We start from the raw sequence: 72,089 nt of genomic DNA, 5'->3' as shown, positions 1-72,089 counted from the left end.
ACAAGTTCATAGTAAAGCAAGGGCAGTGATGAGAAAGGGTAGACACCTGGGGACAAGTTCTCACTTGAAGATGCTACACTCCCTGCTCAGGATGCTCTCCCTGACCAAGAGGGGTCGGCAGATCCACTTCACTGGAGCCAATGAGGGTTGCTTGTAACTTCTTACTTTTCATTTTCAGAATACTGAAGTGCCTATATTACAAGAAAATTCAGGTGTGAGGGTGTGATGATTATTGTTTTAAATTGGAGGTGAGGTTATGTGCGTCAAAGCAGTGTTTTGGGAGTGTAGGTTCAGAGAGAGAAGTTTTTAGTATGTATATAGGGCAACTGAGGAAGACAGAAGTAGTTCTCAGTGTAGAAACAAAATTGTAGAAAATATTTTAATGAGTATCTTAGGGTTTGTTGAAAAGATTATAGTAAATCCTCAGTGTTGTCAGTAGGTTCTGTGACTGTTAAAATGAAACTATGTGTAATGAAACCAATTTTACCATAGACTATCTAATATAAGCAAGAGTTAAATTCCTATAGCATCTCATCAATGTTAGAACGAAACAACATTGTTCAAGGGCCTGCTGTGTTTACCTGACACGTATTTGGCTGGTGCCCTGAATCTTCAAAATTGCCGCATCAGATGCTGAAACATTGGGAAGGGGAGTGTGGCGACTGGACACAGCCCATGTTGCTACTACCAAAAGCCTGTTTCCTAGTTCCTCCTCGTTTTGTTACCTTGGTCTTTAATGAAGGGCACTAGGAGAAAGGAAAGAGCTAGGCTTGCTCTTTACCAACAGGACAGACGACAAACAAGATGGCCAGATAACTAATGGGAGTTTGCACCAAGTTCCCTATTTTTTCTCTAACATACCCACATTATCTACAGCTAATTTCTTTAGGCTAATCTAGATGAAGTTAGGATGAATGTATACAAATTCTAAAGCACTTTGAAAGCTTACGTGTTGTCCATCATCACATTGAGAGCCTACTTTTTTGTTCAGTTTCATACAAAGGAGGGGCCCGGCAGCAATGTGAACTTTGAGGACATTTTCTTGAAACTTGGAGAAAGCATTGCACAGTTGTCATCATCTTGTGAAGATGCCTTGTGAATATTGCGCTGTAGCAATTTAATTTAGTGTGACACCCGCGGGTCCCATGAGGTGTCCTTGAAGAGTATGTGTCCCTGAACAAGAGAGATGAAGACGGGCTAAAGCGTAATTCTAATTTGCTTTCCACGGCCTCTGGACTTAAGTTCCTTGCCCTTGCAGAGGATTTTTGGAGTTCTCTCATTTCTTGTCACAGGCAAAGAGAAAATAATGGAAAATGCCATTTTGGCCTCATTTATCTTCAGGGGTTTTGTTTGTTTGTTTTTGTAGAGAGCAAAACTTGCAAATGTCATGTCTCTTCCAGGTTTTCTTTCACTCCAGCCTTTCCTGTGGTGTGCTTCTAAATAGCACTTTGAATACTTACAGACATTTTTATTTTCGGTTTTCTTTTAAAGTAGGAAAACTTTGATTTTAGAGCTGCTGCTGTCACAGGTAGTGCCTTTGTTCCAGTTTTTAAACTCCCCCCCCCCAACAATGAATTACCAAATGGGACCCCTTCCCCGGCAGGCGCCTTTATGAATATAGGATGTAAAGTGTACAACCATGCGTCTGCCCTGCTCACCGTCCACATTAAAAGTATGTGTTAAAATATGTGCTGAGCACAAACCACCCGGAAAAAAAATGACTCGGGTATAGCCTTTGGCACCTCCACCTGTAGCTGACTAGAAACATTGGCAAGTTTGTCACCCAGGCTGTTGTCCCCTGAATATAAACTAGACTCATTTTTGGCCAGAAAACTTCAGCTATTACATTCTCCATTATTATGGCTGCTTGGCTGGTTTTCCAAGTTAAAGAAAGTGCATAGCCTTGTGTATTTTTTCTCAACACTGTCTATATCTAATGCAGTTCTCCGTGCAGTTGGTGTCTTACGGGGGAGAGGGGAGGATCCTGGGTCTTCCTTGCTTTGTCCCAAGTGGACACCGGGGAAAGACTGAGGAGAGGGAGGTATGGAGGAGGCACGTGGAATGTGGATTGCACTGCAGGGTGAGGCTGTGCCTTTCAAGAGCAAACACCTGAACCTGGTGAAGAGCGCTGGGGAAGGTGCCCACTTACAGCTCAGGAGCTAATGCAGGGTAGCTGATTTCTAAGGAGATTCAGACAGTGATCTCAAAATACAGCCTGATGTATTTTTCTGTGGCCCTAATTTAAAGATTGGGATAAAAAATATTCGGGAGCATTTAGCTACAAATCCAGTTTGGTTGTCTGCTTCTATCCTAAAATCTGAGAATGTTGTAATACTGGGCCCTCATTGCAAAGGAAGGTAAATTCCCTGGTGTGGATAGCATAGCACACACTCCAGAGTTCTGTCACGTATGTGTATGCATGATTGGTTTCAATTATTTGTTACTCAAAACTGCCAAAAGATTTGAAACTATAAAGCACTTAAGTAGAATCAGATCCCTGAAGGGGAGACCTGCTGAAGCCCCAGTTGAGGGGAACAGAAATAAGATTTAGAAATAGCGAACATTAACCAGCATAAGGAATACCTCCTTTAATTCTCATAAACCCATTTTAAAGATGAGCAAACTGAGGTGTAAAGAGGTTAAGTACAGGTTTTTTGTACTTAGGTTGCATTTTATTCAAAGTACTCTCTGCTTAAGACAATTCATAATTCAAAGCAAATCCATACAGAGATTGGCTGGTATTTCCGCAGAGCAATTAGATGGGTCTTAGCATTTGGCAGTGGACCAGAGTACCAGTTTACAAGTCACTCAGCCAGATGCTTTGAAGTTATGCTATTTTTTGATACATTTAAAAAAACAGATTCCCATTTATTACAAATTTTGCGAATAAAGCAACTTGGTTAGTATTTCATTTTGCCGATTTAAAATTTATGTAAAATACCACTTTATTATAACTTGTTCACGATCAAGTCATACTAGTGAATCTGACTCCAAAGTCATGAGTGACATAAAAATACATGTCTATAAAAACCTGTTTGTTAATTGTTATTAGAGGAGCAGTGAGCCTGGCTGGAGGCTGGGATGGGGGATTTACACCCCTTTGTCACCCATGGGTCTAAAATGATCATCACTGCTGGATGGACAGTGGAGGTCACCGGCACCAATTTTTTGAAATGGTTTATCTGTGCAATTAATCTGTGGTTGGTTTCAATCACAAACACTCTATTTAGGCATTGGAATGGAAATCCTGGACTTTCATTTTTTCAACTTTACCTTTGTGATTGATGAGATCTGGTTTTTTATAAAGTCAGCTTACCGGTAACCTAATAGAACAACTGTTTTCTTTTCCACTTGTAACATTTGGGGAGCACATTTGGTTACTTGTATTTGGCTATTAAAGTTTATATATCTGTGTACATCTTTAAAGAATACATACATACTTCCTGCCTGAACGTGGCCGCCTCTGTGTCTAGAGTACATATCTTTGGTCTGGAGCCAGCCTGGGAGCCTGGGAGGGGTTCATCCCTCAGCTAATTTTCCTTTGGCTACGGAGCTGCTGAGAGGCCTCTGAGGATGGTGGGGGGGGGGGGGGGCGGTGCATGCTGGGGTCAGAGGGAGGAATGGTAAATGCATAAGGGGACGTGTGGATTTATCTGCATATCCAACAACGGAACTGTAAGACTCTATTGTATATGCTTCTGTAGATCACACTGTCATTTCAAGTATTAATCCAGTCAGGGAGTTTTGGCAAATATGAAGTCTATAATAGATGAGACATCTTTCTGATATGTGTCTGTGTCATTGTGCAGCATGTTTGTCACATGATAATTAAAGTACTTTGGTGCTGTTGTTGTTCTGAAGCATTTTCCTCCTTTATGTACTCTAAATCCCTTTCCAGGCTTGATGAGGTTTAAACAGCCGCTCAGTTGACCCAGTCAGTTTCCGGGGTTTGTTCCTGTCCCGTGCAAAAATTGGCACAGAAATGAGTGACTCGTTATTGACGTGATCCTTGCTCCTGAGTGCGTCGTAAGCCTCCTGTTTTTAGACTGTGCCAAAGACCAGCAAATAGCGGGGTATGTGCCCAAGCCAAGACCCATCTCCTATGGCTGTTGTCCAGAAAACACTGATAAAATTGACTGCATGAGGTTTGAACAGGCCCACTGAGGCCCACAGTGATTTCCTTCCATTGTTTGCAACTTGGTGCAGTGGCTTCGTGAACCAGGAGAAAGGGTGAAGATTTACTCTGGCCAGAGAAATTCTCTCTGTTCCTCTCCCTTGAGCAATCAGATACTTTGCTGACACTTAGAGGTTCTGTTCAACTGGTAAGTCCCCTGGAATGTGCTAGCTCTTTCCCTGTGTGTTTCATAGATTCAGCAGTTCATAAAGGATGTATTTTTGTGAGTTGTATCTGCTTTTTCAATATTTGAATCTAAGTTGAGTCCTGAGGCAGATATGCATTCACAATGCCCCGAAGAACTGCCTCTCTTGTTTTTCCTGAGGTAGATGCTTAGATTGAGTCTTAGATCTCCCTGGACTGTTGGAGGCCATGTAACCCAAGCCCATTTTTATAGGAGAAAAACACACCAGAATTAGTTGCACAGTGAACTAGGTGGCAGGCATTCAGACCATTGACCTTTTCCTTAAAGTTGAGCTGTTTAAGAATGTAAGTTTATGTAACATCGATGGAGCACTTTTTCTATTCAGGGCTTCACAGAGGGAAGAAGCTGAGATGGTAATTATTTGTGGCTTAAATGACTTTCATTATTGGCTCAGTGGTGACTCTCATAATCCTAATAGCTGCTTCCAGGAACAGGTAATTCCCTTGTCATTATAGGTGACTTCATTTATCTCTTCTTCTGCAGCTGGGCCCATCATTTCTGTCTGCTACCAGTCACCTTTCCCCAGGCCGTTATTTTCTTGGTGGTACCATCATTTGTTACATTTTGATTGCAGTAGCCTCAAAATTCCACCTTTTGAAAGATGTTCAAGCTAACGGCCTAACTTTACCTCTAAGATGACATTGCATTGACATTTTAGATGTCGAAAAGTAGGATATGGGGGTTGCTAGCTGCATAGGAATATAAAATTTGATAGATGTGGTGATTTAAGCTTTAAGATTACTGCAAAACGAAGTTACCGTTCAGCCTTCTTATTGTTTTAGAGACATGGATTTTTATGGAGTCAATATGCAAGGTGTGTGAAGCCTTTAAAGCTACATGCCTTGTTCCTGTCTTCATGTCACCACTGGGAGGGACTTGGTGCCCATGGCATTGAAGCGGATTCGTTGAGCTCTACCCGTGCATTAGTTTGGGCCTCTACCTGACTGATCACTTCACCAGTAGAACAGTCCTGGCATTTATAGGAGAAAATATGATCTGGATTGCTGCATGTCTATTGGAAGATAGGTTTTTAAAATGAGAGGAATCTATATTGATTTAGGTAGAATGTACACGTACTGCACATACTCTTTGGAGGAAAGAGTCACCACAAACTCATTCATTTGTTTAGATCACGTTTTAAACAGATACCTTCTATGTGTCAGGTACTATTCTAGGCACTGAGAATACAGCAGTGATCAAAACAGAAAAAATATCCCTTCCCTCATCTTATGTTGCCAGTTCCAGTATTTTCTCTGCATCTATCTTATCTTTATAAAAATATTTTTGAAATATAGCAGTGTCCATGAAAAGAACTAGCTTTTGCCCATGTTTTTCTGTTTCTTGCTATAATTTCTCCATGGAACGATTAGGGCAGGGGGGTAAGACCTCACATAATAACCCTAAATATGCGGTGGCACTTTTAATAATCCTTTAAAATCATTGAGCAGGTCCCAAGTTTGTGATCACTAATATAGGTAGTGCATATATCTAAGTAATAAAACTAAGTAATGTTATAAGTAAATTTATGATTTTGTGTTGGACTGCATTCATAGCTATCCTGGGCCTCATGTGGCCCATGGGCTATGGGTTGGACACCCCTGGATTAGGGGTTTGTTACCCTCTTAACAGTAATTCTCAGTAGAATTTATAGTAACTTAATAATAACTTTCAGTAAAATATTTAGTATGGCTTTCTACTTTATTCCTCCACTTGGTTGATAAAGGTAGCACTTGGGAAAAGGAAGAGAAATTCAGTTTATCATCTGATTTGATAATTATCAGTAGGAAGAAGGCGAGCATTGAGAAACATAAGATGTGTCTGTGGCCTTTTCCTAGGAGCCAGACCTGACTGATTCTATGCTAACAAGTTAGGACACAGCTTCCCATTGACCCTTCCCTCTTCCTCTTCCCTAAGCATTTGAGCAAGCCTGATCTTTTCCTCCTTGGAGATTGGTTTTCACCTCTTTATAACTGCAAATGTCTTGAGCCCTGGTTCTAAGACAGCAGGTAATTTGGTGATTCGGAGGCTCTTGTTAAATGGGCATAATCCCTAAATTCCATACCTAGTGATACTGATTTTGTAGGTCTAGAGAGGGAACCCAGAACCTGCTATTCCAAAAAGGAGGATTGAAGAAAGGCAGGCATCCTAATGAGATATGTATGGTTTACTGTCTAAAATGTTCTGCAACTCTGGGACTATTGTGGAACTGCATTCTGCTGGGCTGCACCATAGGTATGACTTGGCCATTAAATCTTGTATGCGGAAGAGACCAAATTTATGTACTGTACATGCAATTAAGATGCCAGCAGCACCTAGAAATGTCTCATAGTACCCAAGGAGACTGTGTTACTCAGCTGTTCACCAATGGGAGAAGATTGTCTCGGCTTTGTTAACCATCTTTCTTGGGATTTCTCCATAGGCAATGGTGGCTTGCTACCCAGGAAATGGAACAGGTTATGTTCGACATGTAGACAACCCCAACGGTGACGGCCGCTGTATCACCTGCATCTACTATCTAAACAAGAATTGGGATTCCAAGGTACTTTGGAATAATGGGAATAGAGTGTGGGGTTAGAAACTAGGAAACCAGGAAAAGAATTCAGATGACTTAGAGGAGAGTGTGGAGTTCGTAATTCCCACTGATGAATCTTTTCTATTTTATATCCTCCCCTCCCCACCAGGGTATTAGTACTAAAGTTGATGATATGAAAATGATGGCTATGAAGTGAATTTGATTGGGGGGGGGGATGTGCAGGGTCATTAATAGGATATGGAAGGAGTGGCTGATGAAGAGAAGGCAATTTGCTATTTTAGGGATTGACGTTTTTAGCATAATCTAGAGCTGACAAGACTCAGTGCAGAATAAGATATACCCTTTTCCCTTCCAGCAGTAACATTGAGAGAATTCCACAAAAATAGAACTGTAGGATATAAAACCATCCCCAAGCAAGGTTTCCCACACAGCCCTCTCTCTTGGGGTGACACATGTCACTGGTGGCTGCCTGCCATGGCCTACTCTGGTTTGTGAGTGCCAAAGGCTTTACGGTTTATTTTTGTATTGCTGAACATATAGATAGAGAGAGATATGAAGCCTGGTTCCACACTTGCAAACATTTGTCTGGAATGTGCATCCTTTCTGAAAGTTAAGGATGATTTAGGAGTCTGAGAAGTCAGAACTTTGCAAGCTTATTTGGCTTTTGAACCTTTTGCATCTCCATTTCCTGTTTATTAGGGCAGATGCTAGCTTGTCATGGGCTAGGATATTTTATCTGGGGTCAGAAAAACTAAACCTTGGAATCCAGTGAATCAGTGGCAAGGCTTGTCCCTTCTCCCTGTTTGGTAACGTGACTAGAATTTATCCCTTAGTTGTCCTTTAAAACCTCGAAAGGTGGTGTTATAGACAAGCAAGTGAATGTGTCAGGTCAGTGATAATAAATTGCAAAATACGAAATCATTCAACAACTATTTGAGTGCCTGCTAGTGCCAGGCATTGTGCTGTGGGGGAACATCGGTATATGAGGCCTGAACTCTGCCCTGCTATGGTTATTCTAGTAGGACAGATTGGGTGTACACATGAAATGGGAAAAACTCAATGAAAAGAGAAAGACACGTAATAAAGACTACTGATAAGGTGGTCTGAGAGTTCAGGAAAAACAGCATGTTGCTTCCAACTAACAAGGTCACACAGGAGCTAGTGGAGCTCAGAGGGAAGCTGTAAATGCTCCTTGAAGGGGGGTTATGTGGAATTATCCTACGAAGCTGTTAATATTAGACTGAACCATATGAAATTTCTGGGGTTTCTTGTAGGTCAAATTTGTTGAACGTTGGTGATTCTGTATAATTCGACGTAGTGGAATTCCATTTTGTGCCCATGGGCATCACGATTGCTGGGGTAGGAAGGCTTTTTTTGGCATGAAGTGAAGAAGGAAACTACTCTAGCCAAGTTTGAAGTAGAATTTAATACAAAGTTTGAGGCTGAAGTAAAAATTTGGGAATGTATATGCTCAGAGTGGAGGTTGGAAGATGGCTTTGTTTTTAGATGTTAAATGTCATTGTTAATTAGCTGCGTGTGAGGCCAGGAAATAATCTACCTCCTTTGTGGCCCTTAGCTACACGGTGGCATCCTGCGGATATTTCCAGAGGGGAAATCATTTGTAGCGGATGTGGAGCCCATTTTTGACAGACTCTTGTTTTTCTGGTCAGACCGACGGAACCCACATGAAGTCCAGCCTTCCTATGCGACCAGGTAATAGCCAGGGCCAGGATTCCTCTGGAGATGTTTCTTGTACAAACCCCAGTTCCCAGAGAATTCTCTAAATTTGTGTTCTATGCATATGAGGGAGTAATCACATCCCAAAGCTGATAGCAAACCTGTTTGGACTCAATTTTGGTTTTCCTTAACGTGGAAGCTTTGGATTCTTTAGTATACAAAACCTAACATCAGTTAGTACTATTAACAAGTTGTTTTTCATTAGATAAGCATATTGGATTCTAAATTCCCCAGAGTGTTTTTCTCTTCTCTCTTTCTTTCCTACCCCTCCTTTCAAAAACCTAATGTTGAACTACTACTCCTTGAGAATGTTGGCTACCACATACCAGGAATTCTGTCTGGTCAACCCTGGATGAGTTTATGAGTTGCCCGTTGAGAGCAGAGAAAGAAGCTTGAGAAAAGAAAGAGGAATTTGTTTTGAGTTTTATTTTTTTTAACCCTTTCCTCAGCAAAAAATTGGTTTGGGCTCACTGTACCAATCATACCCCAGCAATTGGTTATAACATAATTCTGTCCTCAGTTTATGCACAGGAAGATTTTCAGAGTAACTAACAACTTAATGTTGTTTAGTATTAATTGAGAAACTATATAATCTTAATTTTGGATTCTGCCTTTTATTTGCCTTTGTTTTATGGCCAAGCCTATAAACCAGGCAGTACTGGAGTGCTATGGGATGCAGCTTGAATAGGGAACAGCAGCTGGGGACAAGGGGTGAGAACAAGAGTAGAAGGATATTAACTAAACCTGAACAAACCTAATTAAATTAAATTCACATGTGTGAAGTTCGTAAGATTTATGTGTCCTCCTCCAGAAATCACAGACCTGAGCCCCACACAGACGTGCATATTAAATGTCAAATTGGAATGTGCCCTAGGTGAGCAGGTAACTAATTCTATCACCAAAGCCTGCTTGTGGCTTGTTTAATGGGGTACAATAATTAGACCTTGTTGTTTGTGCCAGAATTCCTTCCTTATTCCACAGGCCATCAATGGCTGGAGTCACAGGAAACATTAGCAAATGTTGATGGGAAGCCATTGAAAAAATCAAGTGCTATTGAAATTCCAGTAGCTAATAATAGTTGTAAAATGAAGCTTTTTGAAAACTCATACATAAAAGGACTCCTATTGCAGTCTAGTCCATAGATAGGATAAAGCTCATTAATGAGAACACAGTAGAAAGCTTGAGGGCATTATTATTCCATTGCATCTTGGCCTCCGTGTTCAAAACTAAAGAAAGAAAGCCAAGAGTTTATGTGTCCTGTCCTTTAAATGAGTTTTTCTTTAAAGCTTCCCTCAGATGTCACCTCCTCTTCTCTGTGCTCTCCCCACCAAGTTGGGTCTCCCATTCTTTAGCAGAATGATTCCCTTCTAGTCCTTTCTATATAGATCGTTACAAAGCCTGTTACATTGTTTGTTAAATTGCCTGTCTTCCCAACTAGAAGTTGAGCTTCTTGAGGAAGAGGCAGATATATCTGCATGATCATTTGAATTCCCATTGCTCACATTGGTGCCTGGTGCATACTTGGAATTCCTTACATGTTTTATTACACTTAAATAGAATTGAAACCAAAGAAGTTTATTTGAAATTAAAATTGGGATGGACTTCTAATAATAGGGAACACTTTAAATGTTGGCTTTATAAATGACTCTGAGGGGAAGGTTTGTAGGATGCTTTTTTTTTTAATATTGGTAGTATTTTTAAACCTCTTTTCTAACATCTGCTTATCTTTCACAGATATGCTATGACTGTCTGGTACTTTGATGCTGATGAAAGGGCAGAAGCCAAAAAGAAATTCAGGAATTTAACTAGTAGGTGCTTGATAATTTTCTGTGACTTTTGATCAAATCAATCCTTGACTTTTATTCAAGATTTTTTAATGTATATTCTAATCTGCTCTGTTCATTCTCAGCTGTGGCTTAGCTTCATATATAATGACATCTTGATGGGCTTAATCCTGAAACCTTAGCCTTAGCTCTGCTGGGAAAATCAGAAAAATGTAAAGGACATCCTTTGTGAATGCCCACTGATTGCATGACAGTTTATAAGGGATGGGAAATTGTTACCTTTTTATTATTAATGTTCACCCATCCAACATCTTATTAAATGTTGCCCAGGATTTTGGCATATTGCAAAGGAAATGCAATGAAACCCAACTAGGATGGTTAATTTATTATATTGGTGTGGGACTGTGACTCCCAATAGAAAAACTTGGTTCATATAATACAAACTGAATGTGACTTAATAACACTCCTCTCCCCTCCAGCCAGTATTGTAAAGGAGCACTTCCCAAAATGTGTTGCACCAAACACTAATTCTGCAAGTCTTGGCCAGGAGGTTTATGAGGAGATAAATTCCTGGCCCCCCGAATATGGGAAATGTTACGTATCATATCCCTCTTTTGAAGAGCCACAGTGCTCATTGGCATATTGAGCAAGAAAAATTAATCTAAGAAATCCAATAGTCATATGTAACATTGTCTAATTCATAACCCATTTGGTCTATATACCTATCAAACACTTAAGAAAACACACTTTGCTAAGCGCTGTCGGGAGGCACTCTGCTCAGTTTTGTTTTGTAAGTTGGGGAGTATTTACTAGAGGCTTTTTGGATGACATATATGATATTAAACTCATCAGATCTGGCTCCTTACCCTCTTCATTTTCCTTTCTGTCTCCAAACCAGGGAAAACAGAATCTGCCCTCACTGAAGACTGACCGTGCTCCAAAATCCGCTGGCCTCATTCATTTTAACAGCAGTTCCTGGATTCTCTTAGAGAGTTGAGACCCAAAGAAGGCCTCTTCAGTGAATTGGTGACCGGCAAACCCCCTACTGCTTGCGTCATTCACATGCCTGTCTTGCAAATGGTACTTGGTGTTTCCTTGCCAAGACTGCATCCACCTTAGGACACTCTCTCTGCCAGATGAACCCATTATCTAATTCTGAAAATACCTGCAGAAGACCTCTGTGGCCAGCGGTCTGGTAATACTGTGTGTATCAAAATGAGAGCTCAGAAGCATGGGCGAGGGAATAAATCTTATTTGCACTTTATGTACACTTCCTGATTTGAAAGGAGGAGGCTCACAAAGAAAAAAAAATGGTGACAGATGCCACAGGGAGGCATCATTGAAGCCTTAATAGCAAGAAACAGGAATTTGTGTCATCTGAACAATTTCCAGATGTTTTTAATCCAGGGCTGTTGGGGTTTCTGGAAAATTATCACAACCTAATGACATTATTACCTCTAGACAGGGCTGCTGTCATAGTCATCAATTTATCAGTGTCCTGTGGGTAGACACTCCTTTTTCCTGATCCTACAACCTGGACTTTCTGCCTCTGCTGTATTTCACTGAGCACATGACTTTCTGATCAAAAATGACATCATTTATTTTCTATTTTCACTTTTACTTGGAGAACCTAATTCTTCAGAGGCAAAACCTAGATATTAATTATTAGTTTGATTGCTTCGTTGAAATGAAATTTGAATTTAAAGCAAAGGGAAAAAAATGTACCTGGTAGTTTAGAGTTGGCAACCTCTGATGCTGGTGTTGAAAGACCTGAGTCTACTGATATACGACAAATGTGTGCGCGTCTTGAGAATGAGATGGACTTGGAGGTGTGGACATTCTCATTTTTCAGTGTTTCTGTTGAATGAGCTCACCCTTCTTTAACAAAATGAGAAACTATTTAAAAAATAGGGTGCTATTAAAAAAAGAAATGGAAATAAAAAAATCCTGAAAAACTGTTTGAGTTCTTTCACATCTTCTACCCGAGTTGCCTTTCTCAACAGCTTTGACTCTCCAGCTCCACTGTGGCTGGTAGTGCGCCCGGGATCACGGGGTCTGCCAGAGCCGAGGTGGGCCCTCCTGCTGCGGCAAGCACGGGTTCCTCGAGAACTCTGTATCGAGCGCCTGCTTTATGAAAGCTACTCTTCCTAGTTCCCAATTCCATTTTCATATGTTTAAAATCCCTTAATTACTTGTTTGAAAATCCCATGAACTTTAAAGAGGCAGGACTATTTTCTTTAGTCATTTACAGATAGATAGACTTTGCAAGAAAGACACTTATTTTTTCCTTTTCTGGTTTTAGAAAATATCTAGCTAAGACCTGTCTTCATTCTCATAACTGCTCGCTCGCGCTCTCTCTCTCTCTTCATACTGCTCATCACCTTCTAACTTAATATGTAACTTTCTTATTTATTGTGTTTATTTTCTTGCATCTTTCCTAAGCACAAAGGTAACAGGAATGTATTCCCAGCTCCTAAAATAGTATCTGGCACACAGTAAGGGCTCAGTAAATACTTTTGAATAAACTTGCTCTCCCACCCTAGCATTTCAATTGTTTGATTAATTTTCTTCATCTTTGGTGGGAAGGACTCACTGGAATTTTTGTACATACATCTCTCATTGTTGACATACATTTAGGCTAAGCGTTTTAGAAAGCATTGGTCATTATGTCATTTCATATTTGCGCACCTGCTTGAACAGGTCATTGACCACTATGAACCTGAAAATTGAACAGAGGATTCTGCCCATTGGTATCCTGGGGCTGCAGGAGTAATTTAAACCAATAGCTTCAGATAGGGCAGAGTACATCCTTCCTTCGGAGCAATTTTGGAAAACCTCATTAGCAGAGAAATGAAAAGTGTTTCTTCGGAATTTTATATTCTATAAAATTGTAACTAAGATGTTTTTCCATAATTACAAAGGTCATGAATGACAGAATATTCTGAAGGAATATCATGTTCCAATAATATATCTTGTATCTTTTACTTTGGTCAATATTTTACCTTGCCAAAATATTGGACCTCTTAGGCCTTCCATACTCCTTTCAGACAAAGGTTTTATACATTAATAAACTGTATATCAAATCAACTTTTAATGCACTGATTTTTTTCGTGGCTGAATTTGCGTTCTGGAAAATGAAGCTGGAAAACACAACGGTAATAGTGTCTGCTATTTTGCTTCTCTCTTTGACAGCCCACTTAGAAAATGACTTAGCCTTGCTAAAGCAATATTATTTGGCAAATAATCTGATCAATTTCTGTGATATTCCTGGCAATGAAATATTAAGAGCCTACCTCAGTGTTACGTCACCTATATAGTGCAGAGTCCTTGGCAGGAGATTAAATTTTGAGCCAAAGATCCAATTTCATGGAAATAAAAAGTCTTACCTAAGTGCATTAAATAGAACTTCAGTAGGTAGTTAATACCAATTAAATACTAGGCTGTCTGAATCACTAATTATCCGTTCAGACATAATTCTGTTTTTCCTTCTTTAAATAACTCAGATTTCTTTAAAGGCTGGGTCATCCTAATTTATTTTGGCCATTCAGTCTTCAAATTTCCTGTGTTTCAGAAAGCAATGATGAGAAATGCCATGCTGGGTCAGCAGTTTGTATAAAATAGGGTTTTGGACATGTCAGGTACTTTTATATTTGATAACTATGAGGACAAGTACAAGGGATGTTCTTGGTAAAGTTATTTCAAATGAAAATAATACAAAATTGACTTAGCTTCAGTCTTGAATCTTTTGAACGGCATGACGAGAATACTGATTAGGTAGGTGGTCAGAGACTATTGTCAAAGAGTGGAAATAAATAGTTCTTTTCAAAATGAAGCTGGCTATAGTTGAACTCTATTGGATAACATATGCTGGTCTGTATTAAAGAGCCAATCTACTTTTAGACCCAATCGACAATCCAAATGTGATTTTTTAATATGCTGCTATCTCACCTTGGTAATAGGGTAGTCCCCTGAGAGGCTGGATTTACCATGGCCTATCTCCTTTACGTTTGCAAGGCCAAGCTCATTAGTTAGAGGCATGATATAAAACAATTGGTAAAGTGACTCTTAAGTACTCAGAGAATACCTGTATGCCAGGCCTGTGCTATATGCTCTCGCGTGTTTATTTTGTGCGGCCTCTGAGACAGCTCTTACTTTTTACAAATAAGGAACTGTATTCTGACTGGCTAAGTGGCTTATCAGAGGTTACAGGCTGATGGGGCAACACATCAGGATTTAGCTCAAGACTTCCGACTGAGTGTTGTTATCTTTGGGGTCACCTACCTGCAGAGGAGACACCAGACAAGAGTGGGATGAGTGGAGTTGGGAGAGAGGGAGCTTTGCATAAATACTTGCTATTTGATATTTTTGCATAACGTTTTGATTATCAATGAGGGTCTCATGCCCAATATCCTAAAGGAATGTCAATTTTTCAATATAAACCACATGAGCAGAAAACACCAATTTCATACTTGAATTCTCTCCTGACTTTGCAACGGGCTCTTCCCTAACTGCAAAGCAGGATTGTGGAGGAACTTTGGGGGTATGCCCAACACTGGCCTCTCGGGCTAACGCTGGGCATGAGGTGTATGGGGTCTGCTGTCACCGATGTGACAGAGTTAAGCAGTGTGGGCCCCCTGGGAGTGAAAGCAGATTTGGATTTTCTTGGTGCTGTTTGGAACCTTCCCAGCGGGCCACAGAGCACTGGGGTATTTAGAGCATAAGCTGCCACTCTTATGTTCCTATGTCGATGCACTCTGAGGGGAAAAGAGGAAAGAGGTCTTTTTCCTCTTGATACACATAACATTCCAGTTTGGGCTTGAGGTAGAGCTGAGATGTCAGTGCAGTTCTGTTACTGATAAATAAAAATATCTGATCAGTGGAAACTAAGGGAAGAGGCCAAGCGAGGCCCTGTCATCTCAAGGAATAGTCGTAGCACCTCTGAGTGATACTGAGTGGAGATTCACAGACGCTTTTAATTCTCAAAGGCACTTGGGTGATCTCTACCTAATCTGTTTTTTAAATTGAATGTATTGGGTCGACATTGGTTCACTAAACTATACTGGTTTCAAGTGTACAACTCAACAAAAATCATCTGCGCACTGCATTGTGCCCCCGTTGCCCAAAGCAAAGTCTTTTTCTTTGCCCACCTCCGCCTACCTCTGCCCCCTTTTTCCTCTGGCTATCACCACACTGTTGTCTGTGTCTCTGTGAGACATACATACACACACACACACACACACCATGTAATATATATGTGATATGTGTATATATGTGTGTTTTTTACTTAATCCCCTCCCCTCCTTTCACCCAGCTCCCAACCCCCATTCCTTAAGGTGGCTTGTAGAAGGATGTCATTTTAATCTCTTTAAAACACAGCACTTTTTGTTTAATACTATGAAAGCCTGAATGTTGAAAGAGCCCCAGATTTCTTTCTTGAATCCTGTTTGTTTGACCTTTCATAAACTTAGCGCTTAGAAAAGTCAGCTTCTTTTTTGGAAATAGTGGCTGCTCACGCTCCTGAGTGCTGAGACTTTTCCAGAAAATTTATAAAGACCATTTTGTGATTCGTTTTTTAAAGTCAGAGAAACATCTCAGAGCTGTTGTTGTACTGTTACAGTTTTGCATGTGGATTTAAGAGCAGTTGTGGAGGGAAATTCATTATTTTAGGAGCAGATAAACACCGGGTCATTAAAAATTAATTTAATAAGTAATCTTTGTTCTGTGCAGCTACCTGGGTGAGGAGGAAGGAAACACTAGCACGCGGCAGGGATGCAGTTGCCCACTATCTGGAGTTTGAAGCCTTCATTGGGGACCAGGTTACCTGCTATAAAAATGCTGGGAAGTAGGAATTCCCAAGATTCTTTTCCAAAGAACTTCATTTATTTTATTTTATTTTTTTGAAAAGGTAATACATGGAGATAGAAATATAAAAGCAAACAGCTTGAAAAATGCATAAAGGGAAAAATGTCCCTTTCCACCAGAAACAGCTTCTTGGTTGTCTGCCCAATCCTGGAAAGTGAGCACCTCCAGAAAGGCCCTTCCCCTGCACGGGTGGCACGTTTGCGCCATCATTTCCTCCTATTTTTATGCTTATTCATCCTGTGGCCTGTGTTCTCCGTGACAAGCCTATTTTTTTTCCACCCTCCTGTGGGGAGAGATAACATTCTCAGAACTTAATTCTCATCTGATACGTTTTATTTTTAACCAACCTCTACATCCTTTCCTCTTTGCTTATTTTCCTGAGCCCGTTCTGCCTTTTTGCTCGGCCTTTTCTGGCCTCAGAAGGTGTGAGCAGAACGTCCGGTTATGGTGCAGAGCGCCAGGGCTTTCAGTGCAGGAGCAGCTGCTCAGGGTGCCGGGAAACTGGCTCAGAGGCTGAGGTCAGGGAAACTTTCTCTTCTGCCCACGTTCCTTCCTGCTTTAAATTGGGCAATCCACTCTTATCTGCTCCTTCCCTTCTAAGCTCTCTGTAAATTTCCTTTTGTCAGTATATTTATCTTATCTTGATGAAGGAAACATGCTTTAAAAAACAGGACAGCTGCGGCTTGCCGTGATTCGCGGGACTGAGTCTCCCATCAGCAGTGGCCTTGCAGCCACTTAGGGCTCCCAGTGTGACTGAGTCATGACTTAACATGACGATTCTTGGACTGAGATGAATGAAAGCAGCCAGAGTCCATCCAAGTGAAGGGAAAGGGTTTTGTTTTGTTTTGTTTGTCACATGACCTCTGACTGAGGCTTTCCCAGACAATTGCTAGGCGTAAACTGATCTCAGCTACTTCGCAGTACCATATTTTGCCATGTATAATGCACAGTTTTTTGCCCAAATTTTGGAGGGAAAATTAAGGATATTCATTATGCATGGGTATAATGATCACATACCACGTGTATAATAATGGGCATAATAACCCTGTGTATAATGTGCACAAAGACGGGGGCGCACATTATACACGGGAGAGCGTTATACACGGCAAAATATGGGTACATATATGTTCTTTTATTTTCTTTTTCACCTTTGCCCTGCCACTCCCTCCTCCCCAAATATGACTAAATATGGTTATGGCTGAAAGTTTTCCAACTAACACTAGGGTGAATAGAAAGCTTTTAACCTGAGAGGGAGGGGAATGGAGTTTGCAGTGACTGGCTGCATTCCCCAGAGAGGGCTGTGCATGGGAATGTGCTCGAGACTTGAACTTCATGGCCTCCAATGGCATTTTCTCGCAAGTACCACTTAGCTCTGTCACGCATCATGTATATGGTCACTATGCATTTCCTATAACACTGTAATAGGCGCTTGGAAACAAATGCTAAAAAACCAAGAGATCCACGGAATAGCTTCACAGTGTGGCAGACAAATATCAAAGGATCTAAGACTAGTACCACTAATATGTAAGCACTTTATCATGTACCAACCAGGGCCCCAGGAATGTGACAGGGGCGTAAGCCAGGACAAGCGGAATAGGAAAACTGAGATAGATAGTTAAACGGCCAAGCAGTTTACAGCCACCTGGTAAATCCTATCTTCCCTAAACCAAAGGCACTTCAGAGTAAATGGTTTGCACTTTTCCTCCCCAACCAGAGGGTAAATAGCTTAAATCATCCTACTCAGGCAGATAGCAGAAATCCAATTAGTGCCATTTGCCAACCATACCCAAGGACAGAGGAAGTTAAGGGAATAATAAATTTTGGTTTGTCAGCATAAAATTGATGAATGTTCTATTGCGATCCTCCCTTAAGACCTCCTCCAAACCCCCAGCCTTTAAAACTCCTCAAAATGAAGGTCCCAGCATGCTCCCTCCCTCCCAGGAGCTCAGCTGAACCATGCCCCTTTGCCCCCCACAGGCATGCACCTCCTAAACTCTAAGGGGCCCCAAGAGGTTTGCTACCAGGGAGCAATGGGCAGCAGAAGTGCATCTCGGGGTTAACCCCTTGGACCTGTCCCTGCAGCCCCCTTTTCTCTGGCATAGTAAGTCAAAGCAGCCCCGCCTCAACTCATTTGCCCACCTAGCCTCTTAGGCCCGTCTTTGTTTCAGTCTTCGGCTTTAATAGCTGTTCTCTAAAAGTCACCTGGACTCGTATTGTGAACTCTTTCTCGCACAAAGTCAAGATACCACATACTATGGGCTGGCCAAGGCAGACCTGCTCAGGGCCAGGCCTGCCTTGCTGTGACAGGAAGAAATCGATGACATACAAATTACAGAATCAGAGAAGAGTTAAATGAAGGGACTTTTTACCAAGGTTGGGAGAGTATAGGGAAACTACAAGAGATTGAGCAGCACCATCCCAGGCAGGAAGGGAGCCGGAAAGGAGGGGAAAGCCGCATAACTGGAAGCAGCCTGGGTAGAGGGCTACCTGACAGGAGCTGGGGCCTTTGCTGGACGAACCCAGCTGGCCTAGGGGATCGATCCTGCAAGAAGGGAGCCAGGAAATAAACACCCTGCCCTCCTGCTTCTCCCTCTTCCGAGCTGCTGGAGAATGCCCTTGGCTGCGCATATCTAAAAGTCACCAGTCGACAGAGCCTGTTGACAGAGACCTAGGTCAGCCTCCCAGGGCTCACTGCAGGGACCTAGAGACGACAGTGTGGAGGTCATAAAGAAGACAGTCAACAAGAACGGCCTCCCGGCTTCTACCCCTCACAGCTTATCTCTTACTACTCCTTCCCTTGTTCGCTATGCTCCCACTAACCTAGCATTTTTCTAGTTCTTCAAACAAGTCAGGCTTGTTTCTGCCTCAGGGCCTTTGCACTTGTTACCTCTGCCTCCAGTGCTTTTCCTGTTTTGCTTTGCATGGGTGATTATGGGTCACTGAGATCTCAGCTTCTTAAAGAAGATTTTCTCTATCTCACCCTCCAGTCATATTCTATCTCACTAGCCAGTTTTATTTTTATATTGAAGAGAGTAATGGAATTGTTTTATTTTAAAATGTTGATATTTAACTGGAAGTTGCTTTGCAAATGTTTAAGCTCAAGGTGAAAAATTTAGATATCCATTTAAAAATATGCAAGGGGTACCTGTTTTTATGAATTTTATTTGGGTCGTGCAAAAATGTTTGGCTACCACTGATGAAGCCTAAGGACTCAGCAGGGGCTGTCTGAAGGAGCCAGTGGTGCGCCTTCTCTGATGGGAGCGGGCGTGCCTGTGCGGTTTCCCCTGGCCACCAGCCCTGTGTTTATCTACAGGGACTTGCAAAATCTCCCCCAAGAGCTCCAGAGAGATTTTCTCCCTGCTCTGATGGCTACACCCTGACTTATTCTAGCTCATGTGGATGCAGAGCACCCACTCCACTCCTTGCAGGCACCCTTGACTAGGCAGTGAGGCTTGAAGAGCCAGCTCTTGGTCAGGGCAATCTGAAGATGTATCACACTTGACAATTTAGAGTGAGCTTTTTGTGGCCTCGTCTTATCTAGGAAATGGCACGAAGCCATTCTTGACGGCTTTCCTGCAACTGCCATGGCTTTCCTGACAAGCTGCCAGCCATTTGCTGGCATCTGATTGCACAGACCCCCATTCTGATGAGCAGAGCCTCTGCCACCCAATTGTTAAGTATTTTCATAACCACCTCTCCTTTTGAGGACAGGATTTTCCTCCAAGCTCTGCTGCTACCTGCTTGGCCGCCATGCTCGTCCTCTTTAGGTAGTGCTCTCAAAACGTCTGGGTTCAAGAGGAAATGTCACGGACATCCAAGAACGGGCCCAAGAACAGCAGACGCCTCCCTGGACTTGCAGTGGAGGCTGAGAGCAGCCAGGGACTGAGGAAGCTCTCAGGGCAGCGCCTACCCGCTCTCCTGCCCTTTTCTTGCCTTTGGTTGAGGAGCTTCTCTGGGCCATGATATCCTAGCTATGTGACTTTCCTATGTCACTTTCCAGTTATGTGACATTCCAGCAGCTTTCATCTTTCTAATACTCATGCAAAGAATATCTTGATTTGTGAAGTTTATCTTTTAGTGCCAGACCAAAAGTCTGGACTGACTGCCCTGTGACCAGGTGTTCGCCAGTGTTGTGGATGCGGGGGAGGGAGAAAGCGAAGCACCATGTAGTTCCTTATACAGTTGTTTAGGGCCGTTTCTCTCAGAAGGGCATGTCAGTGGGGCAAGCCCCTCCAGATCACACAGGGTCACATTTACTCTTTTGGTCCTTGTTAAAAACAGAAGTGAATTACAATAGTCTCACTTAACAAAAGGTGAAAGCTCTGTCTTAAGTGAAAAACGTACTGAAATAGTGGTAGTCATGTGCCTCCTCACATGTGTGCTGATTTGTGCTTCAGATTTACGGTTGGACATCCTGGCTCTGAGAAAGAACATAAGCCCCAGGAAGTAGGTTTCGGACCTGGTAGAGCCGAGCAGGAGGCCCTGGCTTCCGGAGCTTGCAGGGAGGGGTGGCGGGGGTGGCACCCTGCTGAGTGGCAGCTGCTGAAGGCACTTATTCTCAGTGCACATTTCCCAAGGCAGGGGGCGGGGGGTGGGGGCCGGGGGGTCTGCCTCACTGGTCAGGTGGAATGAGGGGATGAGTAAAGCCTGACCTGACCTGCACTTCGGGCTGTACAAATTAGATCATATCTCTAAATTCCACATCAGAGCCCGGTCTTGGGGGTGACCTACACAAATGCAAGTAATATTACTATGAAGTTTCATCTCTAAGGAAAATAATTAAGTCATGGTCATTTCTTTCCCTATTAGATTACAGCCAGGGGCTTCTTATGAAAAAACAAACAAACAAACAAACAAAAAAACCCCAAAACTACTCTGCATTTACTGTAGTTAATGGTATTTTCCCCAAATCCCAATCATGTTCTTCTTCTGCTCCCCTCAGTGTGCCATGGAGTTAGAAAGCTCCATAAAATAGACATATTGCAAGGCTGTGTTAGCCGTGCCCTGCCATCTCTCAAAAGACAGGCATTAGTGACAGGTAACACCTGTGAGGGCTGAGCTCTTTCACAGCTGTTGCTTTTTTGACTCAACAGCCAAGTTTAGGTTTGGAGACGTCCTTGAAGGTCAGCTGTTTCTCCCCCAGAAGCTTTAATCCCTGCCCTGTAGTTACGCCTTTTTCTCTGCAAGACCATACTTGAGCCTGACTATGTTCCCCTGACGGCAGTATAGCAACACACTGCTGGACCCACGAGCTAGTTCTTGCAGTATTTTCAAGCTTGGAAAAGGACGGCTCTAAGATAAGGGAAGAAGACTCGAGCTATGCAGGTGAGAAACTTTGAGCATTCTTGGGTAAGTGGTGCAGCTTTGGGCTACGACATAGCACAAAAAGGCAGGGAAGACTGCAAGCAGCTAAGCACAACTCTGAGTGTTGTGTGTCTGTGAGATGTAGGTGATTCTCTTAGATGTTCAGCGAGCACTCGTTTGGAGTGTGACACTTCACCACCTGTACTTCATAGCAGCTTGGCAGATGGGAGGGAGGCAACGTGGTTTATTGGAAACAAGGTGGATTTTGGAGTCAGGTCTGGTTTTGAATTTCAGTTTAGCTGTTTCCAACTGTGCAAACTCTATAAGCTATCTGTACCTCAGTTCTCTTCGTGGCCTTGCCTCCTCTCCCTCTAATGATTATAGGGTAACTAACTCACACAGTGTTTCCTGTCTGCGTGAGTCTGGGCTCTGCTAACTTAGAGGTTTTAGTGCCCTAAGGACAAATGCACACGTATTGAATTTGGATGTTGACAGCTGCCTGGCCACTTGTGCTTTCAGGAGTCACTACCAGGTAAATGGGCAAGAATGAATGACAACTGCACAGCTTAATGTAGACTGGAGTAATTGTTGAATTTTCAAGGGAGAGTTAGGGTCAGTGCTGGTCAAGGAATCTGAGAAATATGGATGGCCCATATCTCGGGCTTCCCTGGGGTCTGTCTGCCCTTGGACCACTGTGCCTGGAATAAAGGTTAACAGGGAGCTCTAGTGGCACTTCTCAGGGGCATGGCCCTGGGCTCAGCTCCATTGGGAATGAGGTTTTAGGGTACTGTTTCAGGTAGAGAGAGCCCTGGACAGCTGTGGAGCTGGCTGAAGGTAAAGGGGGTGCAATGGAGAATGAATAAATTAGACAGTTACCAATTTACTGGCTCTTAGCCCCAAATCTTCCCTTCATGGTCTTGATAATGGAGCTTAGACAGTGTCAACATTTTTCCTTTGCCACCTGGTACATGCTAAACTTTGTTTGTAGAGGTTGCTGGAGAGGCATTGCAGGAGGGAAGCGGAGTCTTCCTGTTGGCAGCGTGCTCCTGTTCTGCTTGCCCCATGGTCGCCTGTGGAATATGTATACAACACTGAGTGGCCTTATCCTCTTGCAAGTATTATTGCCAGTCCCCAGCCCATGTGCTTTGCCTGTGGGACCCAGCAAGAGACTTGCTGACCAGCAACCTCCCCTTCCTCTTCTACTTCGAACTAGCACATACCTGGGCACTAGAGCACTTCTCCATCATCTGTAAAGCCTTATCCTCTGGAAGGATGTGAATCTCAGCCTGGGGAAGGAGCCAACCTTCCAAGTTTGTCCCTTCCTTGGTTACTCTTCCTCAGTTCTAGGGTATTCTTTATCTATCTGGAGAGACTCCCTGTAAATTGTTCTTGTTAGTCTTCTATGTTGAAATTCCTATGCAGTCTCTACCTCCCACCGGGACCCTGACCAATATAGAATTGGTACCAGGAGTGGTCCCAGAAGATAGATATCCACCCACCCCCATCCCCACATTCACAGGTGGTGTTTTGGGATGAGTCTGGGTTTAAGTGCAGGGCTCAGCTCTTGCCAATGGGAAATGGAGCGTGGGTAATCTATGGCATGCAGCACCATCAAAACTAATCAAGCTATCACCTGTGGTTAATTGCGATGCAACCTCAATGGAAACAAATGCTCAGAACCCCAAGCAACTGCTGGATTTGACTCTTAATGGCAGTAATGATGACTAACAAGGACTGAGACACGTGGTGGGTGTTCCTGCATATAGTTAAGTATTTACAGAGAAAAAAAATGACAAGCTCAGACCCTTTAATTCAGCTGAAGCTATGGTCTGACAATAGAATGACAGTAGACACAGGCATGATGTTGCTGAAATCAGATAGAAAATTTACTTATGTGGGTTGTTGGATTATGACCGGGAAATTCACAGTGTGGCCAAGTGTTTTATGTTAAAGTTGAGGATATTGACAGGGAAAGAATGGGAATCCTTTTGGGAATGCCCTGCCTGGTTTCAGGAGCTGTAACCCTGCCGACAGGCTGGAGGGCCAAAAGGCTGGAAATAATCAGGAGGCCTTGGAGAAACAGGCTCCTGAGGAGACATAACCTGTCTCTCCTGGCAGGGGCGTAGCTCCTGCCTCTCTGCTTTGCCTTGTGATGGTCCCTGTCAATGATGGGTAAGATCCCTTGGTGGGGGGCAACCTAAGCCAGACATCGACCGATATAGGCAGCAGACAAGAAATTGGGGGACACAGAGAAGGGGCAAAAAGGCCCCCACACCTCTCGACTTGGCTTGGACAAGGCTGGAGTCCTCACTATAGCCGAAAAGCAGTCTCCTTATCTCTTGGTGGTTCCCTCCCGACGCCTGGCTCAGACTTGAAGCAGTGCAGGAATCAGCCCTGAATTAGATCTGGTGGTTCTGGGGGAAATCAGGCCTAAAAGTAAATTCTTTAAAGTGTGCTCTGTTCTCCCCTCAAAGCTCTGGTCAGCTCATGCTGCGAAGGACATTTACATTCTTTACACCCCTTACCCTATATCTTTAAGGCACCTTTATGTCTACTTTCCCCTTATCGTTAGTCTCTTTTGTCTATACAAGTCTCCTCTCGGACCCATGTAAATCAGTGTATTCCTGTCACTTGTCTCTTAAAAGTATCATATATTCTCCGTGAAACTTAACATATTAATGTAATGAGATAACGTATGCGTTCCTGTAACCTACCCCCACTGATAAGATTTTCAATAAAAGCCTTGGAACAGAGGGCAACGGGGACTTCTACACTAGTGAGATGTGCCACGGCCTTCGCCAGTAATAGGGAAGTGCCCCCATCTGCTCTCCTGGCAAACAGAGAAGTGTTTGCGACGATTTGTGTTTATTCCCGTCATCTGTGACAGCCCCCGACGGGCTCTGCAGGATTTAGAGCCCTGCTCCCATCTCAGCTGGCCCCCGCTGGTTTCCCTCAGGTTCAGGGAGTGCCGAGCTCTCTGAGGCGCCACCCGCCACCCCTAGACCCCCGCCCCGGGGCAGAGGTTGCTGCCCGGGCCGGGCGAGCTGCGACCCCAGGGTGCTTCCCCGCAGCGACATGCCCCGTCTAGCCTCTGCGCTGTACAATAGAATCTCATCCTTGAAATGAGAATATCTGGTTAGATTTTGATAGAACAACAGGCTTGAGGCTTCCTTCCACACCACTCACCTCAAGCTTCCCTGCCCAGTGGAAACAGCTTGCCCTCTGATATTTGAAGAGGCAAGCCTTCCTTTGCTTGAAAACCCCCTGATAACCTTATTTGGAGTAGAGGTCTTAAAATGGGGTGCTAAATCTTCTCAAGACTCTTGTTACCAGTAATTAGCCCTATAAGTACAGTCAATTCTCAGCATTCTCCAGGGACAAAAATCTACTGTGACCTAAGAAGAAATAACTTACACACTGAACAAATTGTAATATTTTGCCAATATATCAGCGGAAACCTGGGAAATATGTGTGGGAATGTATTCCAAGAGTGTTAGACCTCCTGTGGTTGTGGGTTTTCTGCTTATATTTCTACAAATATAAAGATTTGTGTGCTTTGAAATTCTGGGGATAATGCATAACTCTTTGTGACTAATGATTTTTGTGGATTGCAACTTTTCAAAAGTAAAAATATCCTTCTTTGATTTCTCTTAGTGATCGTTACATTGAACTGTTTTGTCTGAGATTGATATTATTCTATTCATCTTCTTTTAGTTAGCATTTTTAAATTATATTTTATTGATTTAAGCAGCAAGAGAAAAGGAGAGAGTTTCCTACAAAAGAGTTCCCATAAGACAATCAGGTTATTTCTCAAAACAAACCTTGCAGGCAAGAAGAGGCTGGAAAGAAGTATTCAAAGTCATAAAAGCAAGGACTTACATCCAAGATTACTCTATCCAGCAAAGCTATCATTTATATTCAATTGTCCCATTTTTTTTTCCCCTTTATCCCCTTCCACCCAGTACCACCATTCTCTACAGCATTCCCTGCTCCCCCCCCTTAGTTCACGTCCATGTGTTGTACATATAAGTTCTTTGGCTTCTCTATTTCCTATACTATTCTTAACCTCCCCCTGTCTACCTTGTACCTGCTCATTGTGCTTCTTATTCCCTGTATCTTTTCCCCATTTTCCCCTTCCGCTTCCCTGCTAATAACCCTCCATGTGGTCTCCATTTCTGTGATTCCTTTCCTGTTCTAGTTGTTTGCTTAGTTTGTTTTTGGTTTTGTTTTAGGTTCAGTTGTTGATAGTTGTGTTTGTTGTCATTTCACTACTCATAGCTTTGATCTTCTTCTTTTTCTTAGGTAAGTCCCATTAACATTTCATATAATAAGGGCTTGGTGATGATGAATTCCTTTAACTTGACCTTGTCTGTGAAGCACTTTATCTGCCCTTCTATTCTAAATGATAGCTTTGCTGGATAGAGTAATCTTGGATGTAAGTCCTTGCTTTTATGACTTTGAATACTTCTTTCCAGCCTCTTCTTGCCTGCAAGGTTTGTTTTGAGAAATAACCTGATTGTCTTATGGGAACTCTTTTGTAGGAAACTCTCTCCTTTTCTCTTGCTGCTTAAAGATCTTCTCCTTATCTTTAATCTCAGGCAATTTAATTATGATGTGTCTTGGTGTGTTCCTCCTTGGGCCCAATTTCTTTGGGACTCTCTGAGGTTCCTGGACTTGTATGTCTATTTCCTTTACTAGCTTGGGAAAGTCTTCCTTCATTATTTGTTCAAATAAGTTTTCAATTTCTTACTCTTCCTCTTCTCCTTCTGGCACCCCTATGATTTAGGTGTAGGAACATTTAAAGTTGCTCCAGAGGTTCCTAAGACTCTCCTCATTTTTTTGAATTCTTGTTTCTTCATTCTGTTCCAGTTGAGTGTTTATCTCTTCCTTCTGTTCCAAATCATTGATTTGAGTACCAGTTTTCTTCCCTTCATTGTTGGTTCCCTGTATGTTTTTCTTTATTTCATTTTTTTATAGCCTTCATTTCTTTCTTTATTTTACATCTTTACTCAGTCATTTATGTGAATATCCTGAGTGTTTTGAACTCTGAATCTGGTATGTTGGCTATCTCTTTGTTGCTTAGTTCTTTTTTAGGAGTTTTGATCTGTTCTTTCATTTGGGCCATGTTTCTTTGTCTTGACACACCTGTTATGTTGTTAACGGCAGAGCCTTAGTTATTGCCCAGGGTGGGGCCACCCACTTCGCTGCATTGTAGTGCTGTATGTGGGGGAGGGGTCAGAGAGGGAACAATGCTCCTTGCTCAGCTCTCTCCCTGCTTTCAGTCACTTCTCCCGCTTCCCACAAACTAATTGCATCCTTCCAGGTGCTCCCCTGGTGCTGATTTCTGGGTGTAAGGGCTTGTGTATGTTTTAGGACCCTGTGGGCCCCTCCAACAGACTCTTCTGGGAGACTGGCAGTTTCTCCTGCTGTCACAACCCATAGTTATTACAGCCAGAGGTTTTGAGGCTTTGTTTTCCCTGTGCTGGAACCCTGGGTTGCGTGGACTGTCTCAATGCCCAGTTGTTCCTCCTGGTTTATCTGCATGTGAATGTGGGACCAACTGGTCCATCAGCTGCCACCTTGTCCATCTGGTCTACCAGCCACCACTTTGCATGGGTCCTCTTTGCTCTGGCTGCCCATATCCACTCCTCCTACCAGTCTGGAAGAATGTTTCTTCTTAAAATCCTTATTTGTTGTACTTCTATACTGTTAAATTTTTGGGCAGTTCTGGTTGTTTTTGATTTTAAATTTGTTGTTACTCTTCTTTTGGTTGTGTGAAAAAGCAGTGTATCTACCTATGCCTCTAATGTGGCCAGAAGTTCTCTAGTTACTATTTTTCAGGTATGTTTTTTTCTTCCCTTTATTTTCAACTTTTTGGTCATTTATTTTAGGGTTATCTCTTGTAAATAGCCCATTGCTTTGCTTTCCCTCATACCAACCACCTGTTATCATCACTGAAGTGTTTAGGTTGGCATGCAATATTTTACCATGCTTGGGTTTTTCTTTTCTTTTCTTTTTTTTCTGTTTTGCTCCTTTCTGGTCTTTGATCAAGTTTTTTCTTGCTTTAGTTCTTACTCCTTTTTATTTACTCTAGTGGATCAGAAACAATAGACTGTATTTTCTTTTTTAGTGGTTAACCTTAAGTTTTAGGTGTATATTCATCCTCTAGAGTTAATTAGAATCTATAGCTTCCTCCTGCACAAAATAATTATTTTTGCAGTTCCTTCTTCCTCTATTGCATCTACCTCTCACATTAAGATAATCTCAGATATTAGTTCTAGGGTTATTTTTTCTATAATACAACTTAGAGGTTTTTTCTGTTTGTTTTACCTGTATCCTTGGTTGTCATTGTATTTTGTATTTCATCTTTCTTTTGGATTCATTTCTCCTTCTTTTTTCTTTAGCAAGAGTACATCCAACAGTGTTTCAGAAGGTATTCATGTTTGCTAAACTTCAGATTTCTGTATGTCTGTCTTTTTCCTTTCATTTGAATGCTCTTTTGGTGGCTTGGTCTATCAATAACTGAGATTTGGGTTATAATCTCTCACTATGAATGTGGATATTCCTATTTCTCTTGGTAGTTATGTCAATTTTGGCTTATATATACAGATTAACAACTGAAGGAGACAGCCACAGACAGTAGATTCCTGGAAGTCTCAAACAGTCTGCCTAAGGTCAGACATGGTCAATGTCTGACATCATCAGAGACAGATCAAGTAAGGGAGAAAAGCAGTCTCCTACTATAGAAGTTCACACTACAAAGTTGGGAAATCAAGACAGATCAATTTAAGAAGCACAAGTAAAAAATGAGTCTCACAAATAATGAGAAGACAAAGAAACACCCTCCAAGCGAACAGAAAGGAGGAATCCCCAGAAAGAGAACTAAATGAAATAGAAGCAAGTAAACTCTCAGATATTGAGTTCCAAACAATGGTTCTAAGGAAGCTCAATGAGCTCAGTGAGCTCAAAGAGAATTATAAAAAACTACAGGGAAACTATGAGGAACTAACTGCAAACTATATCACCATGAAAAAGGACAAAGAAATTATCAATAAGAAGCAAGAGAAAATGAAGAATACGATTTCTGAATTGAAGAACACAATAGAAGGAATCAAAAGGAGGCTAGATGAAGCAGAGGATTGAATCAGTGAGCTGGAGGACAAGGGGGAAAAAAAGCTCCCAGAAAGAGCAAGGAAATGAAAAAGGACTCAAAAAGAATGAAGAGGTGTTGAGGGAAATGCAGACAACCTGAAATGTAATAATATCCATATAATAGGGATACCAGAAGGAGAAGAAGAGGAACAAGGGATAGGGAACCTGTTTGAAAAAGTAATGATGGAAAACTTCCCTCATTGGAGGAGAGAAAAAGTCACACAGGTCCAGGAAGCAGAGGGTCCCATTCAAAAGGAACTCAATGAGGCCCACTCCAAGACACATCATCATTTAAATGGCAAATATCAAAGACAAACAGAGAATCCTAATGGCAGAAAGAGAGAATGAGGGAGTAACATATAAGGGAGCCCCGATACGGCTAGCAGCTGACTTCTTAACAGAAACATTACAAGCCAGAAGGCAATGGCAAGAAATATTCCAAGTCATGAAAAGCAAAGGCCTGAAACCAAGACTACTCTACCCAGCAAGGCTCTCAATTCAAATGGAATGTGAAATGAGTTTCCCAGACAGAAGGGTAAAAGAATACACCTCCCCAAACCAGAATTGCAAAATATGCCAAAGGGATTGCTTGGAGCAGATAAATAAAAGGAGTCTATAAATACCCAGTTCCTTTCACAGTCACCAATAATTGATATTACCAAATTTTTAATACTTACTAATCTGATTGTGACAATGATGTGTTATTTTAATTGTTCCCTTATTTGTTAAAACTAACCCTGATTTTGTATATTTCTTGCCCATTTCTATTGTATTTAAAAAGCTTTAAATGAGTTTTTGGTGTTCTTTATCCATATTTTGACTGAATGTTTGTAGAATTTTTTTCCCTAAAAAAACCCCTATAAACCCTTTTTTAGATGTATTGCAAATACTTTCCTATTCTATTACTTGTCCTTTAACTTTTTTATATGTAAATTACTGTATACTCTTAAATGTTTAATATAGTCATATTGTCAATATTTTCCTTTATAGCTTCTGGGTTTGAAAATGTTACTTCAGTGTAAGAAAAATATTATTTTGTATTTTCTCCTTACACTCCTTAGATTCTATGTCTTGATTTTTAACTCACCTGAATATATCTTGTATAATGTGTGAAATAGAGCTCTATGTTTGTTTTATTTCAAGTAATAGTGGTCCATGCACCTTATTTGTTGAATAAGCCTTATTTTCCCCATTGATTTGAGATATCAATTTAATTATATATTACATTGTTAGATATATACATTTGTTTCTAGAATGCTCATTTTATTTCATTGATCTACTTGATTATTTCTGTGCTGGTGTCATGTTGTTATAACTGCTGAGACTTGATAATGGATTTAAATTTTTAAATATTTTATAATGGATTTTGACATTTAAAATAAATAAATAAAATATACATTTAAAAAAAGAAAAAAAGAAGGAAGTCCTACATTTTGCGACAACATGGATGGAACTGGAAATATTATAATAAGCAAAATACGCCAGTAGGTGCGAGACAAATACCATATGATCTCACCTATAAGTGGAATCTATTCAACAAAATAAACTAATGAACAGAACAAACCACAGGCACAGAAACATGGAGCAGACTGAAAGTGACCAGAGGGGATGGGGAAGGAGGACAATGGTGGAAAGAAGCGGAAGGGACTAGACAAAGAACATGTATGAATGAGCCATGGACGTGGACAACAGAGTGGGAAGAGGCTGGGGAACGGGAGGCAGGGTAGGATGGGCAGAGGAGAGCAAAAAAAAAAATTTTTTTTTGATTTATATATTGAAGCCATTGTACTAGGCATACACAATTTTAGAATTTTAAATTTCTTTGTGAGTTGAACTTTTTGAAAAACCATTAAGAGAACTCTTTTTCTGGTAATGATTTTGTTTAAAATTAGTCTTGTCTAATGTTTACAGAGCCACCTGAGCTCTTTTTCAAATCTTTATTTCCAATCTCTTAGTATCTGGCTCTTTTATATACTGCATACAGTTGGACTTTATTTTTTTAAATCTAGTATAATAACTTTTGTGTTTTTTAAAAAGATTTTATTTATTTTTTAGACAGAGAGGAAGGGAGGGAGAGAGAGAGGAAAAGAAACATAGATATGCGAGAGAAACATTGATCGGTTGCCTCTTGTATTTTCCAAACCAAGGACCTGGCTGGCAACCCAGGCATATGCTCTCACAGGGAATCAAACTGTTGACATTTCAGTTCACAGGATGACACCCAACCCACTGAGCCACTCCACTCAGGGCAATTTGTGTCTTTTAAATGAGTAAAAGTTTCAGCTAAATTTCCCCCAACTTTCTGTTTTGAAAAATTTCAAATCTACAGAAAATTTGCAAGAATAATAATAATAAACAGCAATTAGACTCACCAATCATTAACACTGCTACATTCTCGCTCTGTGAATATATTTATATACAAATGCATATGTGTATATATATATAAAATTCATAAGTATATGTATATATAGGGGTGGGCAAAAGTAGGTTTACAGTTATTCACATGGAAAAATATATAATACAAGAATAAACTATGTTTCATGTGTTCACAACTGTAAACCTACCTTTACTCACCTATACACACACACACACAGGTAGGTCTTTTTTAACTGGATGGGAGCTGATTGAGCATTTATGTCAAGAACATGAACATTCTCCTACCACAGTGTAATTATCCACTCTGAAATTTTAACATTGATACAATGTTATCATCTAACATATAGTCCACATTCGGATTGTCCAAATCGTTCTAACAACGTCTTTAAAAATATTTCCCCCTCCCAGGATCCAACCAAGGGTTATGAACTGCATTCAGTTTTCACAGTAAAGTAGAACAGGTCCCCAGCCTCTTTTACTTTATATTTTTTATTTTTTTAAGGAATCCAGCTCAGTTGTTTTGCAGGACATCTCTCTATTTGTATTTGTCTTTCTGTCCTGGTTCACAATTAGTTTCAGGTAAACATTTCTGTCAGTACTACATAGGTGGACAATGTTGTGTGTTGTACTTAGGGGTGCGTGATATGGTTGGTCCCATTATTACTCATACATTTGATCACTTGTTAAGGTGAGTGTCTGTCACATTTCTTCACAATCTGCTCCCCAACAATCTCTTACCCAATATTTTATCCATTGGTGATTTTTCCTGTTGTGAAGTCATGATTTTCTATTTCTGTCATTCCTTCTGCACTTAGTAGGCGTTCTGCTCTAAAGAAAAGCTTCTCCTTCTCCCTTCTCTTGCCCCATCCCTTTTAAATAAAATTTTAAGATCAGGGTGGATTCATGGATTATCTTGTTTACTCAGTGATATAATCTATTCTTGCTATTATTCATTTTGAGGTTTAAATTATTCCTGATGGCCACTGTGAGCCATCACATTCCTGTGTCCTTTTGATTATACCCATTAGTTGTCTAGCACTTCTTTACTCTGATACAACAAGAATTTCCAGCCTTCCCTTTTATTTTCCCTGTCTCAGCCCTGAAATCAGTAATTTCTCCAAGACATCATAATGTTTTATAATGATGGGGAATAGTATTCAAAACTAAGATCTGACGCTAGGTGTATTCCTTGGCAAGAAATGTAAGTGCTTCCAGGCCATTTCTGTGGAAAGAGCTAAGAAATGTTGAATTTCTACTGACAGTGTGTCTAATTCCATTCTAACACCACAGGATTTTTCTCTCTCCTGTCCACATTCGATATTTGTACTTCACTTCTCCCACAATGAGAACCTGGGGTCCCAAAAATATTTTTGCTCAATCCTGCAATAAATTCAGAATATTTCATAATTGCTTCATCAAAAGCAAATTTACTAAGTCAAGTTTAAGGTTTCCTTGCACTTTTCTTTTTGTCCTTAGATGAAACTGTATTCTACTGAGGTTTTATTGTCAGAGTGCTGTGTTCAGAAATTTAGATTAATTTTTCCTTCTATGTAATTATGTATCAATGTGAATGAAGCTATGGTTGGGTTCTTTTGTTTCTATTTGCATTCAGTTTGAGTTTTTTTCATTCTTGTTTCAATTTACTTTTTTGCATGCATAAAACATTAACATGGTTTAAAAGTCAGAACTGTATAAAAAGTTATACCTAGAAGTCTCATTCCCTTCTCTATTCCTTCCACTCCACAGATACCAACCCCCTGCTTCCCCTAGGCCTCTGACTTTCCTAATTATCCTTTCTTTTTAATTTTACAAAAATACGTGTATATTTGTATTTTTATTTTCTTGAAGAAAAGATGACAGTTTTTTTTCTTGCCTTTATCACTTAAAATATATAACCTAAAAATCACCCTATTTGTACCTGTAGATTTTCCTCATTCTTTTGTACATTTCAATGTGATTTCAATTAAATTAACTCTTTTATTTGGACTTAAATCTAACACCTTATTTTGTGCTTTATACTTACCCTGTTTTGTTGCACTCTTTCCTTTCTTGCATCTTAAATTTTTTTTATAATTCCATTTTCCCTCCTAGGTTAGACATTATACATTCTTTTTTTCTATTCCTTTTTAGATGTTATCCTAAAAATTACACCATGTATCAAAGTCTAAAGTTAACTTTACCCTCCTTCTGGGTAATGCAATGACCTTTCTATATTTTCGGTGGCAGGATCTAGTGTATGCATTCAGTGTTTATTTAGATGAATTCACAAGTCCTTCTCACTTCTCTGATCGCCAGATCGTATTTACCTGAATGGTATCTGTTAGATTCTCCTGTATTTGGGTAGCAAATTCTCATTTTGTTTTCTGAAAATGTCTTATTTTACTTTGGTTCTAAAAATATTTTCACTGGGAATGGAATTCTAGGTGGACAATGATCGTTAACATAACACAAAAAAAGATCATTTGATTATTTTCTGTCTTGTTGCTATCAGTCTGACACTCTCTTTAAGAAAATCTGTTGATTTTTCTCAGACTTCATTGAGGAGCATCTTCCTTATCTTTGTTTTTCTGCAGTTTTACTATGATATGTCTGGGTGTGGACTTACTTTTATGTATTCTAAACTTTGGAATTCATTGAGCTTCTTGAATCTGGACCGGTTATGGAAAATTCTCAGCAATTATCTCTTCAAATGTGGTCTCTGTCCCACTGTCTTCTTTGGGGACCCAGTTGAACACTCTTGACTTTATTTCTATAACTCCTGCTTCTTATTACTTGTTCTAAATTTTTTGTTGGTCTCTCTGTGATACATCTTTGATATCTTATTTAGATTTTTATCCCTATTCATGAATATGCCTGATCTACTGCTAACTTATCCACTGAGTTCTTAACTTTGGCTATCACATTCTTCAATTCTAGTTTTTTTTTAAGTTTTTTTATTTTTATTTTTAGACAGAGGGCAAGGGAGAGAGAAAGAGAGGAGAGAAACATTGATATGTGGTTGCTTTTCATGCACCCCTACTAGAGACCTGGCCCGCAACCCAGGCATATGTTCTGACTGGGAATCAAACCAGTTACCCTTTGGTTCGCAGGTCAGTACTCAGTCCACTGAGCTATACCAGCCAGGGCTATTTGGTTGTTTCTCTTAAATGCAAGATCACTTGATGAATTTTCTCTTTCCTACAGATGTTTTCACATGCAAGTTCAAGTCTAGTAAGAGCAAGAGATTGTCTCACAAAAGTGACTTCTGTTTTCATTTATCTCTGGAATTCCTTTTGTTCTGGCTATTTCTAACTATGTTGTTAGCTCCTCTAACTTTTTAAAAAAGATCTGTTTTTCTTTTATTTTAAATACTTTGCCCAGGGATTTTAGGTTTGTTTTTGTTTTCCAAAGGACTTGTTTAAATATCCTAGCCCATTATTACACAGAAATCTTATGGTTTCCTCTGACAATGTATTTCCTACTTATTTCTGACTTTTGGAACATGAATATTTTTCAATTTTTTGTCTGCTAATAGCCATTTCTTAGCCCCAGTGATGTATGTATATAGAACACATACATAAGCAGCGAGAGAATGAAGCTATTCTGTGCCAGAAACCATATTCAGTGCTTTATAGTCAATCCTTCCAACAACACCAGGAGATGGTAGAGTGGGTGGTAGCTATTGTTTTTCCCATTTTATGTAAGAAGAAAATGAGGTTAAGTTGCTTCACTAAGGTCGTAAAACTAGGGGGTGGCCATAGCCTCGAACCAAGGTCTGACACCACAGCCTGAGCTCTTAACACTTCATTGTAGAAGTCCCAATTTAAAACAGTTAAGCAATCTAGTGGAATCAAAATCACTAGAGATTTAATCATGTAGAGAATTTAATTTTGACTCAATATACACAAATGCTATAATACTCATTGCATTGCTGGTCAAAGCCAGGATTCCTACCAGTCCTTACCTTTGGTCTATGTATGTATATGGATCTACACACCTCAGCTTGACACCATCAACAGACATTGGCAATCCCGGGCAGGGCATTGCCCTTTTCATTCTCTCCACCCCTTGCTCCCAGACATTTAGTGCAGGAGGAGACAATAGGATCATTTACTAAGTCTGCCATCATGCTGCAATCTGGTGTTAATCTATTTTTTAAATATACAAAGCTGTCGAGGGTATGTATTTTCCTATTTCTGTCTTTAACAATTCCTGTGGGTTTTTATATGAACTTACAGAGTATAGTGGTTAAGGGTGTGGATTTAGAACTAGGCTGCCTTGTTGCAAGTTCTGACTCTGCCATTTACTGTATATATGATCTTGGGCCAGCTATTGACTTTTATAGACCTCAGTTTTCTCACCTGTAGATGATAGCATCTACCTGAGAGTGTTAACAGGAGAATTAAATATAAAGTACCCCTGTATTAAAAAACTACTTGACATGCAAATAACAATTAAATGCTTGCTGTTAGTAACTAATATTTTCATTATTTATGAATAGTTTCTAACTTTAGGATTTACTTCTCTTCTGATTCAAAAAGTAGCATTATTTTAGTTAAAATCTTTAAGTGGTTAGTGTATACATATTTTTGTTTCTTACTTATTTCCAGTTTTATTGCATATTGTAAGTATTAAAAGGATTTCGGTAATCTCATATATAAGCATATTTTGTTCTAGAAGAATTTGAGAACATGTTTTCTAAAGAATTCTAAGTTATAGCTCTGTATTAAATCATCTTTTTTAATATTTTTTAAAAATATTTTTTAGTCTACTATATCTGAAAATCAGAAATTCTCCACAATATCTCTAGGTACATCTAGTTTGGGTTTAGCTATTCTTTTTTTTTTTTATTTTGAAATACAATTCTGTAGTTAGTGAAGTCTTCTCATTTCTGCTCAGAGAAATAATTTTCCTTTAAAAAAATTTTTTTATTGTTCAAATACATTTGTCTTCATTTTCCCACCACTACTTTCCCCTGCACCACCCACACCCACCTCCCACCCTATATCCTTCCCCACTTAGGCTTTGTCCACAGGTCTTTATACATGTTCCTTGATTTGACCCTTCCCCTTCTTTTCCCCATTACCGCACTCCTTCCTTCCCTCTCATTACTATTGGTTTGTTTTTCCTTTCAATGTTGTTGGTTACATTTTTCTTGCTTGTTTTGTTCATTAGGTTCCACTTATAGGTGAGATCATATGGTATTTGCCTTTCGCCCCTTGGTTTATTTCGCTTAGCATAATGCACACCAGTTCTATCCATGCTGTACTGAAGGGTAGTAGCTCTTGCTTTCTGCTGTGTAGTATTCAATTGTGTAAATGAACCATAGTTTTTGATCCACGCATTTATTGATTGGGCACTTAAGTTGCTTCCAACACTTGGCTACTGTAAATTGTGCTGCTATGAACATTGGGGTGCACAGGTTCTTCTGAATTGGTGTTTTAGGATTCTTAGGCTATATCCCAGCAGTGGAATCACTGGGTCAAAAGGCAATTTCTTTTTTAGCTTTTTGAAGAAATTCTAAGCAGTTTTCCACAGTGGCTGCACCAGTCTGCATTCCCACCAACACTGTACTAGGGTTCCCTTTTCTCCACAACCTCGCCAGCACTTGTTTGTTGACTTGTTTATGATGACCATGCTGACTGCTGTGAAGTGGTATCTCACTGTGGTTTTCATCTGCATCTCTCTGATGGATAGTTGCTGAGCATCTTTTCATATGTCTCTGGGCCCTGTGTATATCCTCCTGGGAGAAGTGTCTGTTCAGGTCCTTTGCCCTTTTTGAATGGGACTGTTTATCTTCCTGGACTGGAGTTGTGAGAGTTCTTTATATATTTGAGATCAAACCCTTTTCCCATATGGCAAATATATTTTTCCATATGGTCAGTTCCCTTTTCATTTTGATGATGTTTCCTTTAGCTGTACAGAAACTTCTTATTTTGATGAAATCCCATTTGTTTATTCTTTCCTTTATGTCCCTCATTCTAGAGAATATATCAGTGAAAATATTGCTACGTGGAACATCTGAGAGTTTCCTGCCTATGTTCTCCTCTAGGACTTTTATGGTGATGCAATTTATATTTAAGTCTTTTATCCATCTTGAGTTGATTTTTGTGTATGGTGTAAGTTGGTGGTGGAATTCCAACTTTTTGCACGTAGCTGTCCAGCTCTCCCAACAACATTTGTCAAAGAGGCTATTTTACTCCATTTTATGCTTGTGTCCCCTTTATCGAATATTAATTGACCATAGAGACATGAGTTTATTTCTGGGCTCTCTATTCTGTTCCATTGATCTATGTGTCTGTTCTTATGCCAGTACCAGACTGTTTTGATTACAGTAGCCTCATAATATAGTTTGATGTCAGGAATTGTGATCCCTCCTACTTTTTCTTTCACAAAATTGCTGCAGCTATTCGGGGTCATTTATAGTTCCATATAAATTTTTGAAATGTTTGTTCCCTACCTATGAAATACGGCATTGGTATTTTAATGGGGGATTGGCTTGAATCTATAAATTGCTTTAAGTAGTATGGACATTTGATGATGTTAATTCTTCAACTCATGAACATGGTATATTCTTCCTTTTGTTTTTGTCTTCCTTAATTTCTTTCTTCAGTGTTGTGTAGTTTTCTGAGTATAGGTCTTTTATCTCCTTGGTTAAGTTTATTCCTAGGTACTTTATTTTTATTGTTGCTACAGTAAATGGGTTCTTTACCCCTGATTTCTGATTCTGATATTTCATTGTTGGTGTACAAAAGTGCCTTCAATTTCTGAATATTGACTTTGTATCCTACTGTCTTTCCAAATTCACTTAGGTCAAGTAGTTTGTTGGTGGAGTGTATATTCTATGTACACCATCTGCAAACAATGACAGTTTTACTTCATCCTCTCCAATTTGAATGCCTTTCATTTCCTTTTCTTGTCTGATTCCTATGGCTACGACTTTCAACACTGTGTTGAATAAAAGTGGTGAAAGAAGACAGTCTTGTCTTCTTCCTGATCTTACTGGGAAAGGTTTTAGTTTTTGCCCATTAAGTATGGTGTTGGCTGTAGGTTTTATATATGTTACCTTTATTATGTTGAAGTATACTGCTTTACTCCCATTTTTCTGAGTGTTTTTATCATAAATGGGTGCTGTACCTTGTCAAATGCTTTGTTTCACATCTATTGATACAATCATATAGTTGTCTTTCCTTTTGTTTATATGATATATTAGTTTTATTGATTTGCAAATATTGAACCATCTTTGCATCACTGGGATGAATCCCACTTGATCTTTTTAATTTATCATTGGATGCGGATTGCCAATATTTTAGGATTTTAATGTCTGTGTTCTTCAGCGACATTGGCCTATAGTTTTCTTTCTTTCTTGGCTTTATTTGGTTTTGGGATTAGGATGATGCTGGCCTCATAAAAAGAGTTTGGGAGTCTTCCCTCTTCCTGGATTTTTTGGAATAGTCTGAGAAGGACAGGGGTTAGCTTTTCCTTCATGGTTTTGTAAAATTCTCCTGTGAAACTGTCTGGTGTAGGGCTTTTGTGTGCCAGGAGTGTTATGATTACCACTTCAATTTCACCAGCTGTTATTGGTTGGTTCAGGCTTTCTGCTTCTTCTTCATTCAGTATTGGAAGGTTATGTTTTTCTAGAAGTGTCCATTTTGTTGAGGTTTTCAAATTTCTTGGCATATAATTGTTCATAGTAATTTCTTAGAATCCTTTATATTTCTATGGTGTCAGTTGTTATTTCTCCTCTTTCATTTCTGATATCATTTATTTGGGTCTTCCCCCTTTTTTTCTCGATGAGTCTGCTTAAAGGCTTGTTGATTTTGTTTATCTTTTCAAAGAACACGCTCTTGGATTTATGGATCCTTTGAATTGTTCTTTAGTCTCTATGTCATTCAATTCTGCTCTTATCTTGATTATTTCCTTTTTTCTACTCACTCTGAGCTATGTTTGTTGTTGCTTCTCCAGTTCTTGAAGATGTAGGGTTAGGTCATTTATTTGAAATGTTTCTATCTTTTTTACATAGGCCTGTATTGCTGTGAACTTCCCTCTCAGGACTGCCTTCACTGTGTCCCATAGGTTTTGCACTGTTGTGTGTTCATTTTCATTTGTTTCCAGAAAATTTTTGATTTCTTCTTTGAACTCATTATTGACTTATTCATTGTTTAATAGCATCCTATTCAGTCTCCATAAGTTGGAATGTTTTTGAGTTTTTTTCCTTGAGGTTGGTTTCTACTTTCAGGCCCTTGAGGTCTGCGAAAATGCTTGTTATGATTTCAATTTTCTTGAATTTGTTGAGACTTGTTTTGTGTCCTGTCATGTGATGTATCTTTGAAAATGTTCCATATGTATTTGAAAAGAATGTGTATTTTGCTGATTTCAGATGGACATTATAAATGTCAGTTAAGTCCATTTGATTTAATGCACTGTTGAGTTCCACAATATTCTTGCTGATATTTTGTTTGGAAGATCTATCCATTGTTGACAGTGGGGTGTTAAAATCCCCTACTATCAGTGTATTGTTGTCTATATCTTTCTTGAAGTCCTCCAAGATTTTCCTTATATATTTCAGTGCTTCTATGTTGGGTGCATATAGGTTTACAATGTTTACGTCTTCTTGATGGATTCTTCTTTTGAGGAACTTGAAGTATGCTTCCGGGTCTCTTTTTATGTCCTCTGTTTTGAAATCTATTTTTTCTGATATAAGTATTGTTACCCCAGCTTTTTTTCTTGTCCATTTGCTTTGAATATTTTTTGCATCCTTTTACTTTGAATGTGTGTAGGTCTTTTGTTCTGAGTTGGGTCTCTTCGAGGAAGCATATGTGTGGGTCATGTTTACTTATTCTTTCAGCTACCTTATATCTTTTGATTGGAACATTCATCCAATACATTTAAAATTATCATTGATAGGTACTTACTCATTTTTTTCCCTTTGTACCTGTGGTCTTCTCTTTCTCACTCTTTTTCTTCTTAAAACAGTTCTTTTGGCATATCTTGCAGTGCTGGTTTGGTGAAGGTGTATTCTTTTAGCTTTATTTTGTCCGGGAAACTCATTATTTTGCCTTCCATTTTAATTGAGAGCCTTGTGGGGTAAAGCAGTCTTATTTGCAGGCCTTTGCTTTTCATTTTTGTAATATTTCTTGCCATTCCCTTCTGGCTTGTAGTGTTTCTGTTGAGAAGTCAGCTGCTAGCCATATCGGGGCTCCTGTGTATGTTACTCCCTCTTTCTCCCTTGCTGCCATTAGGATTCTCTGTTTGTCTTTGGTATTTGCCATTGTAATTATGATGTAACTTGGAGTGGGCCTTATTGGGACCCTCTGTGCTTCCTGGACCTGTGTGACTTTTTCTCTCCTCCAATGAGGAAAGTTTTCCATCATTACTTTTTCAAATAGTTTCTCTATCCTTTGCTCCTCTTCTTCTCCTTCTGGTATCCTTATTATATGGATATTGTTATGTTTCCAGTTGTCCCGCATTTCCCTAAATGCCTCTTCATTCTTTTTTGCGTCTTTATTTCGTTGTCTTTCAAAAGCTCTCTTTCTGGGATTTTCATTCTACCTTGTCCTCCAGATTGCTGATTTGATCCTCTGCTTCATCTAGCCTGCTTTGGATTCCTTCTACTGTGTTCTTTAATTCAGAAATTCTATTTTTGTTTCCTCTTCTTTCTCATTGATAGTTTCTCTGTCCTTTTTAATGGTGATATAGTTTGCATTAAGTTCCTCACAGTTTCTTTGTGGTTTTTTAAATTCACTCTGAGCTCACTGAGGTCATTGAGCTTTCTTATAACCATTGTTTGGAATTCAGTATCTGATAGTTTACTTGTCTCTAGTGCATTTAGTCCTTTCTCTGGGGATTCTTCCTCTCCTTTCGATTGGAGGTTGTTTCTTTTTCTTCTCATTATTTGGTTGACTCTCTGGAAGTATTGGGTTTTGATTGTTGTTTGTTCATTTTTTTGGTGGGTCCTACCCTCTAGCCAGTTGACTGAGGGTCACTCTGCCCACTTAATCTTGCATGTTTTTGTGCAGGTGCTGCCAGAACAAAACCAAAAAGCCCAGGAAACAAACCCACATCCACAGAAATAACTCCCCCTACAATCCCATTATCAACAGCAAATGAACCAGATTAATAAGGCTGCAAAGAGATTAATACTATTTTAAGAAAGGGGAGAAATAATCTATTTATTTCTAGTGTAAATAGTATAGTATATAATCTAGTATAAAATCTAGTGATGTAATAAGCACAGACTTGATGGATCTGAAATGAACATTAAAGAGCTATATAATAAAGAAAATATCGCAACTCATGGAGAAGACCACAGTGGATTTTTGTCTTGGTAGCCTCTAGTATTTACTGCTATTTTTTCTTTCTGGATCTGCCTCTGATTATGTCAGATGTTGACCCCGTCTTACTGTAGGTAGTCTGTTTGAGACTTCCAGGAATCTACTGTTTGTGGCTGTCTCCTTCAGTTGTTAATCTAGTCACTCTGCACCCAGCAGTCATGCTTAGGCATCATGGGGTGTGGCAGAGTCCCTCCTGGGGGCAGGACTGTTGTTTCCTCTCATGCTGCTCCTGCTGCTGCTTAGGGGAGTGGTCTTCTTGAGCAAAATAGCTGCTGCCATATGGGGGATGACTCAGCACCTGGACCCTGCTGGCTATTCCCGCAGTTCTCTCCTCAAAGCTTCCTTCCCTAGTCTTTCCTCAGGTGCCCCTTGCTCACTCTGCCCCCACCTTTGCTGGAGCCCAGGATAAATGGCTGCAAATAAAAATTTATACACTGGCCCTTTAAATGGCTCCTTGCGTCTCCAGCCACCTGTCTCTGGCAGAGAGCAACCTTGCCACTTTTTGCAGCTGGCTGTTATCTGTGTACTTTTTGCGCTCTGGTGCTGTAGGCTGGAGATCCCCACTTATGGATTAGACCCCACTCTTCTCAGGGGACCCAAGTGGCTGTTTAAATATCCCTCTGGCGCTGCTGCCCATGGGTGCTCAGCCAGCTTTCTTGAGTCTCCATTGCACTCTTTATGAGTCAGGTTGTGCTAAAGCTGATTCTTGTCTGTCCGAGGTTATAAGGCTCATCTTTCTCTGTCGTTCAGTTTCTTCCAGGTGATTTCTTCACAATTTAGTTGTATTCCAGATTGGTCCTGGGAGGTCAGTGTGACTTCCATTCACTCCTCTGCCATCTTTCCCAGTCCATCAGGCAAATAATTTCCTAATCTGTGATCTTTTCCCCCTCTTTTACTGTTTCCTGAGAATCCCTGAGAACCAAATTTTGGGTGAAGGTTAGGAAGCTTTTTCTAGGGGCAGGAGGTGTCCCCTATGAAGGGAGCAACCTTGCTCCCTGTCACTGGACTGGCACCTGCAGAAATAGGGACTGTCATACTGAAATATTGGGGTGAGAGGGTAGTGAAAATGAATGCTCTTGTATATTTTTAAACCATAATATTTCTTTGGTTCAAATAACACAGCAACTTTCCTCTTCATCTTGGCAGCCTGAGGAGAAAGCCCGATAAACCAACCAGAAATAAGATTCTACATGAAGACATATGTAAAGGTAAGAACATTCTCCCAAACCTTATTGGCCTGGGCAGCCTGCTCTCTTACAGGGCAGCCTTTAAATGTTTGTGTTACTAAAGCTTATAAGGGATGATATTGCGGACATGGTGCCTGCTTATTCTCAGGCTTCTATGAACATTTTCCTTCCTCACACTCCATCTGTGAAAGTTGCTAGGCAGCAAGGAGATAAAAGTGTTAGGGGGTGTGACTTTTCTTGCAACCCTTTGTGTTTCTACCTACACCGAGCAAAGCTTTCCTGTGGGGATTTTTCTTCAAAAGCAAAGTATTCTTGTCTTTGCTTCTCTGCCTGCATTATTAGTAATAATGGAATGGCCCAGTTTTCTAAGGCTACCAAACCAAGGGAACACACCTCTGCATTTACCTGCTGGTGCTGAACCTCCTGCCTGGAATGCCTCCCTATCCAGTTGAAGGGCTTTGGAGGTTGCCGAGTGCAGGCCTTGGTGCTGATGCTTTGAAGGGAGCTGATTTACTGCCAGACTTTCTCTTGTGAAGCACTGAACTTCTATTCCCACCCAGGCACTGCTTTTTGTATAACAATGACACTATTAGTCTGCTATCAGCTGGATTTGTCTTTTTGAACAGTTGTGGTGATGGGTTTATTCTTACCTCTTCTTGATCTAGCAACTAGAGTATAGTTGAAACCTATGAGCTGCTTTAGGAGCAAAATACTTGATTCTCCTGTTCTTTAACCAGTTCAACACAAAATTAAATACTACTTCTATTTTATTCTTTGTCTTAATTTCCCATTATACTATACTAAAAATTTCAAGGAACTTATCACAAACTGTCTTTGTAGCTGTCAGTGAGCATATTTTATTTTGCTTGGTTTTAAAAATCTCTTTGTGGAAGCAGAGTACTTAGCTGAATACCTTTTATAAAGTAATCACATAACAGCAACTGAGTGATTGAACCCTAACTTTTGTTGCTGTTTAACAATGCATTGTTACCATCTGAGCCAACCAGCCACTGGACAAAATAGTGTATTTCCACTAACTTCCATCTTAGGGCTAATGTGAGCATGTAATAAATATTTTGTTTTGTTTTGGAACATGATATGGGGTACCTTTCCCAGCTGTCTGAGAGCTGGGAGTAGAACTGCCAACACCATATCTGCCGCTCTCCCTTTTCTGTTCCCCATGGCTTCACCTCCCCTGGTAGCCTATTTTCTTGTTAGGTTGCAACCCGGCAGTGTATAGGTACTTCTTATACACCCACGGGTCATTCTATTGCTTTGACCATTTTATATTTTTAGGTTAACTCTGTCAAAGGTCTTAGTGCCAGCACACAATAGCCTCCAAATAATAATAAACGATCATATGATTGAATTCACAGAGTCCACTTTACTTAGAGTCATTTCTACCATATATGCAATGAAAGTTTCTTCTATTTAAGTAATGACTTGGGAAACTTCTTGAGGTTTCTATTGGTTAATCATTCAATTAGGATTTTTTTTTAACTTGATAAATATACCTTCTGCCACTACCCACACTATGGAAAATACAGAAAAAGTAAGTTCCTTGAAGAAATGTCCAAATCTATTTGGTTAGGCAACATATACCCATATAAAATACAATGGTTCCTCCCCTTATCCACAGGGGATGTGTTCCAAGACCCCCCAATGGATGTTTGAAATAATGGATAGTACAATATACATCTATTCTCTGTGTTTTCATATACATATCTCTGATAAAGCATAATTAATAAATTTGTCATGGTAAGAGATTAACCATTGTAACTAATAATAGAACAATTATAACAATATACTGTAATAAAAATTATATAAATATTTTCTCTCAAGATATCTTTTGTATTGTACACACCCTTCTTTTTGTGAGGATGTGAGTGATGTGTGATGAGATTACATGAGGTGAATGATGCAGGCATTGTGAAGAAGTATTAGGCTACAATAAGGATTACTTGAACACAGGTGCTGTGATAACTCGGTGGTGAGCTGGTAATAAGTCCTCCAAGTGACTAAAGTGTGGGGAGCACATACAGTATGGATACAATAGGCAAAGGATGATTCATGTTCCATGTGGAACAGAGCAGATGGCATGAGATTTCATCACAACTCAGAAAGGCATGCAATTTAAAATTTATGAATTGTTTATTTCTAGAAATTTCCATTTAATATTTTTGGTACAGTTGACCATGGGTAACTGAAAACTGTGGAAAGTAAAACCTCAAATAAGAAGGGAATCCTGTACTCAGTGAATGAGATGTTGGTATATAATCAACACATATACAAATTATATAATCAACATTATCAACTACTCTAAAGAAACTCTTCATTGGTGATCCTGATGCCACAAGTCTCCAAGAAGAACGAATTGGGATTGGGTGAGGGTTGTCTCCTCAGTGACACTCACTGTGTAGCTCTGGTGTGATTTCAGCTGGGAACCAAGGAGTACTCCTTGTCATCGCAAAGGTTTCGAAGCCTTGGGAAGAGCAGGCACTGCACAGGAAGCCTGAGGCTGACAGTGTGAGGTACCCTCCTCCTGTAGTATGTAGGAAGTCAACACTGAGAAGGCTGAGGCACAGGACGTGAGCTCACTTGTTCCTAAACATGGATGAGGCTCTCTTTGGGTAGCCCAGGAATAAATGGGGAAGGTGAGGTTTGCACTAGCGGGTGTGGTTATGATCCAGGAAAATTGGGGCATTAATATTACCTTAATGTTAATTGAGCCTACAGGATGGTTGAGGCTGAGAATATTTCATTAGGTTTTCATAAAATAACTCTCACTTCTCTTTCTTCCTTTCCATTCCTGTTGCTATGATAAAAATTAAAGCTTTTACTATTTCAATGTCTAGGCTCTTATTTGTATCAGGCTCATCACTGGTCTCCTTTTCCTTGTCTTAGCCCCAATTCATTTTGTTTTGTTTTAATTTTTTGTTCCAAATTAATCTTTCTAAAATGCTGCTTTTGTCATGTTTTTAGAAACTCTTGAAAATAAATGGGCACACTCATTATAGTATCAGGATCGAAGCGATGGGATGATAGAGAAGATGAGGATGGAGGGAGCATCTCTCCTTCCCTGTTCTCCAGCTCTCTCCTCACTCTCACCTCACAGACATACAAAGAAAACGTGACTTTCTTGACAATCCTGACATGTTAGTTGAGTTCAACCTCATCTCTAGCTTGTTTGTTTTTAAACTTATTTAAGAATAAGCAAAGAGCACTGAGAAAACTCATAAGCTAATGCTGTTTAACAGCTAACTTCTTAAGGTAAACCTTCATAAAAATCAGTAGCAAAAATTTGCTGTCCATAGATCTTAAAGAAGTGTTCTTTAGGGGGAAAAAATCTGTGGAAGAGCAAGGGAGTATGGAATATGGAAAAGAAAGAGGCAAATCAAGGAATGTATTTTCTGGGAAAGTGTAGCTCTTCCATGGGGTGAGTGAGGAACAGTCTGGGGCAAAAAATCACACTCTTGTACCCCCATACACTGTTAATCTTTAGCAATGTTGATAGTGGTGGAGAAGAGGGAGCTGTAGTCTTCTGGGCTAGATAGTTCCTCTTGGCTGAGGGCAAATTTCCATACAAGGGATGCCTATGAGCTATTATCAGCCAATACTTATAGCAGCTGAGGGAATGGATACACAGCCCAGTAGTCAGATTTGAGTGGAACACTAACAGCATCTACTACAGTCCACCCTATTCAGATTCACTGCTCATGGTAACCTTAAGTTTATCTCACTAAAACATAAATTCTACAGGATTCTGGTTGGCCACAGTTTCTAGAAAAACATAGAGAAGGTCAGAGAGAAAAGTGTAGCCATACTGGTGTTACTAGTCCTGATGTCACAACTAATACTCACCGCCTGCCTCCTTTACCATTCTCCTCACCTCAGCTCTCAACTTCTGATGCTCTAGATGGCTTGTTTGGTAGGATGACCTAAACTCTCATTTCTAAGGGATCTGAGCCCAACAATCAAGCTTATGTTCTTCTTCTCTTTTGTCAGCTGATCACTGGGGACTCCCTCATCAGGTCATGGGTGTGCACCAAGGAAAAGGCATCAGTGCAATGTTGGTAAGTGTCACAGAAACCTGGGTCTCCTGCTCTTGCTGCTGATTTGTGACCTGTGGACCTGCTTGAGCCTAATCCCAGATGTGCCACTTTAATCTCATGGTTGATTGCTTCTGAGCCTATGTGGGTCATGATGGGTATTTATGGTACATGGTCATATATGGTTACTCGATATCCAGTGATAAGATGCTCCATCTGTAGCATGCCAGGGGCTTCTTCTCAAATGGTGAATAATTCCCTATACACACAGAATCCTAATGATCTGTATGGTGACCCTCTTCTTGTAGTTTGCCTGAGACTCCACAAGCCACCTTTTTCTACTCCAAATACCGTTGCCTCTGCCAAGTAGCATGGCCTACATGTCAGGGTTGCTTGTACTACAGTCTGAACCAGCTACTAATCCCTTCCTTAATTTGGGTCCCATTCAAAAACTGGAAGCCTTCAAAATCACTTGATAAAAATGTGAGAGCGGTGTTCCTAAGTATGAACAATACTACCCACAATGTCCAGAGGCATTGTTTATTCCTTAGTAGGAGGAGGTACAAGGTGTAATGAATTGTCCTTTACTTTGAAGGTAATTTCCTAGAATGCCCCAGAGCACTGGCTTCAAAACTTTGGAGGTAATAGGACTCTGGATCTTTGTAGGGTTTATTTCATACCCTGTGGAGCCCATATATCTTACAGACACATCAAAAATACATCATGTTATCAGGTCTATTAACATGATGTCATCAATATAGTAGATAATTGTCACGGTCTACAGAATGTCTGGATGTTCTCTTTGGCACTATGATGTGACAGCGAGCAGGAGAATTACTAGTCTGGGACAAGATCATGAATGTACATTGTTTTCCATCCCATAGGAATGCAACCTGCTTCTGATCTTCCCTCCTGATATGTATGGGGAAGAGTGCATTAGGGAGAGAGAGGAAGAGGAGGACTACATGAAAGGCGAAGGGTTTGGCCAAAGAACATACATGTGTAACCCATAGACCCAGACAACAGTGTGGTGATGGTCAGAGGGAAGGGGGCTTGGAGTTGGGTGGAGGTGGGCAAAGAGGGGTGGGGGAGTGGGGACATCTGCAGTAGTGTCACCAATAACAATAAAAAGGGGAAAAAAGCATTTTAAAAAAGAAGGCATTAGCCAGATTAATAGCTGCATACCACCCTTGATAGCCTGTGTTAATCTTTTTTAGTAAAGGTCACCACAGCTGGCACAATAACTGCTATTGAGGCTCCTACTTGATTAAGTTTATGGTAGTCCACTGCTGCCCAACATGATTCATCAGGTTTTTGTAGGGTCATTCGGGTGAATTAAATGAGAATATAAATGGGGACATGGACCATCAGCATTGTGCCAGTTAAGTCTGAGTGATCTTATTCTCTCTCATCCCCCAGGAAACAATATGGTTTTTAATGTATTATTTTGACTAAATGTGGAGGTAATTTCAGGGGCTTCCATTTTACCTTTCCTACTACAATTCTTTTATTCTCCTGTTTAAGAAACCAAGGTGCAATGTGAGAGTTTTATATGTTAGTGTGTCATTTTATTTACACATTTAGGAACTAAAGAAATGATCACTAGGTAGCTCCATGGATCTAGTAGGCCCACTGTGAGATGGGTAGGATTGGGTCAGAAATCCATTTATTACCTGATCCCAAATATCTTTGCTGTAACCGGAGGTCAGACTGGTGCTTTGGTTCTCTGGACATAAATGTCACCTTTAAAGACCTGGGTCCTTGACTTCCTCCCAACATATGGTTATCTGAGTAAATGATCATAGACCTCTTTCAGGAAAGACTCTGGGAATCACTGCTATATACATTTACTGTGATAATGAAGCTTCTTTCCTATATGTCTCATTTTTATATTATTTAAATCTTATAAAAATTTGCAAGAATAATACAAAAATTTCTTGGATATCTTTTACCCAGATCTCCCATATATTAACATTGTACTACATTAGCTTATCTTTTTCTCTACAAATAGATATAGATAATACACACTTTTTTCCTGAACTATTTAAGACTAAGTTGCAGCATCATTCCCCTTTATTTATAAACACTTCTGTGTATATTTTCTGAAAACAAAGAATTTCTTAAATAGCCATGGTACATGATCAAAATCAGAAAATTAATATTACTATTGATATATGGTAACATTGATGATACGATATTATAAACTACAGATATTATTTAGATTTTCCCAATTGTCCCAATAACATTCTTCATAGTAAAAAATATCCAAGGTCATGAATTGCATTTAGTTGTGATATCTCTTTGGTCTCCTTTAGTCTACAGCAGTTTCTGAGTCTGTCTTTGTAGTTCATGAAACTGACATTTTTGAAGAGTACAGATCCATTATTTTGCAGAATGTCTCTCAATTTGGGTTGGCCTGCCTCATGATCAGATTCAAGTTATGAATTTTTGGCAGAACTACCACAGAAGTGGCATTGTATCCTTCTCAGCATCATAGCAAGAGACATGTGCTCTAGATTAGTCTCATTACTGGTGACAGACCTCCTGAAAGTCATATCCTTTGGCTCCTATCAGGAATGGCCATTCTTCAGGACAGCATCACAGTGGCTGTCCTTGGATGGAAGGATCTCCTTTTGCTGCTAATCTGGGGATTCCCTGTGTTTCTCCCCTGCGCTGGATCTCATGCTTCCTGAACTTTCCATCCGCCTGTTTCCTGGTTTACTCTGTTGTTCTGCTGATACACAGACCCTAGTACCTTCCTGAAAAAGATTACAAGGAAGGCAACTTTTTGAGATTTTATCTATCTGAAAATACTTTTATTTTGCTCTTAGACTTGACTATCTGGGTATGGAATGTTAGGCTGGAAGTCAGTTTTCCTCAGAATTTTACTGTTTCCTTTTATTTTAACATCCAGTGTTAATATATCAGATGCTATTTTAATTTCCAATTTTTATTTTGATCTTTCTCTTCCATCTCTGGAAGATTTTAAAAGAACTTTCTGTCTAATATTTTCCTAAAATTTCACATTATGGCCCTGGCTGGTGTGGCTCAGCAGATTGAGTGCCAACCTGTGAAGTGAATGGTTGCTGGTTTGAGTCTCAGTCAGGGCACATGCCAGGGTTGTGGGTAGGTTCCTGGTTGGGGGTATGTGAGAGGAAACTGATCTCTCACATCATTGTTTCTCTCCCTCTCTTTCTCCTCTCTCTAAAAAATAAATAAATAAAATATTTAAAAACATAAAATTTTACATTCAACCCCCCCCCCCCCCCATTCATTCTGTTATAACTCGATATGTACTTACAGTCTGGAAACTCCTATTCTTTATTTATTGAACACTTTTTCATTCCTTTCATCACTTCCTCCCTCTTTCTTTTCTAAAATCCTTCTTAATTTGAGTAATTGGCTTTTGAGACCAATTTCAAGTTTTGTTTTTCACACTTTGCATCTCATTTCATTTTGTTCTGTTTTCTGGGACATTCACTTTGGCTTTCAAACCTTCTATATGGATTTATAAAATTACTCCCCTCACTTCATTTTCCCTTCTTTTTCTCTGAATATTCATTATTCTTTTTCAGCATCTTGTTTATAGCATAATGGCTATGAAATATTTTCTGAGGTTGTCTGATGATATTTACTGTACTGCATTAGACTCTTTCTTTCTGGCTCCCTGCACTCTCTTTTTTTTATTTGACTCACTAATTTTCTTTCATGTTAGAAGCTGTCCTGAGCTATCTGGTGATTCTTGGGCCATCCCTTCCTATTTAAAGAGTGAGGTCTGTCAAATCTGGCCATGGTTTTATTTGTAGTCTGGGCTCTTTGGCTGAGTATCCTTAGGGGTCTTTTCTATTGAGTAGTCATTTTTCTTTTTTCCCAGAGGGTACCATTCATCTCTTGCTTTTAAAATATACATTTAGCTGCCAATGAGTTTGGAGACATGGATAAAGGGAACTTGAGGTCTCTGATTTGATATGAAGTTTTCCACGTATTGTAATACCCCTGTCGTCAGAATGCTACCTCTGACCTCAGCTATAGTTGGTATCACCCAAATCCAGAGCATCAGACGCAGACAGGGTTAGGAAAGGACTGTCACAAGCCAGCACTGAGAATGGGTCAGGCTGCTGTTGGAGCAACATTCAAACTGTTGAAAGCATTCCTGCCTTCAACTCTACCTGCTACACCCTGCATTCAGGGGTTCTTGGTGCCTCCTGTTCCCTGAGTCTGTTTTTTTCAGGGCAGAGGTCCTGCCAAGAGGACTAGCTTGCTTCTGGGTTTCTCCCATTCCCAGCTCACCTTTCAACGTTCTTTAGTCTGCTAAGTCAGACACTATTTGTACAAAAATTTTGTTGGTATTACCTATTCTCCTATTGTGTTTGTCCTTATTTTATGCCTTTAAAAAATCCTCTGTACCATAATTTTAAGCACTAGCAGAAGGGAATGGATGTGTTCAATTATCATATTTAACTGGAAGCTTCTTTCCTCTAAGATTTCCTACAGATTCCAGGACAGATTAGACTTTACTTTTTACTAAAGTCTCAGAGCACTTTATGCACATTATTTACTGTGCTCATTAATTTTGCATTTACTATATACTCTTTGTTTTCTAAGTTTTGTGCATGGAAGGCCTAGCTTCCCTAACTAAAGTGTAGGTCTTTTTATGACAAAATATTAAATTGCCTTGAATGATTTTTTAGATTTTTAGGAAGCAGGGCTTTTTTTCTCTTAGAAGTAACACAATTTTAAAAATAAGATTAGGATTTGACAGACTTTATATATTAATGTAGCAGTTTATAAAGGCTGTAAATTGAGCTCATGGCTACCTCATTCGGCAGTCATGGAAACTCTAAAAATCAAACGCATTACACTTAGAATCGTATTTTCAATATTAACAGGAAATCTTTATATGAAGGAGGTTATCAACCTTATTTTATATTAGAATCCAGACTTTCATATATAACAGTTTCTTAATCAATTCATAAATGCTTAACACGGACCTCATGCGCTGCTGTGCTGATGCTAGTGGGATAAAGAAAAGCCTTTGAGGGCAGGGAACATGTCTGTCTTTAACTCGTGGATTGCATGAGATTTCTATCGCTGTATAAAAAACCACCCCTAAACCCAGTGGTTTTAAAAATGTAAAAAACAAAATTTTTAAATGTTTTAAATGTTTAAACATTTAAACAGCAATATTTATTGTTTCCTATAATGCTGGAAAGTTCTGCTGCTGCTCTCGTTGGGCTCACTTGAACAACTAACTGCACTCAACTGGTGGGTGAGGTGGGAAGTAGGTGCTGGGTGCAGCTAAGATGATCTAGGCCTTGCTCTCCAAAACCCTGAGCTTTCTCATAGCATGGTGGCCTTGGGGCAGCAAGAGAGCAAGCCACAGCGTGCAAGCCTCTGCTTGCACCCTCACATTGGCTGATGTTCCATTGGCCAAAGCAAGTTACATCCCAAGGCCAGACGTCGGTGGGAAGGGACTAGTGAAGGCAAAGATAGTAGGAGGCATGATGCATTGGAGGTCATTACATTAAGAATCTCCTACAGGATACTGAATATATAGTGTGTATTATAAATATAATTTATATGTCAGTAAAGATCACTATAAATCTCCCAGTTCATATATGCAATATAAATACAATTCTCAGGAATTGCTGCACCTTTATTTTAGTACGATGGAGGAGACGGATGTACATCCCAGCCCATTTTAGTGTAAACAGACAGCCCATTTACAGGTCTGCAGCTGTGCCTATCAGTCACCAGGGTGACGGTCTGTACCAGGCAGTAATCCAGCTTGGGCCATTGGACGATTTGGTCACTGACATGCATCTTGTGGCCCTCTACATTACATCACTACTTTCATCAGCTTGAAGCAGACTGTACTGAGCCCCACCAGGCGGCAGGGCTCTGGCACATACCGCTGCCTTGGGAGAGGGATGTGTCAGGAAGAGTCCAGAAAAGGGCTCTTTAAAGTGCTTGTCTAAGGCCAAAGCCTCTGAGGTAGAGACAGTATTCCGGAAATGGTGAGATTTAGCTATTTCTTTGCAACTTTGCTACTAGGTTATAAAGAAAGGACATTTTCTGATCAAATTTTGTCTTATGGTCAATTTTTAAAAACTGATGCAAAAGCCCTCTTCTGTAATCTCTGTGTAGGTGGATGCATTGACCTTTGTTTTATCTGCCCTATTACCTACAACAATGCACGAGGCCTGAGTTGCATGAGTCACTATTCCAGGGGCAGGATTCGGGCATGTCAGACGGTTCTGCTGGGAACACAGAATAATCCACTGAACAAGTGGCAGGACCCAAGACCATTTAGGGATCAAATCCAGGGCACTGTCCCTACAGTTAAAGGATCTTTAAGACTAGTGCAGTTCCATGGCTGTATGATGTGAGCCATATTTAAACAGTAAAACAAACATATAATTTTATATAACCTGGAATCTCCAAAATATTATCATCTTAGCATGTGGAACTAGCAACATCACAATTGCTCAATAGCCCCACGTGGCTAGTGGCTACCATATTGGATTGCACATCCCAGATTCTTCAACCCTTTTCATTTAGGGGCTGGGCATGTTTCCAGGATAGTTTAGCCATTGCACATATGTTGAGAATTATTGCTTTCACTAACAAGGACCCAATTTAAACATACATTGTGTTAACAAAGCATCTGATGTTGATGAGAAAGGGATAACTGAAGAGCTTGTAGCAGTTATTTCTGTAATAGAGATTTCTTTTTGTTGAAATGTTTATCTAACAGCAACTGGGCTGTATATTCCTGACCAGCTCAACTAACCCTCTGGAGTGAGGTAAAGTAATAGCTTAGAGTATTCTGCTGAGCAGTGCTTTTGACAGAGTTTTATATTACCTTTACTTTGGGAAGCACTTCTAACAAACTCTGAAATAGGTCTTCAAATATTTTATACACACACAGGTAGTGTACTGTTCCAAAATTGTATGTGTGTGCCTGTGTGTGCACAAAGTATGCATACTTCACATCAAATTGTCCTGGGTGTCCAGCTAAAGCCCTTTCCCACTAATTTTTAGAAAAATTTAATATGATAGCACCAGGAAGCCAGAGGCAGCTGACCTGTGATGGTGAGGCAGAGCAGTGTTTTGAGATACTTACTTGAATTTTGTTTGCTGACTTTTTTTTCTTCTTCTGAATTTTAATTAGGTAGCTAGAGCCCTAGTATTGTCTGCCTGAGGGGTTTTTGCAGGACCTAAAAGAAGAAGCTGCTTGAAGTCAGTGCCTCTTTTCCCTTTTTCTTGACATGCCAAGCCTTTTGAAAAGAGAATGCTGGGGACCCCAGCAGTGAGGCGAGAGAAGAGAGCACTGGGGAGGCGAGGAGTCCCAGAGGCTGAGAGGCAGCAGGCAGTTGGCAGGTGGGCGAGTTCAGTGGGTAGAGAGGACAGGAACTGTGCTTTGCGGCATTGCCCCAGGCGGCCTGCCTGCAGGACCTCCACTGACAACCTAGGAAAGCGGGTCTCAGGCATGAGAGTTTCCAGCCTCACCAAGGTACTCAAGTTGTTGAGCTAACTGATGTGGATTGATAACTACAGGGGCAATGGGAAAGCTTTGGTGGTGTATAATACTCCCAAGCACTTGGCCCAACCATGGGGTGGTACTTTGGGGAAGGAAGCCTCAATAATTACTGAGATGGAACAACAGTTCAGAAAATAGAGCATTCAAAAGGATTAAAAGAAACATAGAACATTGTACTTCTTTTTACACATGAGTTTAGACTGAGTCATCCTGTTACAAAGGGTTCTGCAGACAAACCAAGAGATTTATGCGTATTCCTAATAAATGGAGGGTGTTCTGTGTGGTGTTCCTCTCGTCCAGGGGATCTCAAATGAATAAAACCCAGTTGCCAATTTCTGAAATGAACTCTACACTGAATCTAGAAACAGGAAGGCTATTTGTAGCCATGGTTCTGCCTTGAGCAAGTCACATCACTTTCATGGGCCTTGGTTTCTTCCGTGGCTCCAGGATTCTATGAGAGGTTCTGGGGCACCTTGGCTGTAAGGAGCACTGGGCAGGAGCTCCAGCACAGAGAAAAATCATGTCTAGAAGGTCATGAGCTGCTGAAATTTTCCATTTTCCTGCAGATTTTCCTAATACTTTTGAAGTAAGATCTGAAAAGGCACTTAATAGGTGAAAAAAACAACAGGTTTAGACTCACCTGTCATTAGAGATCGTGTGAGGCTCTGTGCAAGTGCATCAGCTGGTAGTCTTGGGCTTCTGCGTCTGGGAGAAGCAGCTCCACATACCTTGGCTTTTGATTCATTTCCAACAGGGCTTTGTCCTCAGCTCAGCATGTCTGGTCACAACTGGGTGCCCAGGGCCTAAGGGCTGGAAATAAGTTTCAGTTCTCCTGAAAATGGCTGTTGGACCTCCTTTCATTCTAACTTCTAGAGTATTTTCTCTGACTTGCAAAAATTAGTTCCCTGAAGCTGACCTATAACCCTGTTGCATAAAAAAATCTTGACTTTGTGCAACTTGCTGAGCAGCAGCAGTGGGGGAGGGGAGCAGCTAGGCCACTGGAGCTTGGGATTTACTGATATTTTTCCATTTAACTGATGCTCAGGTGGTGGGTTTTCACAACATATTGGATATCTTTTACTCTTAATTTTTATAATCCAAATTAGAAATGTTTACTGAAGAATTTTTAGCATTAGACTAGCTATAACCTTTAGCTGTGGTAAACCCTGGGGCCCTGATGGCTGCTGTTACAATGGGGCATCCTAGAGTATGTTGGGTTTCTTTTTTCTTTTCTTTTTTTTTTTTTTAAGATTTTGCTACTGTAGTCTTGAGAGCTTCCTAAGTGTGGGCGCTGTGTTACAGTATGTACCATATGATGACAATTGTCCTTGAGAGGAAACACGTGTTAACAGTTATTAAGAGCTTACGCTGTTGTATCTAGCATTGCTAAGTGCTTGACTTGAAGCACTTCATTGAATGCTCATGATGCAGGGAGGTCTTAATCACCCTTCACTGACAGGGGATTGGAATAAAGATCCCAGGCATCTTACTTGTGATCACACTGCTACTTATACATAAAGTAGTGTGTGTACATACTCCGTAGATAATGATTCGCTCCATCAAATATTTATTGACTACCACTTCTCTGTGCCAGGCACTGTCCCAGGTGCTGGGTGAGAAGCAAGGCGAGACCTGACAGACCAGGTCTTTGCCATTAGTGTATAGAGACAGGACAAGTGCACTCCAGGAAGTGAGAGCTATGAAGAAAATAAAGTAAGATGCTGTGATTTAGGATGAATTACTGGGAGGGCATTTAATGTGGTGGTTGTGGAATGCCTCTTTAAGAAGATGGTGTTTGAGCTCAGATCTGGATGAAGAGAGAGAATCCCCCGTGACAAGATCTTGGGGGCGAGCATTCCAGCTGGAGCAGAAGTCCTCAGGGGAGAATGAGCAGGGTGTGCTCAAGGAACAGAATGAAGGTGAGTGTAGCTAGAGCATAATCAGCAGGAGGAAGGGCTGGTGCAAATGCGCTCACAGGGGTAGGCAGAGCCAGATCTCCCTGGACCCGTGAGTGACTGGTGGTGGTGGTGATGGGGGAGGTGGGGAGGAGGAGTAGGAAGCAGAGGAAGAAGATGGGGGAGGATACTTTGTGTATTCCAGCCTCCTATGGGCAGCTGATGGCTAGGAGTTCATACACCTTCATCTCTTTAAATCTGCCCAACAACCCTGAGAAGTAGGGACTGTCATCTATATTTCATAAAGATCGACTGTGTAATAAGAGCCCTAAGTAGCTCTCACTCCCTCAGTATTTCAAAGATTACTGCAGAATTCTGCAAGTCAGCTGAATCACACTCAGTACAATCAAAACACCTACTGGATGCTTGTGATTGACTTCATTGTTAAATTAAAATTCTTATATTCCTTTTCAGTTTAGCTTTATTGGGGATCTTCTGAAAATGTTCGCTTGTTTTAACACCAGAACATATGCTATCTCTCTTTCACTTGTCTACTCTGTCTAGTCAGTTAGCATTTATAATCAAAATATTTTCTTTTTATAACTAACAACATTTTCTTCACTAAGATTCCTTGGAGTCACTCATGCCATACATGAGGATTGTTACAGAATGAACCCATCAGCATGTTCATTCTGTTACAGAAACAACTCCCCCCTCCCCGGGGTCCATCTGTACTGTGGTTCTTTGCCCACTGCCCTTAGGAATCTTGGCTCTCAATGCCAGAGTTTGGTGAAAAGGAAAGGAACTATTTATTCAAAAGTTATATAGGTTCTGAGTAATAACAGAATGTCGTTGTTGATATCCCAAAGTCCCTTAAAACACCCAGAAACACACACACAATCCTTCCTTCCCCCGCTTTGCCCAGTCAGGCCAGTCTTAGAACATGCCAGTCAGAAGTACCATCCTCCAGAAGAAAAAGAACAGAAGTCCACAGCTCACTTCTCCCGGTTCCTCTTAGAAATTCCTGCTCGCTGGGCAGGTCTCCCACAGTACCCAGCACCATCAGCTGTGTTGCTGTGATCTCCAGCTCTTAATCCAAAACCCTGCAGCACGTTCTCAAGGTCCACCAGCAATACGCCTTTCATCCCTTTTCTTCTGCATGGTCTCCCATTTTCCTCACCGTCCCTCGTGGTGGCCCGCCTTAGTTTAAATGCCAGCCTGGAACCTCCTCCATGACACCATTTCCGACTCCTCCCACAATCATCTACATGGGCCCGCACTCCAGTGTCCTCTGACTTTCTTGGCTGCCACAGTTATTCCAGGCAAGCGTGGCCCGGGGCACGGAGCAAACCCCCTCCAAGCTCTCCAGCAGGCCAGATAACAAGGACAGGAGAGCTGCCTCCCAGTTACATCCTGGATTAGAGTTATGCAGCCCTTTTTATGCATACCTTCTGGCTCCATTCAGGCTGGAAGACTAGCTGCTGTTATTGATATGCAAAATAACTCAGCAGTCCTGTTACCTGGGTCCCATCTCCCAGCCAGGCCTATGGGGATATTTTACATTCCCAGGTACCTCAAGTCCTGGACCCTGTTACAAGGGGACAAGTCTTATTTTTCATTTACTCCTTGAACCTGTGCTTATTGACCAAGTTACTGGTCAGGAATGTTTGTCATTCGCCTCCGCTGGGGCTTCCTGCAGCAGAGCTGGTTCTGCGAAGCCTGGGTCTCTGCTGGCGAGTAGTGCCTCAGGGGACACAGTTATCTCCCTGGCTCAGTTCACCTTCCTCCAGGTATAAGCCACTTTTATCTTTTTTGTTACCATATCATAAAGAATTCTGTACTGAGAGTTGAAACTGTTTTGAATTTTTGCTCAGTCCCTTTTCTGCCATATGACTGTGGGCAAATCACAGAACCTCTGCAGACCTCAGTGACTTTCAGGATCATTGTATTAAATTAAACATAGCATATACATGGGCCTTTGACCCCTTGCTTCCCTCCAGTTACTATCCCTTTTCTCTTTACTCAAAAGTATCTTCTATTCCGTCTCCAGTTCATCATCTCTCATTCTCTCTTGAACTCACTCCAAAAGGTGTCACTTCTCCACTAAACTCATCCTTATCGGGAGAGCCACGGCCTCCCTCCCACCCCACAAACGGCCACTCTTCAGTCTCCTGGGTCAGCCGTTTCTCACCATTAGCTCGGAGCTCTCGCGTCATCTCAGACTCTCCCTGACTGTCCCCATCCATGCTAGCTGCCCCTTCCCGCTCCCTGTTATACTCAAAACCCTCCTGCATTATTTGCTTCGTGGTACTTTTATTAGTTTCCTCAGACTGCTGTAACAAATTACCACACACTTGCTGGTTTCAAACAACAGACATCTCTTCTCCCAACATTTCTGGAGGCCAGAGATCCCAAGTCAGTTTCTCTAAACTGAAATTAAGGTGTAGGCAGGGCAGTGCTCCCTTTTGAGTAAGGCTCTAGGGAAGAATTTATTCTGCGCCCCCAACAACTTCTGGTGGCTGTCCATAATCCTTGATTTGTGGCCGTGTACCCTAATCTCTGCTTCTGTGATCACATTGCCTTCTCTCGTGTGAGTGTGCATGGATGTAATCTCCCTCTGTCTCCCTGTCATAAGGACACTTCATTTGCATTTAAAGCTTATGCCAGTAATGCAGAATAATCTATCATGAGATCCTTATTGAATCACACCTGCAGTCCTTTTTGCCCCATAAAGTAGTAGTCACGGGTTCCAGAGATTAGGATGTGGATAGTTTTGGGGGGATATTTTCCAGCCTGCCTACCAAAACACCTAACATTCAAGATGACTCAATATTGATTTAGTTACTAATGTATCCTATGGCTCTCCTTCTAGGTTGTTAACTTCTTGTAGGCATGAGCCTTTTGTTTTGTTTTGTATACTTTAACAAAACATAACGAATTGTCTTTGACTTTATTCTGCTAGAACTCTGGGATGAGGAATAAAACTGAAAATCTTTTTGGTTTCAGGTGGAGTTTGTTGCGCACAAAGATTATTTTTGCATTTGTGAATGTGAGTTTTCAATTTGCTTGATTTTCCAGGAGATACCAAAATGTAATGGTTTATAAGCCTTTTTTAATTTGCAGGGCTTGTCATGCTGCACCACTTGTCTTATACTCCTGCAGACCACATTCGTCTGTTGGTTTGTAAAAGACCAATGAGATTGAACCAATTGGCATTACAGGGGTACCATGTAATAGGAGTTTAATCGGCACATGCACAGAAGGAAACAACAAATTAAACATTTGTGTAGAATATTTAATGTATTACACATATGGAAGGTTAAGTCAATGGATTTTCTTTCTACTTGTTATTTTTCAACTGAAGATGGTTCTCATTTCTCTCTGCAAAGGGTCGTATTGCAAAGGCTTTCACATGTGTCTTCTGATTGTGAAGTTGGGGATGGCCTAGAAGGTTATAGATCCTCAAGGAAAATAAGAGTGAACTGGAAAGCTAGAGCCAAAATCCAACCTTTCCCCTCCCCTCCTCAAGTGATTTACAGTTTGACCAAATCTGTGCAAGAGTATCTCCACGAGCTGTCTCCCTTCCTATAGCATAGAGGCCTTTAAATTAGATAATATTTACAAATCTTGGCCCTTGACACAGTTTATTTGTGATCAACCAAATATTAACTAGAATACCACTTCATAAGTAGGAGTGTTTAACATATGAAAGACAGGATTTCTGAGACAGCTTATAATCTGAAACTCTGCCTGTATCCAGGGGTTGAGATAGGCAAAACAATCACCAGTACTTCTACAAAATTTATGAGAGAAAAACACCACATTGAAGATAATTTATATAGACTTTTAGAAAAGATTTTACTTATTTTATTTTTAGACAGAGGGGAAGGTACGGAGAAAGAGAGGCAGAGAAACATCAATGTGTGGTTGCTTCTCACGCACCCCCTACTGGGGACCTGGCCCGTGACCCAGCCCTGTGCTCTCACTGGGAATCGAATCGACGACCCTTTGGTTCACAAGTGGCGCTCAGTCCACTGAACCACACTAGCCAGGGCTAGATTTTTAAATAGTTACCAGTGTACCCCCAAACCAGTGTGTCTGTTCATTGTCGCAAGTTTGTAGTGAGGATATGCTGTGTGTCAGGCATGATGCTAGAGTTTCTATAAAAATTATGGTACCTCCCTCCAAAGACTTTCCAGTCTAGTAAGAGAAAAAAAAAAAAAATCCTTAAAGCATTGTGTTTAACATTTATGTTGGAAGATGGCAGACAACTGTACACCCTCTCTTCCTACCTTAGTCCTGCTTGTTGGGAAGACTTTCCCAAGCTTTAGTGCAGACAGTAGGCTATAAACCACAGACCCTGTGGGTGAATGGACATAAAGTGACCCTGTGATCCCCCACCTCCTGGTGTTCACACCCTTGTATAATCCCACCCTCCTGAGTGTGAGCAGCACCTGTGACTTGATTTTAACCCACGGAATGTGGCAAAAACAAAGGGTTGTGTATGATCATGTTTATGCGATTACAGAACATTGTCACATGCATCTTGCTAGAGTCTCTCTCTGTGTCTCTGGATTTGAACAAACAAGCTGCCAAGAATCCTATGGCCTGAAGGGACTGAATATTCCCCAAAACCAGGAGCATGAGGAAGTGAATACTTCCCCAGCTGAACCTCCAGGAGAACCCAATCCTGGGCAACACCTTGATTATGGCCTGTGGCATGCTCAACTGAGGGCCCATTTAAGCTGTCCCCAGGCTCCTCCTGGTTCCCAGAAATTGTGAGATAATAAATGTGTTTTTTATGTTGCTGAGTTGTGGCAATTTGTTACAGAGCAATAGAAAACCAGTCTAGTTTCCAACTACCTCCCTTCCAAGTGTGGCTTAGTCTTAGTTTCAACATTGACTAAGGCAGCAGTGATAAGAACCAGATCATGGGTGGAAAGACAGGGAAAGGGAGGCATGTAGGGTTTCATTCAGGTTGAAGAGTTTGTAACTGATCCAAAGTTACTGGTACCTTTTGAAGGACTTTATTTTTATTTTTTTAAGCATACTTTATTGATTATGCTATTACAGTTGTCCCATTTTTTTCTTCCCTTTATCACCCTCTGCCCAGTATACTCCTTCCATCCAGCAATCTCCACATTTAGTTCATGTCCATAGATCATGTGCATAAAGTCTTTGGCTTCTCACTTTCCTATACTATTAATAACACCCCCTCACCCTGTCTATTTTGTTCCTACCAATTATGCTTCTCAATCCCTGTACCATTTCCTTCTTTCTTCTCCTCCCCCTCCCAGCTGATAACCCTCCAGTCCCATACCTATGATTCTGTTCCTGTTCTGGTTGTTTACTTAGTTTGTTTTTGTTTTCATTTTTTAGATTCAGTTGTTAATAGTTGTGAGTTTATTGTCATTTTCATGTTCATAGTTTTATCTTCTTCTTAAATGAGTCCCTGTAACATTTCATAAAATAATGGCTTGGTGATGATGAATTTCTTTAGCTTCACCTTGTCTGGGAAGCACTTTATCTGCCCTCCCATTCTAAATGATAGCTTTGCTGGGTAGGTCCTTGGTTTTTATCACTTTGTGAATACTTCTTGCTAGCCCCTTCTTGCCTGAAACCCTTTTTTTTTTTTTTTGAGAAATCAGCTGCGAGTCTTATGGGAACTCCTTTGTACGTAACTCTCTGCTTTCCTCTTGTGGCTTGTAAGATTCTCTCTTTATCTTTAACCCTTGACATTTTAATATGATGTGTCTTCATGTGGTCCTCTTTGGTCTACCTTGATTGGGACTCTCTGTGTTTCCTGGACTTGCATGTCTATTTATTTCACCAAATTAGGGAAGTTTTCTTTTATTATTTTACAAATAGATTTCCAATTTCCTACTCTTTCTCTTCTCCTTCTGTCATCTCTATAATGCGAATGTTAGACCTCTTGAAGTTGTCCTATAGGCTGCTTATACTGCCCTCATTTTTTGGGTTCTTTTTTTCTTCTTGTTGTTCCAATTAGCTGTTTTTTGCTTCCTTATGTTCTAAATCATTTATTTGATATTCTCAGCTTCATCTATGCTGTTGTTTCCCTGCAAATTATTCTTCATTTCAATTAGTGAATCCTTTGTTTCTGACTGGATCTTTTTTATGCTGTTGAGGTCCTCACTAAGTTCCTTGAGCATCCTTGTAACCAGTGTTTTGAACTTTGCATCTGATAGATTGCTTATCTCCATTTTGTTTAGCTCTTTTTCTGGAGCTTTGATCTGTTCTTTCACTTGGGCCATGTTTCTTTGTCTCCTCATTTTGGCAGCCTCCCTGTGTTTGTTTCTATATATTAGGTACAGCTTCTTTGACTCCGTGTCTTGGTAGCATGGCCTAATGTGGTAGGTGTCCTGTAGGGTCCAGTGGCACAGCCTCCCCTATTGGCCAAGCTGTGTATTTGAGGTGCACCCATTGTGTGGGCTGAGTACACTCTCCTTTTGTGGCTGAGACTTGGTTGCTGTTGGCAGATCAATGGAAGGCATTTACCCAGGCCAGTCAGTTGCAATGATTGACTGTGACCACTTATCATCAATCTCCACCCTCCATGGTGAATCAGCTTTTCAGGGGCAAGGTAGTGCTCCACAGTGGTCTGTAGCTGCCTACTGGGTATGCTGGCCCTAGGATTTCCCAGGTGGTGCAGGTCAAGGTCAGCCCCCACCTGCGTGTTGCCCAAGACCACACTTCCTGAGCTATAAAGCAGTCTTTGAAGGCTGCTACTTTTTCTGAGCTTAGGTGAAGCCAAGCTGTGAAATTAATTTGGCTGCTGCTAGTGCCTGGCCTTGAGCTCATTAAGGCCAGCTGTTGCCTGTTTGATAGGATTTAGGAAGTTGTGAGGAATGAGGCAAGACCAATCATTCATATGGAAAAGTAGCTTGGGTGGGCCTGTAAGTTGGGTGGGGCGGAGTCTCTGGAAATCTTTAAGGCAGGTCAAACAATGTTAGCCAGGTTGATAGAATCTCAAATATGGCACCAATCTGCTGGCTCAGTGGCTCTGCAGGAGGAGGACTCAGAAAAGGAAAAGTGGTCTCTGCTTACCTTGGTGCCAGACACTTCAGCCTCTCCCCGTATGCACTGGTGCCCTTCAAACTCCCACCCTGGTGCTGGAGCCCAGAGGGAGTATGTCTGAGTAGGTGAGTCCATGTGTGGGTTCTTTAAGAGGAACCACTTGGGGCTCCAGCAGTTTCTTCCATTGAGTCAATCCCCTCTGGTTTTTGCAACCCAAAGATGTTGAAGGGTTTTAAATGAAGAAATAACAAGTTTAGATTTATGGGGTCTAATTTCCCTCTGAGTAAAAATGGGGTAGAAAGACTGACCCTTAAACTCTTTGCACATGTGTTGGGAAACATCCTGTCTGGTTTCAGCAAATGTGACCCTGCCAACAGGCAAGAGGGCCGCAAGGCTGGAAATAATCAGGGAGGCCGTGGAAAAACAGGCCACTGAGGAGATGGAATCTGTCCTCCTGGCAGGGATGCAGCCCATACCCTGCTTCGCATGAACCTGCATGACCCTGTGATGGCTGCTTGTTGATGGTGGGTAAATTTTTCTCATGAGGAGAAAAACAGCCTAAGACAGATATCGGCCGGTATGGGCAGCTGACATGGGCATGGGGGACACGGAGAAAGGGCAAAAAGGCCCGCACCTCTCAGCTCGGCCTGGGCGTGGCCGGAATCCTCATTCCATCCATCCGAAAGAAGTCTCCCTGTCTCTTGGCTGGCTCAGGCTCAAAACAGTACCGGAGACAGCCCTAAACCAGATCTGGCGGTTCCCAGGGAAAACTGGCCTAAAAGTAAAGTCTTAAAAGTATGCTTTGTTTTTCCCTCAGAAGTTATTATAGCCAGCTCATGCTGGGAAGGAAATTTACATTATTCACAGACCCTAACCCTATATCCTTTGGCGCTCTTATGTTTACTGTGCGCTCATGTTTAATTGTCTCTCTTGTTTACTAGTCTCCTCTCAGACCCCTCTAAATCGGTGTGTTCCTGCCATTTGTTTTCTTCAAAACATCATCCATTCTCTGTAAACGGTTAACATACTGATGTAATGAGATAACCTGTGCATTCCTGTTACCTGGCCCCACTGAAAACCCTTTCAATAAAAGCCTTTGAACAAAGGGGTTCAGGGCCTTCCCCCCCAGCGGGATGTGCCACGTCCCCTCTCCTGGCAAACAGAGACATGTTTGCGAGGACTGGTGTTTATTCCCTCCATCCGTGACACCCCCAGGACGGGCTCTGTGTGAATCAGAGTCCCTGGTCCCGTCTCAGCTGGCCCCGGACAGTAACCCTCAGATCCCAGAGCCCCGCGCTCCCCTCGACGCGCTCCGTACCCCACCCCCCGTGGCAGTTGTTGCCTGGAACAGGGACCAGCGGCGACCCACGGCGCTCCCCCGTGCGCCGCGCGGCACGCATGGAGCCCATCACCCTGACCTTGTATTCTTTCCCTGTCCTGGCTTACAGGCCCTTGTGACATTCCCTTTCATGTCCCGTGCCACTGTCCCATCTCTTCCCAAACCCCAAAGTATTATTTCTTCTCATTTACTCTACCACTTTCAAAGTTTCTGAAGTGGAATGAATACATTATTAGCCTTTAAAGCTATCTCTAAAGGGAGTAGCTTTAGAGATAACAAAACAAAAATCTGCAGAGTTGAGACATTCCTGATGAGTCCTTAAGGCAGGCAGTGTTTGATAGGTAAATGAAGTTTAAGGTGGTGGGTTATGCCTCAGGCATGCAGCTAGTCTTAGCTATGATAATTACTTTATGTAAATTATCTATTTCTGTCACTATCAGTGCCATAGCTTTGTTCTTACTGACTCATTTTCAGTAAAGTTTGAGAGAAATACATTCTTGTTATACAACTGTGCCTTTTCAACACTTTATCAATCATCATGTCTCTCTATTCCATTCTTTCTTGGTGCTCCTAGTTTTTAAATTACTTGTGAAAAAGATCTTCTTTCCCAAATCTCGTCAAGTTTATTATTACTGATCAGAGTTGTTTTTAGACTTACTACTGTCTTCCTCTTTTTCCTGCTTTTCGGTGGTGGTTTTTGTGTTTATCCCTTCTCCTTCTTCCTTCCTCCTCCTTGTGGATTCCCCCTTCAATCTATATCTACTTGTGTCTGCTCATCAAGCATGTAAGTGGCCTAGAGACCTAGGTATTGAGAATTAAAAGACTGTTAAGATATTGATCCTGGCCCTGGATGATTAGTAATCCAAGTGGGAAAAAAAATGGGGCACAGCAACAGCTGTGCAGTTAAAGTGCAGTGTCTGCCCTGTTGCCCTCTAGGCATATCCAGTGAGTTGCTGACACATTTCCAACCCAGGGCTGCACTTTGCGCTCATCACTATCCCGCCCCGTTCCCCGCTGCTCCTCCTGCCAGGCGTCCCATCTGAGCGAAGAGCGCCACCATCCACGCAGGTGACCAAGGAGCCCTTCTCGATTTCTCCTTTTTCCTCTTAGCCAATCAGTCACCAGATCTTGTCCATTTTCTCTCGTCATCACTGGACTCTGTGTGCCCCCATCTCCCCTGTCACCACTCCTGCTATCTTTCTCTCACTGCCGCAATGGCCTCCCGACTGGTTTTTCTGCATACCCCTTTCGTTTTCCTACAGTTCATTCTTTTCACAGAAGTCAAGGTCAAAATTTCAAAGTCTGATCAAAACACTTGCTTACTCAACATTCTTCAGTAGCCCTCTTTGCCTCCAGGGTGGAGGCCCAACTCGAGCTCTGGCTTTGGGACCCTCTCCAGCCTCCTGACTCATGGTCTCCCCTCCCTTTTCACTATAACCCTGTGCAACTGCACGTGGGTCCTGAACAGAATGCGAGAGTGACTCTCTTTGCGCTATTCCTCTTCTTCATTCACGCCCGTGCACAATTCCCATCTGCCAGTGGCCTGTTCACAGGAATATCCCTGACCTCAAGAAAGGATATGTACCCTAACTTTCCTGTGCTTTTGTGTGTTAGTCCTTACATAATAATGGCCTATTTTATTTCTCTACCACTCCTTACCCTAAGCCTAAACACAGTTATGCCTGGTATAGCTCCGTGTGCAATGTAACAACATGGTGGGTCTAGATCATTTAATAGATGCAGCCAATATTGTTTAATGTCTTAGAATTTTTGGCTCCAGAATCAGAAGGCCTGAATTTGTTTCCTGGCTTTACTGTTTATGAATTATAATCACTTTGGGCAAGTTACTTATTTGTTTTTAGTCGCAGATCCCTCATATTGAATGTGGTTAATAATAATACCTACCTCATAGGATTGTTATGAGTCTTCATGAAATAATACAGTTGACCCTTGAACACCAGGGGTTTGAACTGTGTGGGTCCTTGTATATGCAGTTTTTTTTTTTTCAATAACTATATAGTTGATTCAATTTTCACATCTCTGGGTTCAACCACTATTTTAGATCTGTGTTTGGGAATCCTTGGATGTGGAGGATTGATTTGTTATATGTGGGTTTTCAACCAGTGGGGTTTTATAACAGGGTGCTAAACTAAAGGTCCCCCCTAAAATGGAGAAAAGCCCCATAGCTATCGCTTGGGGAATGAAGGAAGGGAGCAGGGCCATTGAGAGCTACTTTGCATATCTGAAGGACTTGGCCAGTATTTTAATAATATTAAAACCTGTGTCTCTGTGGAGCCAGGGGGATGGGCATGACTCTAGCCCATGATGCATTGTAGCTGGAGGGGCTTCCTATACCTGTGAGAGTGGCTAGGAGGCTTGGAGGCAGCTTCCGCATCACAGGGCCATGCTTGCCCAGGCTAACCGTGGCAACCAAGAAAAGCCAAAGAAACCAGACTGCTGGCAGATGTAACCCAGTGTGGGAGGAGTTGGAAATGGAAATGAGGATCCAGTCTGGGATTTAAACAAAAGGCGGGGCCACGATGTGGGGTGGAGACAGTGTGGAAACCTTGTAGGACCAAGTGGGTGAAAAGGGGGTTGCAAGGGCTCTCACCAGTCAGCCACGAGAAGGTGCCACGTGGTTTTGGATTAAGAACTGGAAATCGTGGCGACACAGCTGATGGTGCTGGGAACCGCGGGAGACCTGCCCAGCTGAGCACGGATCACTGGGAGGAACTGGGAGAAGAGAGCTGCAGACTTCTGTTTGTTTTCTTCTGGAAGGCGGTATGTCTGACTGGCATGCTCTGAGGCTGGCCTGACTGGGCAAAAGGGGGCAGGAAGGACTGTGTGTTTGTAGGTGTATCTTTGCTTCTGAAGGAGGAAAAATTTAACGGCAGAATTTCACCATTATTCTAAACCTGTACAACTTTTAAATAAATAATTCCTTTCCTTTTTACCAAACTCTGGCACTGAACTCCTAATATGGCGGTGGGCATAAAGAACCTAAGTAACAAGACCCCTGGGACTGTGGGGGTGGTTTTCTGTAACAGTTTCAGCACCCCAGCCCCTCATCCCCCGTCGTTCAAGAGTTAACTATATATGGGAATTATTGAGCATCATCCCCCGGGCACAGCAAGCACATTTTCCATTTCCTTGCCATGGAGGGGTAAGTACTGTAATAGTACCAGGTGTGAGCTCAGGCTCAGCCTGGGTGGAGAAAGGCAGAGAAGGTATGTCTCAGTCTGTAAGGATTGTTTTTAGAAAAATTCAAGACTGACCATCCCTGGTCTCTTTCTGGTGTCCTGCCTGGCTGGCTGAATTCCCCAAACTTTCCTGCTGCCTGTGTCCCTCCAGGGCTCAGAAAGGGATCCGTGGGTCCCTCTCCTGATGACTTCCTCTAATGCCCAAAGGGCACTCAAAAGATAATGGAATTAACTAGTTAAGGAGAGCAGTGAGGGGGGTGGAAGCAATTGCAGAGAGAGGCTCTCATGGTAGAAGTGACATTTGACTTTGATGTTTGAGAATGTAAAGGAGTTTGTCAGGCTGAAAGATGGAAACTTGTATGAGCGTGAGCACAAGGACTTTCAAATCTGTCCTATGTAGTTTATGTTTTGTTATTTTGAAGTTTACAAAGAGAGGTGGCAGGGTCAGATTGGAGTTTCAGAGAGCTAATTCTGGAGGTGGTATGGAGGTGCTTTGGAAGGAGATTGTCAGAGGCAGGGAGACCAGTTAGGGAGCTGTTACCATAGTTGTGAGAGATTTTGAGGGGCCTGATCTGAGTTGGTGGGAAGGGGATAGATCTGAAGTAGTATGCCTGGGACCAATTGGGCAACGATGGTGGGGTAAGGCTAGAGTCTGGACTGTTTTGAGGGATCTCACTTGTCTGCTGGGGGATATGACGATCACATTTTTCTGATAAAGGACTCAAAGAAAGAAGAGCTAGACTTGGAGGGAGGTTGATGAATTTTGACATGTGGAGATGAAGTGCCTACAGAGCACTCAGGTGAGAAGTCCATAGGCTTATAGGGATCTGCAGTCAGGAGAAAAGTTTGAGGCTGCTTGGGAAGGGCCCAGGTATCAAACTAGCCCAACAGGTAGAAAAGGACCGCTTCAGTTGGACCCTCAACTTGTCCCTTGGACCTGAGCCTCCAAGTCTCTTTATGCTTGGCTTTGGCTTGTTCTTGTTGGTTATCTGCCCAGGCCTGGAGTTTTACCCTGCATGTCTCCGTGGTAGATGGTGCCTTGCTTCCCTATTCACCTTCTCAGTGCTTGCTGCTGTTGTGGATTTTGGAATGTTGCCTCTCCACCCTTTAGAGAGGCCAGGTGACAGATGCTGCGATTTCCTGTTGCTGCTGGTCATTCTGAACTGTATTGCCTTTGTCTATGGAGATCCTCTCGGAAGCTGTGGTCTGTCTGCACAAAGAATCCCCTGGCCTCCCCTATGGGACATTTCACCCAGTACCTTACAAGCCAGTCTTCATAGCTGGCACTTGCCTTCCCTTGTCTTGAAATATCTGAAAACGATTCGACTTTAAATAAGCAAATATGTAAACATGTCCAGAGCTCTCAGTAGTAAGGCAGGTTGAAGGTTTGCTGCCACCCTTTAAAGACGAGAAGGTGGCCTTGAGAGCTGCAACTTCTTCGCTTTCGGAAGGCAGACAGGTGGGACGTCTCAATAAATCAAACATGTTGGTGTTGCCCCCACGTGGCACAAAGGAGATTAGGTTCTTACTATGACTTCCTATGGAGGTGGTATTAAAAAAAAAAAAAAAGACATGAGCAAGGTATTGGATCTATAATCGGAAGAACTCATATCTATAATTATTTTGGATTTGGCAGAGAGAAAATACTGTTGCCCCCACCAAAGCGCATATACTCATGCCCTGCCCCCTGGTGCTCCCTTAGGTTTTTAAGCCTAGAGTGGAATCTGGATGGGATGGCCAACTTCAATCTTAGCGTCACGGACACAGTAGAACTACCTTTACCTTTCCTTCTCATGTGACTGTGCTCTTCTGAGTAGTGTCCCGAGCCCTTTCTTTTCCTTGCTTTCTCGGGTGGTTAACTTCTGGAAGACTAAGCAGTAGACTGGGAGACAGAAGGGTTCACATTCTACTCCTAGTTCAGCCACAACAAAGTTTTAGGTGACCTTGGGCAAGTCCTGTGACCTTACTGATTCCTATTTTTCCCATCCATACATAAGGCAAGTAATTGAAACACCTGGGCAAGGTATTTTACCTCTTAATAAGATAGGTCACCCTGTCCATTTCAGTCCATCCTGCTTTCCTTTCCACATTTCTGAGGGAAATCCAGGGCTTGACCACAGCTCATACTCTCCTGCTGTGTAAGAAGATCCACCCTCCCGCTCCGCCTCCTTATACCTTATGGTCCAGGGGTAGGCTTGTGACCCTAGAGCAAATGCTGCATAAGCTGGTGCTGTGGTCAGGCTTAGAGACATTGAACTGGATTCATCTCTCTCTCTCTCTCTTTCTCTCTCTCTCTGCAGGGGATTTGAACAAAGGAAGCCAAGAGGAATTTTTCAGTTAACAATAAGGATGGAAGAGATTCTAGCCTCCAATAAGGCTTGACTGAACTTCTCTGCCCTTGGATATTCTTTAAGACTTAATGCTCCATCCATCCAATAATCTTGCTCTACCTGGACATAGAATTTTAAGTAGGCTACTGGAATGGGAAGATGAAGTTTCTCTTCAGAATTTCTAATATTTAGTGGGAGAAACAGACAAGGAATCCACCTTTAACCTCTCCCCACTTTAGGGCCATCTTTAGAGGAGGAGGGAATTAGTCTCATATCTTCTCCTGAGTTGCCCACACTGCAGCTGTCTTCTGTATGGTGTGTTCAGAGTTCAAATCCCAGAACTGCCCCTCACTAGCTGTGTGATATCGAACAAATTACTTAACCTCTCTAGATCTCAGATTTTATGTCTGAAAGATAGGGATAAAATAATCATATGTATCTCATAGTATTATTGTGAGATAATATAAGCACTAGGCTTTGCTTTATTCCTTAATTCCTGGTTCATAAATATGAATAAACACCTGAGGGGAAAAAAGATCACTCTTCCTCACCTCTCTACTGCTTCAGTGCATGTTTTGTAATTGTAGCCATCAAATGACTTGGAATGGAAACAGGAACAGCGCAAAAGGGAGCATGCCCAAATTATCTCATCATATCTGTAACAGGAACAGACGCAGTGTTTTCTTTCTTTGGCTCTTGGCCTAGTTTCTCACTCCTCAGTTTGTATTTTGTGTGTGTATTCATTACTATGTAAGTATGCATACGTATGTGTTGATTTCAGCTTCTATAAGATAGCCACCAGCTGCTAATTCCACCTTTGCTCAAGGAGGAGAAACATCCCGAAAAGTCAGGTAGGGAACTTCGGAGGGAGGAAGACTGGTTCCGGTGTGATACATTCCTGACCCTGACAGCTTTTAGTCTTTACTGTCTTGAGAGAGAAAAAATGTGAATAAATAATAAATAAAATTCACATTAACCTGAGAATTACCTCTGTTTTTTGAAAGGAAAGAAAATGAAGAGTTGCACTGGCAGATCTATTTCAAGATGATTTAACAGGTGAGAGGGAGTTGCTCTGATTTTTTTATGTCTCAGTCTATTAGGTCCTGTGCAATGCGACAGATCCATTCTAATTTATATAGTTGTTCAGCAAAACTTTTGTGGGTTTTTAAATTGACTGTAATGTTTAGCAATTGGAATATAAATTTATTCAGGCCTCTTATTTGGTCGCCTCAATGGCACATTACAAAGTATTTTATAGTGTCTGATCTCCTTAAATTTTACAACCAGATTCTGTTGTTCTGCACTTTTTACAGCTGGTGCTGAGAGGGGGGCTCGCTGTCTCTGCCTCTTGTTGGCCCCCAGGCTGCTCCCAGGGGCTGGGCAGGGCCTCCCCAGGTGAGCCGAAGATGTCAACACTCTTCTTTTTTTATGTCCCCTTTTCTGAGGTTCCCACCAACTCTCTGTGGTCTGAAGAGACCACAAACAAATGCTAGTTTGATATAATCCCAGTTGGGACTCTGCCTCATCCTAGCTGTGATAAGTTATACCAAATGCTCAAGCTTCTTTCTTCTATTATTACCAACCTTCTTGCATAGAACATTACAGCCCGCCTTCACTTTCATACCAGCAGTTTTTCCCTTTGTGTTCTGGCTTCTACAGATACCCCACTGCAGAAACTACTTCCCCAAAGGTTCACAGTGGCCTTTGGCTGTCAGGCTCAAGTGCCTCCGTGTCCTCTGTATCTGCAGCATTTGAATACACTTCTTCCTTGATACATTGCCCCCTGATCAACTTGACATAACTGTTATGTCTCTTCTTTTACTCATCCTCTAGACTATTGGTCTTCCCATGTATTCCTGCGAACAGCCAGTCTTCCCCATCCTACATGGTGGCCCACACAGACCACATATTTGAAGCCTTCCCTGTACTTTTTTTTAAAAAATCTCCACTCACTTCCTCTTCTGAGTGTCCCCACATGTATATTTTTAATGCTGTGCAATGCATTTTACTTTACACTAATGTATATAGATACTAGTTGGTCTCCTCTTTCCCCATGACTGGAAAATCTTGG

The 72,089-nt window shown here is 41.3% G+C and overlaps 1 protein-coding gene and 1 long non-coding RNA gene across 3 annotated transcripts in view; both read left to right on the top strand.

Moving 5' to 3' along the window:
- The window catches only part of EGLN3 (egl-9 family hypoxia inducible factor 3), a 25,758-nt gene extending 13,370 nt beyond the window's left edge, over window positions 1-12,388 (top strand). Inside the window, exons 2-6 of one of the 2 annotated variants that reach the window (XM_054577931.1) lie at window positions 6,799-6,918; window positions 8,489-8,625; window positions 9,461-9,523; window positions 10,384-10,457; window positions 11,332-12,388. In XM_054577931.1, the coding sequence (XP_054433906.1) occupies window positions 6,799-6,918; window positions 8,489-8,625; window positions 9,461-9,523; window positions 10,384-10,457; window positions 11,332-11,363 (426 nt within the window). In that variant the 3' untranslated portion in view covers window positions 11,364-12,388. The remainder of the gene's footprint in view (window positions 1-6,798; window positions 6,919-8,488; window positions 8,626-9,460; window positions 9,524-10,383; window positions 10,458-11,331) is intronic. The other variant, XM_054577932.1, reaches the window with a different exon arrangement.
- A 9,114-nt stretch (window positions 12,389-21,502) lies between these two features.
- Window positions 21,503-70,036, top strand: LOC129074195 (uncharacterized). The gene is made up of 4 exons (XR_008529513.1): window positions 21,503-21,620; window positions 42,587-42,648; window positions 46,633-46,700; window positions 69,989-70,036. It is a non-coding gene; the product is annotated as an uncharacterized LOC129074195 (long non-coding RNA).
- Window positions 70,037-72,089: the final 2,053 nt, after the last annotated feature.

The sequence above is a fragment of the Pteronotus mesoamericanus genome, unplaced genomic scaffold (genome assembly GCF_021234165.1).
Source record: "Pteronotus mesoamericanus isolate MK-2021 breed Mesoamerican mustached bat unplaced genomic scaffold, CSHL_Meso_final contig_46, whole genome shotgun sequence".
Taxonomy (NCBI): domain Eukaryota; kingdom Metazoa; phylum Chordata; class Mammalia; order Chiroptera; family Mormoopidae; genus Pteronotus; species Pteronotus mesoamericanus.
This window is presented reverse-complemented; position numbering and strand designations above follow the sequence as displayed.